The 62,301-nt window shown below is 38.9% G+C and overlaps 3 protein-coding genes across 9 annotated transcripts in view; 1 reads left to right on the forward strand and 2 right to left on the reverse strand.

Moving 5' to 3' along the window:
* Nucleotides 1–26,905, forward strand: part of LOC125236273 (neo-calmodulin) — a 53,026-nt gene extending 26,121 nt beyond the window's left edge. For 2 of the 4 annotated variants that reach the window (XM_048142993.1, XM_048142992.1), the window contains 7 exons: nt 5,858–5,973; nt 16,532–16,635; nt 24,104–24,243; nt 24,678–24,821; nt 25,227–25,433; nt 26,120–26,176; nt 26,662–26,905. In XM_048142993.1, coding sequence (XP_047998950.1) covers nt 5,858–5,973; nt 16,532–16,635; nt 24,104–24,243; nt 24,678–24,821; nt 25,227–25,433; nt 26,120–26,176; nt 26,662–26,768 — 875 coding nt within the window. In that variant the 3' untranslated portion in view covers nt 26,769–26,905. Of the gene's footprint in view, nt 1–2,964; nt 3,072–3,262; nt 3,319–5,857; nt 5,974–16,531; nt 16,636–24,103; nt 24,244–24,677; nt 24,822–25,226; nt 25,434–26,119; nt 26,177–26,661 lie in introns of those variants that run through there. The other 2 variants (XM_048142994.1, XM_048142995.1) reach the window with 2 other exon arrangements.
* Nucleotides 26,906–33,223: 6,318 nt separating this feature from the next.
* On the reverse strand, nt 33,224–44,789 carry LOC125236687 (serine/threonine-protein phosphatase Pgam5, mitochondrial). 4 transcript variants are annotated; one of them, XM_048143597.1, is made up of 6 exons: nt 44,521–44,789; nt 43,778–43,956; nt 42,833–43,050; nt 40,456–40,577; nt 37,459–37,605; nt 33,224–33,647 (listed from the first exon to the last, which is right to left on the reverse strand). In XM_048143597.1, the coding sequence occupies exons 1-6, from the start codon at nt 44,691–44,693 to the stop codon at nt 33,602–33,604; spliced, it is 885 nt and encodes a 294-aa protein (XP_047999554.1). In that variant the 5' UTR covers nt 44,694–44,789; the 3' UTR covers nt 33,224–33,601. The 4 variants fall into 4 exon arrangements, with proteins under 4 accessions (XP_047999554.1, XP_047999553.1, XP_047999552.1 ...); XM_048143596.1 differs by having other exon boundaries at nt 40,456–40,586; XM_048143595.1 differs by having other exon boundaries at nt 33,225–33,647; nt 40,456–40,589.
* A 908-nt stretch (nt 44,790–45,697) lies between these two features.
* LOC125236776 (luciferin 4-monooxygenase-like) lies at nt 45,698–60,519 on the reverse strand. Its single transcript, XM_048143702.1, has 9 exons — nt 60,439–60,519; nt 59,100–59,256; nt 58,660–58,871; nt 48,677–48,851; nt 47,787–47,921; nt 47,365–47,496; nt 47,036–47,266; nt 46,192–46,357; nt 45,698–46,078 (listed from the first exon to the last, which is right to left on the reverse strand). The coding sequence occupies exons 2-9, from the start codon at nt 59,253–59,255 to the stop codon at nt 45,945–45,947; spliced, it is 1,341 nt and encodes a 446-aa protein (XP_047999659.1). The 5' UTR covers nt 59,256; nt 60,439–60,519; the 3' UTR covers nt 45,698–45,944.
* Between the last annotated feature and the right edge of the window lie 1,782 nt (nt 60,520–62,301).

Below are 62,301 nucleotides of genomic sequence, written 5' to 3' on the forward strand. Positions count from 1 at the left end.
GTAGTCTAATTATATTTTTTTTGTATGGGTACCTTTCCTTGTTAGTATAAAAGCCGGAGTTATTAAAAATAAAATAAAAATAAGAATGAAGATTCTTACAGAAAGAAAAAAGTAAACAATCAATTAATAAAAAATAAAAGAAACAAAAATAAAACTGCAAAAGCACGCCTCAGCCGAGGTTCGAACTCACACCGCTGGCGCGGCGTCCAGACGTCGAAACCGCTAGGCTACGAGCCCGTTGTAATAACTAGTTAATTTTGTGATCCTATTCACCAAAGTCAAGTGCTGTACATATATCGTAAGGTCATCGCACTAGTGTTTCATATTTTTAGTTCACACTTAAATTTTAATATTTTACACAGACAATCTCGTCTCACCGTGCACATAATCAAAGGCTGTCAATACAAGTTACAAAAGTTGTAATTTCCTTACTTTTTAGGCACATTACTCCTTTGGTCAACTTATGTTAATTTGAATATTTTGAATTTTTATTATAAGAAAATATAAAGAATGAAATGTGAGACTAGTAATCAATCGTTATTTCTCTAGTCCGACCTCTCTACGTATTGAATTTGCTTCTAAAAATCAAATAGCTTGATCGCGCGCCCATCGCCATCGCATCGCGTCGCATCGCCGTCGCGGGCCGTCGCGGGCCGTCGCTTACGCAAGACGCTCCCATATGAACACAGCGGTTTGATCGCATCGCGTCGCATCGCGTCGCTTAACATTCGCATGTTCATCGCTAGTTCGTCGCGTCGCATCGCCGTCGCGTTCCGTCGCCCACCTAAGACAAGTCCATAGAGATAGAAGGTTTGATTTCGTCGCATCGCATCGCATCGCGTCGCCGTCGCGGGTTCGTCGCTCACGCAAGACGCGGCGTAAAATGTTCGCATGCAGATCGCAGATGTCAGGGTTTCTACTTTATACTATGTAGAGTTTTTTTTTATCTAAAGACATGATATAAAATAGTTTTTTTTTCTTTTTTAGTGGACCGATTTTCATGAAACGTGGCTAAGAACACAGACTAACTCAGCTTTCAAACAAAAATAAACTAAATCGAAATCGGTTCACCCGTTCGGGAGCTACAGTGCCACAGACAGACACACACAGACAGACAAACAGACAGAGAGACAGACAAACAGACAGACGGACAGACAGACACGTCAAACTTATAACACCCCGTCGTTGTTGCGTCGGGGGTTAAAAAAACGTACCTAAATGAAGAGCTCGCAAAGATACAATCCAAAGTCAACCCATTCCTACATTAGCTTTTACCTCCCTTAATCTTAATATCAAAGGCCGTAAGTGACTTACTTTTCCTATTGGTTTTAGACATTTTCACACGGATATTTAACATCTTACAGCATTCTCAACTGAGGCCGTCTATCATAATATGACCCCGGGTTACTTCATTTTAAAAGTGAGACTAAAATCTTGTTATACTGGACCGTGTCAAGCCAAAGCGAATAGGTATGAGCAATATTGGAAGACCTACTGCGAACATCTTCCGAAAAATCGCGGGGATCTTTCTCGCTCACTCTAAATGCCCTTATCGGTGTGAAAGAGAAACATGACCACGATTTGCGAACTTTGGCAATCGGGGTAGGCCTCATAGCTGGCTGGCAGGGTAGCGAGCGCATGCGTGGACACTTTGACACCAGCGGTGCTATTGTATTTGCATGCAAAATACGAGCGAAATCTGAGGATGGGTAACCAATACGTACATCATCCTCCTTGCGTTATACCGGCATTTGCCACGGCTCATGGGAGCCTGGGGTCCGCTTTGACAGCGAATCCCAAGATTTGGCGTAGGCACTAGTTTTTATGAAAGCGACTACCAACTGACCTTCAACCCGAAGGGTAAACTAGACCTTATTGGAATTAGTCCGGTTTCCTCACGACGTTTTCCTTCACCGAAAAGCGACTGGCAAATATCAAATGACATTTCGCACATAAATTCCGAAAAACACATTGGTGCGAGCCGGGGTTCGAAAGTCGCACGTACTTATCGCTAGGGTACCAGCGCTTATAATGAGTATAATGAGTTGGATATAATTATAACTGTTCGAAGACAACTATTAGGTACTTAGGTAATAAGACCCTCCTCGTTTCTGTGTTTGCCTTGATGGACTTATCCTTTATCCTAAGGTACTATCAGCCGCATAACTGCATGGAGAAATTATTAATGAATTCATTGATAAATTCGCCATGCACTTTAGCACTTTTAGCAGCTCACTGTACAGTAGGCCAAAGTCCAGGGCAGCAAGCTTAGACTTTCTGTATCTACGCGCGTGGCTACTAGACAAACATTAGGGCATGTAGTCTAAGAGTCGATTGCACCAAACTGTCTGTTACGGATTTTAGAAACTTGTACACTCCCTTTTACTGTGTTAAGTACAAAGCAAAAAGGAGATGAAGAAGATGAAGGGGAGGAAAGGGTTATTTAAGAGGATCTTACACTAAGTAGGAACTTAAAATCTTCCGTCCATATAATATTGTCTTCGGTTACCGCGATAGTTACTCATGAAATAAAACTATGGAAACGGATTAAATCGCGTATAATGAATTTAAAATACATCCCGACGTTTCGAACTCTTTACAGCGTTCGTGGTCGACGGGTGACTGAGAAATTCATTATACGCGATTTAATCCGTTTCCATAGTTTTATTTCCGTCCATATGTTTAGTGTTCCGTACAAAAACGGTACAAAAGGAACCCTTATGGTACGACTCTGTCTGTTTGTCTGTCACTCATTATTACTAAATATCTCAAAAACTAAACTAACTTATGCCATCGATTTGGAATTTGGTATTCCAAATTATTGTTATGAACTTTGTTCACTATTGTTAACCTCTAGCCTTCATACATTGAAAATGTCATTTTCTATGTCTATGGTATCCCTCGTATCTGAAGGTCACACTAGACTGGTTTCAGACTGACGCAGTCGCTCCTCCAATCACAACACTTCGCCCCAGCATCTTTTGTCAGTCCGCCGGAACCTTCCCTCCAAGCCTGTACCCTGGCTTCCCGCGATTTTCAATAACAAAACTTATCTTCATTTCACATCCGAGGTATGTATTTTATCTTATCATTGAAAAAGATAATTACTTCATCATCATTAAAGATTGAATAAGTATGGAAAGAATAAGATGTACTTAAGTTGGATTTGGTTAAGTTATTCTGCATAAGTGCGGACCGATTCAGTCATTATGACTTTAATTAAGTGTGTGGGATCGGATACTTTAGAATATTACAAGGATTCAGCAATGTGTAATCTTAAAATGTCGGATTAATCTAAAAACTATGTTAATTATATAGGTACGTAAATATTCTACAGTTTTAGTAGAATATTCATATTTTAAGTAAGTAATTGTATGATATAGTTATTAAGTTATTATCGCTACCACTCTCTTTACTCTTTGAAATCAGCGAGCAAACTTACATTTTATGCCTTAGAGCGCAACTTTTTGTAAATTATGAGTATATTGTTTAGCACGTCAGCCGCGATAGCTGGAGACCCGGGTTCGATTCCCGGCTTCGCCACCAGTGGGCTTGACCGCTTTTTTTAAATTATGGTATCTATTTCAGTTTATAATTTATGAGCGTATATTTGTTGAAAAGCATATAAAATTAACCTACACGTTAGGCGTTGATTTTTAATAATAACTACCTATTTCATACATTATATTACAAGTAAAATTTAAAAAATTGTGTACCTAAGTGAATGTGTTAATGTTTCATAAAGACACAACGCTTAGGTATTTGATACTTAGTTCATAAAAGAAATAAGAATGTTTTAATACAACCGCAAAATATATTGAACTATCGATTGCGATCTTCAGAAAAGAAATAAATAAAAATAATTTATTCGCAAACACACACACACGCACACACAGACACACACACACACACAATAAAAAAAACACAAAGGCAGAAGGTGCCATGAAATGGTTTAAGCTCAGCATACCTATTGCAGGTGACTTATCCATCGCTGATCTTCCGATCAGCAAAAAGCAGTTAATATAAAGCAACAAACAATCATAAATAAAACAAATTGGTTCTAACTTCTTACAAAGTATTTAAAGTTTGTCAAATTATTATGTTTGTAAACCCGATAACATTTGAACAACATGTTGTTCAGCGCTAAAAACGGCTAACGATGTCATAAACATAGCCCGATTCACATTTTAACAATTTGATATATTTGGGAACATGTTTTGATACGGGATGCGTGAATCTAATACACGCGAATCTCTTCACGGTGGTTAGTATAGCGAGAAATCACTAAATGTCAAATACCTACTACAGTTCAAACCATAAGAACTTGATATGTTAGAATCTGGCTCCGCGACATTGTTGTATCCTGAAACTTATTTAACATCCGAAACGAATTGCATTAGTTAAAACTTTTCGCGTAAAACCTTTCCTGAATAATCTACTATGTAATCGGTTTAATCCGTTTGTACTAGGTAGTTTATTAGTCAGCTTTGTGTTAGCAATATTAGCATTAAGTTGTTAAAGTCAGAAATATTATGACTATTGTCAGGAGAGCGCTGTTATTCACATGTATGACAGTTCAGTTATAGTATGAAGACTAACCTAACCACAAAATTGAATTTTGAAAAAACCCCGACCGCGACTTAGTAGACCGATTTTCATGAAACATGGCTAAGAAGACTCCCGACTAACACAGCTTTCTGACAAAAAAAACTAAATCTAAATCGGTTCATTCGTTCGGGAGCTACGATGCCACAGACAGACCCACACACAGACAGACAAACAGACAGACAGACGGACAGACAGACAGATACGTCAAACTTATAACACCCCGTCGTTTTTGCGTCGGGGGTTAAAAATAGTTCTAATTAAATTCCGCAACATGGCGCGTGGACATATATTTCTGGTTAGGCTTTATATTTAGTTTTGGTACGTATTGTACTCGGTACCCGGGTTTATATTAGAAGTCTCAGAACCGTTTATATTAGCCTTCGGAACCATGTTGGTTCTATATACTTGTTTTTTCTTTGGAGGTGGAGGTTTGCTTCTTGACTTCCGTATCGTTTCGTAGGCTTATCTTTCTAAGATATTTTTTGCTAACGAACAACAATGTCCGTCTCTAAAACTTTTCCGTGTCAGCCCCACAGAGCCAGTTGCTTATCAATTGCCACGGAGCGCCCATGGTTCGTTTGGCTAGAGGGCTGGATACAGGAGCTTCAAAGCTAGACTGCAATATGTATAAAATAAAAACCTGCCAAGAGCTTGTCGGGCCACGCTCAGTGTAGGGTTCCGTAGTTTTCCGTATTTTTCTCAAAAACTACTGAACCTATCAAGTTCAGAACAATTTTCCTAGAAAGTCTTTATAAAGTTCTACTTTTGTGATTTTTTTCATATTTTTTAAACATATGGTTCAAAAGTTAGAGGCGGGGATGCTTTTTTTTTCCTTTAGGAGCGATTATTTCCGAAAATATTAATATTATTAAAAAACGGTCTTAGTAAACCCTTATTCATTTTTAAATACCTATCCAACGATATATCACACGTTGAGGTTGGAATGAAAAAAAATATCAGCCCCCACTTTACATGTAGGGGGGGTACCCTAATAAAACATTTTTTTCCATTTTTTATTTTTGCACTTTATTGGCGTGATTGATATACATATTGTTACCAAATTTCAGCTTTCTAGTGCTAACGGTTACTGAGATTATCCGCGGACGGACGGACGGACGGACGGACGGACGGACGGACAGACAGACATGGCGAAACTATAAGGGTTCCTAGTTGACTACGGAACCCTAACTAGTTGACTACGGAACCTTAAAAACGCTGTATTTTTATCAATTTTTAACTTTTTGTGCAGAGTACGAGCGGGCGTGGCACGCCTGCTCCGGCGCGACGAGCCGAGCAAACATATTCTCCGCGGTGAACAACTTCTTCGCTGATTCGCCGCTGGTGAATCAGCTCAAGGGTATCATGGTGAGTCGCTGTAGTTCCCTTGTAGCAGTTGTGAACAGAATGCGAGCGTATCTGAGCAGGGTGGCTAGCCGAATGGCACAATCGCTCACGAAATGCTCACGAAACGAAGCGCTAGTAGATATCTATCTCTATCGCGCTTGCGTATTGGCGCGACAGAGCCAGCGGCGTATCGCTTTCGTTTGGCGTCGGAGAAATGCCATTCGGCTACGGGGCCAGGCACAAGTACACTCTTTCGTCACAGTATAATAAAGAGTACTATCGTACAGTATGGCCACTCCCGCTCCCCGCTGAAAGTGCCACCCACCCCCTCTCGGTTACCCTTACAGTTACCGCCTGTCAAAAACGCCAACAGTCGACCTGTCATATCTCACTCACACAAGCATTGTACGCGTTTACCTACACGAGCTTAGAATGTGTGCTAGGAACGCGCCTCTTTCATATATTTGATCGCCAGTGTCCGAGATGTGCTTTCGTTAAAAGTGTTAAAGTCGCATTAGTCAGTGGAAATTATTAATTACTAGCTTTTCCCCGCGGCTTCGCTCGCGTTAGAAAGAGACAAAAAGTAGCCTATTTACATTTACTCTCCATCCCTTCATCTATTTCCACCTAAAAAATCACATCAATTCGTCGCTCCGTTTTTCCGTGAAAGACGGACAAACAAACAGACACACACACTTTCCCATTTATAATATTAGTATGGATCACAAGTTTTTGGCTGCGATCTTTCAATCACCTATTAAAATTTTCGAGTAATGTATTTAAACTAGGGATGTACCGGCTATTGATTTGGCCGACTACCGACTAGTCGGCACTTGGGTGGCCGATTAGTCGGCCGATTACTACGAATTCACCCGATTTTTTTGGTCCTTCGTTCGCACTTTTAATTTTTTACGGGTTAAATTTTTAAAAGATCCATGAGAATATTTATTGTCCATTTTTAACAACCTGGTTTTTGGCTTAGTGGGTACTTGTGTAGGGTAGTGAATTAGTGATCCTGCCTGTGAAACCCGGTAGTTTTAGGTACTTAGGACTTTTATTTCCATGATGATCACAGATTATCTGTTCTTTTGATTAATAAAAGTATAATTAATCGGTACATGAAACAATTATATCAGCTGTTAATTAATTTTTCACCACACCAACTGGTAAAGGCTTACTTTGCTATTCGAAAACAGATAGCAAAACTGCATTTTATCCACAAGAGTGCAAAGTAATTTCATACAAATTTTAACTTGATGTCTTGAGCCGGCTGGTATAATTTACGTGTAGATGATGATTTTGAATCATATTTATTGATTAGATTGATAGATTTGATTTATTTTCATGTTTTATAGTCAATATTTTGTTCGTGTTGGTGTGGTGAAAAATTTTGTGTTTCACTCGGCGGCAAAGTTTGTTTAACCTTCGTGCCTTGAAACCCTCGCAACGCTCAAGATTCCACTTTTTGAACAACTCGCTACGCTCGCGGTTCAATACTGGAATCTTTCGCTTGCTCGGGTATCAATATTGGCACGTGCGGTTAAACAACAACTTTGCCCCCTTGTAAAACAAATAACTATTTATACTGTCATTTTATTCCCTTATAAAGTGCCGACTAATAGGCTTTTTTTGCCGACTAGTCGCCGACTACAAATGTGTCCGGATAGTCGGTTTTCCCGACTAGTTGTTACATCCCTAATTTAAACCTTTTCCTTTCTTTATTAATGTAGATACCTACTTATTTAACACATCCACTGCCAGCAACACGTACCTTGTGTTCATTTTCGTACGTGGCAGTGAATGTGTTAACTGATTTATGAATCACTAAGACACCCTTGGCCTGTAAACTAATAACAGGAAAACCTCACACGATTTGATCGAATATCGAACTCTACCGAGCAAATAATTGGCTTCGTTCGCAGTCCGAGCTGTTCGCGTCCGTCCGTAAGCTCATAGTAAACAGTTTACCCAATGTCTCGCTAGATGTCGCTGTACCGGCCGTAAACTAGCTAACGAAATTCTTACCGTGTTTGTATATAAGTGTTGAACTTTATTTTTAATAAATTTTGGCTTTATTTGTGAATGTTAATGTTGGTTTCATTGCTTCCAAGTAAAGAGCGCCCTTTTTGAAATTAGGGGTACATACATTGGTCCTTTACGAACCGGGATGTACTGTGGGCCTTAAGTTTTAGTAGTGCTTTCCTGTACCAAGTGGCAACGGATTGTTGTCGAGGGTGCAGTCTCCGAGGGCGGCAGCGGATTGGAGCAGTCGACGGAGTCAGCAGCGCCGTGACCTTGGGTGACGTCACGGTGATCAACTTGGCGGGAAGATTCAAACTGAGGTTCAGAGTACTAGTGAAGTGGAAGAAGATTAAAAACTGTGAGTACATTTATGTGTTTATCTGTGCAAAGTGTCACTAATTGGAACTGTCACCTGTCAAAACAATACAACTGTCAAGTGTCAAATTTGGACTTAGAAAAATTCATGGACAGAAGACAATTTCAAAGTGTTAAACACTTAGAATAATTTAAGAAAAAGTGATCCGACGGGGAACCTATGCCCGATATTATAGCGAAGTTAAAACGACGAAACACTTAGAAAATTTTGAGGAAAAAACACTTGCGATTTTTTTGAAGATTCTATACCTATAAGGACTTAGCAGATTTACGAGAGGATCGGGACTTAGAAAATTTTGAACAGATTTTGCTGGGACTTGTAATTTTTCAAGATGAGTAAGTTGGATACAAGTATCAACTTTCAAACGGATCAAAACGTTCATATTACTAAGGCGTATAGCAATTATAAAAAATCTCCGAAGGAGCGGATTACCGTCGCATACGTCGAAACTAGACTGGAAAGCTTGGAAACATTATGGGAACAGTTTTCGCGTATGCATATGCAGATCATGATGTTACCAGAGCAAGAATTGTTGAAAAACACTGCATATATGAAGAACGACGTGTATGAGGCGACCAACGAGTTGTACATGGACTATAAATGCGAACTGAAGAACGTTTTGAGCAAGCTAAAGGCAATACCCAGCAATGCTAGTCCCATGTTGCCAAATACATCCACATCAAAATCAAGTCACGTGAAGCTTCCAAAGATCACTATACCAACATTTTCGGGAAAGTACGAGGAATGGACGGGATTCCGGGATTTGTTTATTTCTCTCATCCACAAAAACAAGGATATAGACGATATTCAGAAGCTTCACTATCTGAAGGCGCATTTGGCAGGCGAGGCGGAGCAGCTTCTTAGGCATATACCTATTTCTAGTGAGAGCTATGTGCAGTGTTGGACCCAGTTAGAGAGTCGCTATAATAATAAACAATATTTAGCAAATTGTATTTTAAAAAGATTTTTTGCACAAAAAATTCTTCTGACTGAGTCTGCCACTGACATCAAACAATTGTTAGACTGTACTACAGAAACATTAAATGCTTTATCTAGTCTCAAAATAAACACAAGTACTTGGGATATCATTATAATTTACATTGTTAGTCATAAATTGGATCCAGAAAGTAGGAAGATTTGGGAATGTAAGGTGAGCGAATTTGTGTCTCTATCTGAACAGTTACCGTCACTGGACCAATTTAAAGACTTTTTGCAAACGAGGTATCATTCTTTAGAATTTTTGGAACCTAAACCGGGATTCGCCCATAAACCTAAGTTTGTTAATAATAACTATAAGGGGAATTTTAGTCAGGTCAAGGGTAATCAGGGGCAAAGAGTTAGTACCATGCACGTCGCTAGCAATGTATCTTGTAGTTATTGTAAAGGTGAACATAGAATAATACATTGTAAAGATTTTAATGCTTTGGATGTCGAGGTCAAGCGTAATTTTGTTCAAACAAGTGGTATGTGTTTCAACTGTTTAGGCCAGAATCACTCCGCCAGGCACTGCAAAGTTACAACAAATTGTCAAATCTGTAACAGGAGACATCACTCGCTTTTACATCAAAAAGGGGATTCACAAGCCAATGAGGGAAAAGAGACAGCGTCTGGTCAAACTGTGGCACAAGTTCATACACAGAATGTGTCAACGATAGAACCTACACCGGGAACCAGCGTTTCAAATCACTTCGTGAATGAAGTATCACAGCACGGGTTACTGGCTACCGCGGTTGTAAAAGCCAGAGCATGGGAGAAGGAGGAGAGTCATCTAATAAGGGCCCTGATAGATCCGGGTTCCGAAGTTTCATTTGTATCGTCAGCTACTGTTCAGTTACTTGGGTTAAAGCAAACCCCAGCTAAGGTTTCAGTGACAGGATTACGAGGGCAGCTGATTACAGTTTTGAAGTCTATCGTTCAAATAACGATTTCATCACGATCTGACACCAACAGTGCCATCGAGGTTACGGCATTTGTAGTCGACAAGGTTACATCTAATCAACCCTCAGCAAAGGTGTCCATTACATCCTGGCCTGAGTTACAAACCGTTGAGCTAGCAGACCCTGAATATCACACGCCAAATAAAATAGACATGCTGTTAGGAGCAAAGGTCTATGCACGGATCATCCAACCAGGTTTATTCAAATCTCCCCAAGAGACTACAGTGGCACAAAAGACGTCATTGGGGTGGATTTTATGTGGAGAAACAGGTTTACAGGCGAACGTCTCATGCAAGCTAGTGAGCTTGCACACACAGGTGGATCAGTTGCTGAGGTCTTTTTGGGAACTTGAGTCAGAACCTAGCAACAAACAACGAATCTTGACACCTGAAGAACAAAGATGTGAGGAAATATATGAAGCGACAACTACACGAGATGAGGCGGGCAGATACGTTGTTAGATTACCGTTCAGGGATCAGCAACCAACTTGTGTAGATGGTGGGTCCAGAGAGATTGCGTTGCGTAGGTTTCACTCTCTGGAAAGGCGGCTTCAAAACGACGAGCGTCTGGAAACAGAATACACAAAGGTGTTCCATGAATATAGGGACTTAAATCACATGGAACCTTTGACAGAACAAGAATCTAAAGAAAAGGGGTTATACTTACCTTACCATGCTGTTGTACGGGACGAACGGGAAACTACTAAGGTGCGCATTGTCTTCGATGCTTCATGCAAGGGCACAAACGGGGTGTCCTTAAACAACGACCTCATGGTTGGCCCTACATTGCAGCCAGAGTTGAGGCACTTAATCATGCGTTGGCGGATGCATCCAATTGTTTTCATTGCCGACATCGTCAAGATGTACAGGCAAGTATTAGTGGACAACAGGGACACTAAGTACCAACGCATCTTGTGGAGAGAAAACAATAAGGAATCTGTAAAAGAGTACAAGTTAAATCGAGTTACGTTTGGGGTCTCATCAGCTCCATACTTAGCTGTCAAAACATTGATTCAAGTAGCCTTAGATGAGGGTGCAGACTTCCCGCTTGCAGCTAGTAGAATACGCAAGGATTTTTATATGGACGACCTGATGTCAGGTTGCGAGTCCGAGCAAGAGGCAATAGAGATCTATCACCAAATGAAGACAATATTGAGCAAAGGAGGCTTTGAGCTTCAAAAATGGTCAAGCAATAGCAAAGCTATGCTAGAAGAAATCCAAGAAAGTATAGCAAGGAAAGAAGAGCATAAGAAGATAGAGATAAAGCAAGAAGAAGTAAATAAAATCTTAGGACTTACCTGGGATCGAAGTCGGGATCAATTTGCTTATACGGTCCAGTTACCTTCTCCAACAGCACCTGTAACTAAAAGAAAAGTTACATCGGACATCGCGAAGCTATATGATCCTCTAGGGTGGATAGCTCCTAGCATAGTGACAGCGAAAATGTTCATTCAGAAGCTGTGGTTGGCGGGTATCGAATGGGATCAAGAGCTGCCTTCCCCATTGCTGGAAGAATGGTTAAGCTATAGGGAAAGCTTATCACAACTTACCAAATTTAGACTTCCACGTTGGACAAATCACAGTGCTGACTCAGCTTTAGTTGAACTGCATGGTTTCAGTGACGCGTCAAACGCTGCATATGCCGCTGTGGTGTATTTACGTGTTATTGACGCAGAAGGGTTGATACACGTCAGTTTGGTATCATGCAAAACAAAGGTCTCACCAATCAAACAAATTTCGATTCCTCGGTTGGAATTATGCGGAGCAGTCTTACTAGCAAAGCTGTTGGTTGAAGTTTCTGACGTGTTAGAAGTAGACAAAACAAATATACACGCGTGGACAGACTCTGAAGTAGTACTGGCATGGTTAAGCAGTCATCCAAGCAGATGGAAGACTTTTATAGGAAATAGATGCTCGGAGATCTTAACAGCTACTTCTCGGAGTCAGTGGTCGCACGTGAGATCAGAGCAAAATCCAGCCGATTGTGCATCAAGAGGGATTTCTGCATCTGAGTTAGGAAACTTTGAACTTTGGCTAAACGGACCGGCTTGGCTAAAACAAGACGTGATCAATTACAAGACTTCAAAGTCAGTAAGTACTCAGCTAGAGGAAAGGAAAGTACATACTCACCTTGAAACTGTGATAACCTCGTCAGACAGTGAAGATCCTTTATGGTCGAAGTATTCTTCACTCACTAAGTTGTTGAGAGTTGTTGCATACTGCCGAAGATTCCTGAAAAATAAAAGAAAAAGTCATACTTACCTGTTGAAGAGTGAAATAGAGGAAGCTTTAGCAATCATGGTGAAAAAGAATCAGCAACAAGCATACGCGGAAGAAATCGAAGAGATTAAGAAAGGTAGGCTAAAGAAGAAAAGTCCACTTACCTCATTCACTCCCTTTCTCGACGATTTGGAAATAATCCGTGTTGGTGGGCGGCTCCAGAGTGCAGACATGACATACGATCAAAAGCACCCAATGTTGTTACCGAAGTCAGCGTGGTTGACACCGCTTATTCTTCAAGATGCGCATGTTAAAACTTTACATGGAGGAGCGCCTCTGGTGGTTAATTATATTAGGGCTAAGTTCTGTATACCAGGTCTTAAGAACTTGGTTAAAAACCACGTAAGGAAATGTATTCCTTGTGTTCGTAACGCAGCCAACATTCGGAATCAATTGATGGGGCAGTTACCCTCACCCAGGGTTAATGTAACAAGGCCATTTCTACGCAGCGGGGTAGATTATGCTGGGCCCATCAATATACGTGTCTCCAAGGGTAGAGGCAACAAGTCATACAAAGGGTATATTTGCCTTTTTGTATGCATGGCCACCAAAGCCGTTCATATAGAAGCAGTGAGTGAACTATCAACTGCAGGGTTTCTCGCTGCCTTTAAAAGGTTTGTCGCGAGGCGAGGTTATTGTAGTGACCTCTACAGTGATAATGGGTCTAATTTCGTGGGTGCGGCGAAAGAACTTCAATATCTCTTCAATGCGGAAAAGTCAAGCTTGATTCCCGAGCTGGCTGACTGGATGGCATCCAACGGAACCCAATGGCATTTTATACCTCCTTACGCTCCGAACTTTGGGGGTCTTTGGGAAGCAGGGATAAAGTCCTGTAAATTTCATCTGAAACGTGTGATTGGGAATGCCACACTTACATTCGAAGAGATAAGTACTGTTCTATCTCAAATCGAGGCGTGCATGAATTCAAGGCCGCTGTGGCGCATTGATGACAATGGAGAATCTCTTCCATTGACACCGGGTCATTTTTTAGTGGGAGAATCACTGGTTGTAGCACCGGATCAGTGTTATGATCAAGTGCCAATTTCGCCACTACGTAGATGGCAATTATGTCAGCGTATGATGCAGGATTTCTGGCGGCGCTGGTCCCAGGAATACTTAAATCAGTTCCTCCAAAGACATAAGTGGACTCAACAAACTCCGGAACCCAAGATAGGCGATGTAGTTCTGGTAAAAGAGCCTGATTTGCCACCTACCAGATGGCTCCTCGGTCAAGTGGTTGAAACACATCCAGGTTTGGACAAGGTAACGCGAGTTGTTACCTTAAGATGTAAAAATAATCTCATAAAAAGACCCACATCAAGAATTTGTGTTTTGCCATTAACTAATTAAATTTGTTTTGTTGTGTACATGCATTCAAATGTATATATAGAACGCAATACTCATGTACGTCACAACGTTATTATATTTAAGTTTATTGTACTGTTAACTTATGTTAAGAACTGTTGTTCTTGGTGGGCGGCATGTTCGCGTCCGTCCGTAAGCTCATAGTAAACAGTTTACCCAATGTCTCGCTAGATGTCGCTGTACCGGCCGTAAACTAGCTAACGAAATTCTTACCGTGTTTGTATATAAGTGTTGAACTTTATTTTTAATAAATTTTGGCTTTATTTGTGAATGTTAATGTTGGTTTCATTGCTTCCAAGTAAAGAGCGCCCTTTTTGAAATTAGGGGTACATACACGAGCTGGGTCAATTGGATCGCTGACTACACAGTATAGACACGGTGACAGTAATCTATTTAGCATTGAATAGTCAGGAATTAGATACTGTTTGACGATCGGTGTAATTCTCTTAAACGTGTAAATCTCTACTGTAACAAATGATTGATAGTGTAAGATGATGAAACTAGGAACTAGGAACAGCAGAATAGTTATTTGTTATACAAGGGGGCAAAGTTGTATTTTAACGCCGATTGTGGAATTGAAAAACGAGCAAGTGAAAGTTGAACCACGAGCGAAGCGAGTGGTTCGAGAATAGAATCCTGAAGTTGCGAGTTTTTTAACACACGAGAAGTAAAATACATTTGCACCCGAGTGTAACACAAAACTTTTCCCCTCACTATAGCGAGGAAACTACAACTTGTGACGTGGGGACCAAATGACAAGTCACTTGTGTGAGATATAGGTTTATTGTGTATCATATTATACAGCGTGCGGCAACTTATATAGCAAGCAATGAGAGGGGATATACTCCACACTACAAACTCAAAAAATGCATTTATCACTGCTTCCAGTAGTTCCACAGGTGGTAAATCATCTTTATTAAGTACTAGATTCACCTACTTTTATCAATTTTATAGCAGTTCATTTGGCTTTATTCAAGGTCAAAGGTCAAGGTCAGCCTTCTGGGCACCTTACCCAACGAGCAAGACCTGGGCCAAAATTTCTATTTATAAGTTTTATTGTAAGTTTTATGTAAGTGTTTATTGTATTATTTTGTATGTTGTTTATAAGTTATAAATAGAGTAAAAAAAACTTTTATACATAAAAAACACCCATGACTCAGGAACAAATACCTGAGGTGCTCATCACACAAATAACTGCCCTTACCGGGATTCGAACCCGGGATCACGGCTTAGCAGGCAGGGTCCCGCTAGGTCAGACCGGTCGTCGTGGTTCGTCGTAAATGGGATAGGAGGCAAACGAGCAGACAGGTCGCCTGATGGTAAGCGATCACCGCCGCCCATGGACACCCGAAACACCAGAGGTGTTGGAGGTGCGTTGTAATAGTGTTATTAAGTGTTGTCAATCATCAGCTTTTGAAGATGAACTACTTCTATAGAAATGCTAATACCTACTCTGGTAAGAAAACAAGATCGGGATAGTGACTGACCTACATTTCTGTGTGGTCTCACCACTCCGCATTGCTTACTGACCGGCCAGACTAAGTTGTCCCTTTGTACGTATAAGATGGTTATGGAATAGGGTGTTTCCTACTACGAACATGGATGGTTAACGCGAATAACAATATAATTATATACTAGCTTTTGCCCGCGGCTTCGCTCGCGTTAGAAAGAGACAAAAAGTAGCCTATGTCACTCTCCAACCCTTCAACTATCTCCACTTAAAAAATCACTTCAATTTGTCGCTCCGTTTTGCCGTGAAAGACGGCCAAACAAACAGACATACACTTTCCCATTTATAATATTAAGTATGAATTACAAGGCGAGAAGCTGGCAACCTGTCCCTGCAATGTTAGTTTCGTTTTCTTTCAACCCCTTATTTGCCAAGACTGGCACTGAAACTTGAGAACCTCCATGTGCTCTGACTACCGCTTAATGGGATACATGCGTATTTGTATGTCACATCATCCTCCTTGCGTTATCCCGGCATGTGCCGCGGCTCATGGGAGCCTGGGGTCCGCTGTGACAACTAATCCCAATATTTGGCATAGGCACTAGTTTCACAAAAGCGACTGCCATCTGACCTTCCAACCCGAAGGGTAACTAGGCCCTTATTGGAATTAGTCCGGTTTCCTCACGATGTTTTCCTTCACCGAAAAGCGACTGGCAAATATCAAATGACATTTCGCACATAAGTTCTGAAAAACTCATTGGTACGAGCCGGGGTTCGAACCCGCGACCTCCGGATTGAAAGTCGCACGCTCTTACCGCTAGGCCACCAGCGCTTACATTCGTATTTGTATGTATGTGTATTATTATGACAAGCCAAACCCAGAGCATTTAATTACAGAATGGCTCATATGCTTCGTAAATATGCAACATGGACTTTTTATCAGAGAATCCTAGATAATTTCAAATTAATAGATTATCAGTTTACTATAACGTGGGTTTCATTAAATCAAGAGTATACAGCATCGGAATTTACCATCAGGTGAAATTCACTCTTTTCTTATCCCGATCAAAAATCGCCAAACAATTTTCAATAATTTAATCCAAAATATATTTCCTAAGGACGAAAATGTTAAATGAACATATAATTTCAGACGAGACAAACGAGCAGTGGTGGGGGTGAGCCGGGACCACCGGACGAGCCTTCTCGCCCCGCCAGCCGGGGCCCCCCTTCCGTAGCTTTGAGCCACTCTGAGAGGTAAGCCATAAGTTAAGGAGGTATTATAATTAGGTACTCAAACGAGAAGTAGCTGGGGTGAGACGGTACCACCAGATGAGCCTTCTCGCCCCGCCAGTCGGGGCCCCCCTTCCGTAGCTTTGAGCCACTCTGAGAGGTAAGCCATAAGTTAAGAGGGTACTACTCAGACAAGCAGGGACTGGGGTGAGTCGGGACCACTAGACGAGCCATCTCGCCCAGCCAGTCAGGGCCCCCCTTCAGTAGCTCTGAACCACTCTAAGAATTAAGCCATACGTTAAGGAAGTACTCTCAGACGAGCAGTGGCTGGGGTGAGCCGGTATCACCAGACGAGCCTTCTCGCCCCGCCAGTTGGGGCCCCCATTCCGTAGCTCCGAGCCACTTTGAGAGGTAAGCCATACATAAGTTAGAAAATACTTTAGCAGTGGCGATGGCAGCGTGGGACGAAACTAGTAGATATGCCACATCGCCCCGCCAGTCGGGGCCCTCCTTCCGTAGCTCTGAGCCAGTCGGAGAGGTACCTAAGCCATAAGTTTAAGCAAGACTGGGTGGCTAGCCGAATGGCACAATCGCTCACGAAACGCTCACGAAACGAAGCGCTAGTAGATATCTATCTCTATCGCGCTTGCGTATTGGCGCGACAGAGCCAGCGGCGTATCGCTTTCGTTTGGCGTCGGAGAAATGCCATTCGGCTACGGGGCCTGAGGTGAGAAGAGAAACTAGAAGGTTGAGCCTATATTTAATGTCACTCCTGCATATAAAGTGTTAGTAGGTTGAGCCTTCTCTTTCTACAAAAGAGTTGCGTAGTTCGTAGCCGCATAACCAACTTACCAATGGTCTACGTCGGACTTTTATAGAAGAGTGATAGAGAGACATTAAAGCCTTTCTGTGACGTAACACAAGGGATCGTCTGCTTGTAGCATTTTGTAGCATTGATCCCTTCGCTTCGGTCTCAGTGAAGTAGCGACCAAGGTCATTGCGTTCATTTCACAAACATTGCATGAATAATGAAACTTACGCGAAGTAAGTATGCGACAGCGATACAAAACGTCGAAAATAATCCCTAAGTGTAGTCTCATGAAAGCTACGTGAGAACCGTAGCAGTCTACGGCGCCGTAGCAGACGGTACATAATATCATTTGCTTTGCGAAGCGAATGGAAGAGTTTGAATTCCTGTTCTCGCTAGACGCTTGAGATATTTGCTGAATACTGAGTAGAATGTCGCAAAGGGTATTCAGAATCTAAATACTGAAACAATAGCTAGTCCCTCTCTATATAGGTACAGAGATCGGACAGTTGGGCGTCATTTGTATGACGTTTTCGGAATAATAAACATTATGTTGTTAGAGTGACGCGTTGTGGCCCATTTCTCGAAGCTACAAGTTACAATTTACAAGTGGTTGTCAATGTCTAATATGACAAGTTGGAATGAGACTTCCGCTTGTAAATTGTAACTTTCAGTTTTGAAAAATGGGCCACAGTTGTCCGATCTCTGCAGTTATATACAAGCAAACCATTTACTTGACTAACGTTTTCAATTAAAAAAATATAGGTACGTCCAAGTATTTAACATTATAAAGTAATACCTAATTGTAAACATCTTTGACGACTTGATTCAATATCTCAATATTAGGTTAATAATTAGTATAAAAATATTACTGCGTCTACAGTTCTGCGTGTAATAATTATCCTTAAATACAACGTCTCCAAAAGACTGAAGAATGTTGTCGTTCAGAAGCCAAGCGTAAATTATATATAAATGAGGAGGCCATTACTCATAAAGCCCACGCGCGGCTCAAGACAGACTGTTTTGACTTTACACTTTATTATAGGTATTACCGACCTTGAGGCGCCAATAAGTTTATGCTAAGTGAAAAGCCTTAGGGTATGCGATGCGCCCACGGGCAACTTTGCCGCCGGCAACGTTATTCCATCCTATGAACTATGTACTTAATATGAAAGTGCGCATACGTAACTTTGTGTGTGATGGGCTTATTAATGCAACTTTTCAGTGTGACGAGAGATTGTACTGTAACTTACAGTCTGTAAGAAAACTATTTATTATTGATTTTAGTTTAGAAGTGTAGCTTCCATACGTTTTTATTATAATGACTATTGAAGAAAGCGAACAGCCCTTACCGCAGCAGCGATTCCTAATACTTAAAGAAACCTTAACTAAGATGCCTTTCCTGTAAGTTTTTTTGCTATCTAGTTAAGCACGTATTAAGTACTCAAGGTAAAACCATAGACAGCATACAGGTGGTTTTTGTTTTCCGTCGACTGAGAATAATTAATACCCTACGAACGAATCGGTTACATTTTTTAATTTTCCAAATGCTTATTTTCTCTGAACCACCACATTTTATAACGAGGTCATCGGTATAGAACATTAAAATCAGAATTTCGCTCAATCGACAGCTCAAAGCATTCTATGAATTGCTTATCGGGCTATCGATCGCTTTGGATTGAAGCGTTAAATAAAATGAAAGGGTTCATATACCTATCTATCTATTGGGTGCGTATTTGCCCGACTGACACAGAAGAGGGTGATGTGACGCTAATGTTGGATATGTAGGCGTTTCATAGGATTTGTGTACGTTGCTTCTAACCTGAATTCATTGGAATACTTTTTCTAACTATCATAAAAAGCATTTTAACTTCCATTTTTTTCGTGGTGGCTCCAACTACTGAATGAGCTACCTGTCGAGGTTTTCCTGGGAGTCTATAGTATGATGGAGTTCTTCAAAAAATGAGTGACAGATTTCTAAAGGATTGGCAACGCGCAAGTAACACCTCTGGAATTGCAGGCGTCCATAGGCTATGGTGACTCGTCCTCCTAGTGATCCTATTTTTATACCACGTCGGTGGCAAACAGGCCTTCCTTCCTTATTAATAATAGGTACATATAATAAAAAGTAGGGTGCATTGGAGTAATTTCGAAAGTCGTCTAATTTCGAAAGTTACTTAAAAATCACCATTATTTCCATCATATCAAGATTCCCCTTTCGAAATTACCCGGCCATTACTGTACTTTGAAATTACCCCAATGCACCCTACTTTACTTACTTATATGTTATATGTAATTCGACTGAAGTACTACCCGAAGTTTGTATTGCAATCTCCAAAGCAAACTGAAAAGGGACTGTGAGATTGAAGATCCTGAAGTGGCGAAGCGAGAACCTCTGAAATACGAGAATGATTTATTATTCGATGTTTAACTAGTCATTACTTAAATACTCACTTCCTTATACATCAAATCAATCTCTGTTGTTTTCGTTTGTTTTAAATCCAACTACCTAATATTTACATCGATTTCTTGAAAAATCAACATTGGAAACTTGGAATTTAATGAGATAAAAAAAAAATTGTATTCTTAAAAATGGAAACATATTATGTATATGTAATATTATGCAAATTCTAAATTACCGTAGATAACCTATGACTGACCAACTGACTGCCAACCGACTGCGCCAAATAGGTATTGGAATCACTATATTAATTGCATAAAATAAAGTCGCATCCTGCTGACCGTCTCCCCTTTTTCACTTTATTACAATGCAATAAGGTGAAAAAGTGGATACATCTCTTTGTAGTCGACTGTACAGTCAAGTGTAAAAATATGGGTGCGTACAACTTATCAAAAATATGTCCCATAGCACTTTATGTCGGCGGAATAAGGTCTCGGTACATATTTTTGAGCGGATAAAATCGATACGTATTTTTGCACTTGACTGTACCTATGTATATGCTTATATATCTTTTAACTATAAGCAACGGATCGATCAGGAGTCTAATAGATAGAGTGATCAAGAGGAAGGTTTACATGTGTAATATCCGTGCGAGGCCGGGACGGGTTGCTAGTTAAATTTCATTTTCATTTCATTTCACAAATTTCCTCTCCAATGAAATGCACAGTCTATAAATAGCCAAGTAGACATTCAGCGCCCTTAACGCAGATTTGTAATAAAATTCCCTATAAATTCTCGATGGCCCCAGCGGGCACAAATCGATACAAATCTTCTCAAGTACGTTACAGCACGGAATGATGTAAATGGTGTGAAATATAACGGAGATATTTACGACTTTTATGTCGGAGACGGTATTGCTGGCTTTACAGCAAGTTTTTAGTAGGTATGTAGGTTGACTTAGCGATCGTCTACTTCTTGGCTTATACAATTAATTACGGGATGTTTATTGTATTACTTACGCTACGCTTTGTACCTATTTTGGATCATACAAGCAATCCATCGTATATCAAATACGACGTTAACGACGTATTTGATATATGATTAAAATACTCACGAAATTGGAAATCATCACATATACATATGTACATATGTTATGCCGGTGACGGTACTTACACATTTTTCCACGGTCGTTTTCTCGCCCTTTCCACAAGATCCTTCCCAAATTATTCACAAAGGCTGAAATATTTGCTCGCTTTTAGACTTCTTTTTTTTTGTCTGGGATAAAAATAGGGTTGACTTTGTTAAATACGTCTTTTGAATTTAGTACTTACTTATGCTAAACTTATTGGCTCAAGCCGCTCAAGTATTGTTGGCTGGGTCTCTTTATACAAACTACCTCAAAAGGATAAAACGGAGGCGTTATATTATCATCAGTTATCACTTTTTTGTGCATCCGTCAATCTGTCTGTTAAGACTATTTACTACTTGTAGTACTATTATATATTCTGTGCTAATTGAAATTGAAACCATATATTATACCAAGGTCTACAGAATATACCCTTGAAACTGAAAAATATAAGCTTCTACAGGCTTCTACTTAACGGAATAATTTTACTTCTTAAGATATGGTTTTTATGTATGTTAAGATATACCTTAGGTACCTACTCGTATTTCTACACTCTCAAAGGAATCAAATTGAATTGGAAGGGTACTCCCCGTTGATCCTAAACTATGTCGGTACCTATCAAATTTTACCTAATAACTCTTTTTAACGGTTTAAGAAGATGAAACAGACAACCAGACACACTTTCGCTTTTATGAGTAATATAAGTAAGTAATACATATTAAGTTAAAGTTTAAATGTCACTACGAGTTGAAGTACCTGAACTTCTGTCGGCGATGTACAATTAATCTCCTCTAAGCGTTATAAGTTTTGTACTTATCAAGCTTATGGATTAATGTAGGCGGCTTAACTTAACTGGACTTTCCAATTTTTTCACTCTTTTACATTATCGAATACGACAAAAGTATTATAGTTACCTAGTACTACCAGCAAAGAAAAATATCACTAATATCACGACTAGAAACATAGCATGCACGGACAAAATTAACGTTTTCATTTCGACTCTATGTGTAGGTACTCCATTCTCTTACCATATTTATGACAAAAGCTTTACCTATAGGTAAGTAAGTAGGTACTTTCAACGTAACGTTATACGCAAGCAAGCAAATAAAAGAGCTTTTAAACTTGTACCTGTTTTACTTCATGCGTCGCAAAGGGAAAGAATAAAAATCAGTTTAATCGCGAGTTGGGTCTCATTCGTTCAGGCTGAAAAGGGCCGCGGATAAACAAAAGAGGTGCTATTGCAAACAGTTACCAAGCGCCGGTGGTTTCTATTTTCGTACTTACGTCAGCAACTCAGCACGGTTATGGATCTAAGGACCTACCAATCCTACCATTAAACTTCGCCTTTCTGTCGCACTCCTATATTGGAACGTAAGTGTGACATGGGAGGCTACACGTCGAACGTGGTTCGCGGTAGGCTCTGATGATTTCTTTTAGTTTAGGGACGAAAAAGGGTTAGGAATTTCGACTTCGATACGTCTGCGAGGACTAAAGAATAAATAGTGAAAAAGTCTATAATATTAGGTAGGTTATCTAATTACACTATTTATCAGTAAGTTTCGTAACTTTGAAATGAGAAAATGCTTTAAGACAGACTATTTGGTTTTCGTAAAATTTATACTGGTGGCGGGCCTAGGAATAACACGGTCAAAAGGTCACCCTTCCTTATTGTGTTACGTAACAAAAACATTTACACACGCTCGCGAAGGATTTCATTCTGTCAAGATTCGGGTCCTCCCTCGGGAACCCTTAGTTTTGGATTACATTTACGGGGAAATATTGCAAGAAGTTATATAAACTACTTATACATAGTTATAAAGAGCCCTTTAGTCGCCAAATTTCATCTTCTCAATTAAAACCGCGGAATAGAATACGTAGAAAAATGTTTTTAACAAAAGCCATCTACATAAAGCACCACATGTTCGTACCTAAGTTTAGAAAGAAAGATCTTACCTGGGGCGCGTCTTACGTCCTTCCTATACAAAATGTACTGAGGAGACGTTTTTTGAATTACATTCAGGCGGCGTGGCGCGGACGTCCGTTCCGCACCTCAGGACATGCGTCTCTTAAAGCATAGTTAACATAGTATTGGCACGCGTTTAGCGACGAATAAAAAAAATATATTTAAAAATTAAAAAAAACTGATAATCACATCTTAATTTTAATACGTTGATAACTCTTTATTAGAAATTTGGTTGATCTAACTTTTTGCGTTTGTAAGTTATTGATGATGGACGTTGACCGGCGAAAATGCACTGTGAACAAATACGTGAAAAATCCCCTTGGTCTGGGTCAATGATTGCTAAATTGTTGAATTTCCAGAAAACTACTAGGCAATAATTATTGCCCAAATCATTATTTCATTAAAGGACAATTAAATAATAGTGGCAAAATAATTCAAAATATCCACTCCTTGCGGTCCACACGGAATCAACAGAAAAAAAAGATGGATGAAAATCTTGTTCAGAGGATGATGAATACTATTTTCAGAAAAGTCCGTAATTTTGTGCATAAACATACTGAATGATTGAAATATATGTGACACGCTATAAATTAATAAACGATCTTTTATATTCTGCAATAATAGTTATTTGTTATACAAGGGGGCAAAGTTGTATTTTAACGCCGAGTGTGGAATTGAAAAACGAGCAAGTGAAAGGATTCTATAGTTGAACCACGAGTGAAGCGAGTGGTTCGAGAATAGAATCCTGAACTTGCGAGTTTTTAACACACGAGAAGTAAAATACATTTGCACCCGAGTGTAACACAAAACTTTTCCCCTCACTATAGCGAGGAAACTACAACGCAAAAAATGCGTTTATTACTGCTTCCAGTAGTTCCACAGGTGGTAAATCATCTTTATTACTGGATTCACCTACTTTTATAAATTTGGAAGCAGTTAATTTGACTTTATTCAAGGTCAAATTACTTTACCCACTAGTGGATAAAATGCGTTTTTACCCGCTGGTATTAAAGGACAAAACACGTGTTTCCGAGCTAGTGAGGGGAAAAAAATATTGTTTACTTTTTTCTTTTCATTTAAAAATTAAATTCCTCCCATCGCGTACCAATTCTAAATTAACTATGCTTTAAGTGTGGCCGGTCCCTTACAGTATACATCTCTTAAATATGTTCATATTGTTTATTCTTGTTGCAGCCAGCTGTCTCAGCGATCAGTATCGCCCGTGCGCGTGCAGCGACAGGTGACGTTTCTGAAACCTGCCGCCGACACCAACCTCGACAGGAAAGCGTCCATCGTGGACGAGACCAGTGGAATCACGAGGACTCAGATGAAAGGTGAGATTGTATGAAAACGGGAACTTTCAGAAATTAACACATTCGCGGACTCGACTGCTATAGTAAACGCGTAGTTTTTTGTTTCCTTTGGCCTAAGTATGACAGATGACGTGTGTCTAGCCGTGGTCTAGCCGTCCGTGAACGTTTTAAGATTAGTGGGAGGTCATTCCTACAGGACTCAAGCGCTACCTACTTTTTCTACGTCTCTGAACGCCAAAATGGCCATCATAATATGATGGCCATTTTGGCGTTTAATATATAGCATATTATGCTAAAAGTCATGTGAATTAATCTTTTCCGTATTTATTTTAGGTACTTACTTATTCCATACCTAATTTTCAAGCTTGCATTTCAACAACTTCTTCCGTTGTTCGACTAAAACCGTGATAGGTACCAATCCTATACTTAATTTGTAATGAAATTATTTTTTTCAGAATTCCGCGAAGCGTTCCGTCTGTTTGACAAAGATGGCGACGGCACCATCACCAAGGAAGAGCTGGGGCGGGTGATGCGGAGCCTGGGGCAGTTCGCGCGAGTCGAGGAGCTTCAGGATATGCTGCAGGAGGTGGACAGCGATGGTAAGAAATATACCTAGACCATTCAAACACGTTGAATCAATTGCGTTCTGCGGGGCGTGCAGTAGGGCGAGCGAGCGTGCGTCCACCCTATGCAGCATCGACTCAGGACATTTGTATGAGCTTCAATTGTTTAACATGCACTTCGCACGCCCCGCCCCGCACAACGCCCAATATGAGCATGCCATCAGGCCTTACACTAAGGTAGAACAAGACCAAATCCACTGCTTTTATAAACTTGGTGGCTGTGAAATTGGTGGCTGTGTTTTATCAAATTATTCTAAATGGCTACCGTTTACACGATGTCTTGGTCGGCACTACTATATTCCAAAACAAAAAGCTACAGCTAGATCTAGAGCTACATCTTACATTTAACTCTCAATTTTACAAATAAATTCTTAATTTCAGGTGACGGCAACGTGAGTTTCGAAGAGTTCGTCAGCATTCTCTCCAAGTCCATGTCCGTGGGCGGCGGCACCAGCTCCGCGGAGCAGGAGGAAAGGGAGCTTCGCGACGCCTTCCGTGTCTTCGACAAACATAATCGAGGGTACATCTGCGCTTCGGACCTTAGAGCTGTTCTACAGTGCCTTGGTGAAGATCTTTCTGAGGAGGAAAGTAAGTACCTACTTGCAATCCTCATTAACACTTCAAGAGCGAGACTAGACCGTTTCGTTGACAAACGCGGGTACATCTATGCATAGAATCTAAGAGTCGTGCTGCAATGCGTTGGTAACGACTTGTCCGATGTCCGAGGAGGAAAGTCAGTAAAATCTAATCATATCAGTCGAGTAGTACCAGCTCAGCTCAGCCGAGCAGGAGGCACGGGAGCTTCACGGCTCCTTCCGTGTCTTCGACAAACATAATCGAGGGTACATCTGCGCTTCGGACCTTAGAGCTGTTCTACAGTGCCTTGGTGAAGATCTTTCTGAAGAGGAAAGGAAGTACAATCCTCCTTTAATGCCCTCGACTCTTCAAGAACGGGATCTTGGTGTCTTCGACACACATAATTGAGGGTATATCTGTGCGTCAGATCTGACCGCTGTTCTACAGTGCCTTGGGGAAGATCTTATTGAGGAAGAAATTAAGTTTAAATCATTCAATGATAACCCTTGATTCTTCAAGAGGAGCGTGAGCTCTACGACTCCTTCTTAAATAAGTGCTTTTTGGCTGCGGTCTTATGTGTGCGGTTTTCTTTCTGAGAAAAAATAATAGGTACTTTATGTGAATATAATAATTTTCTGGCAGCTCTTATCCTTTGCAGGAATTATGTCCATGCATTAACAATTTATTCTTAATTTCAGTTGAAGACATGATAAAAGAAGTTGATTCAGACGGAGATGGCCGAATTGATTTCCTAGGTAAGGTCACAGATAAGGTTAATAAATTAACCACAAAATTAAAATTTTGCCAAATAAATCGAAACCGGTACATCCGTTCAGGAGCTACGATGCCACAGACAGACACGTCAAACTTATGACACCCTGTCATTTTTGCGTCGGGGGTTAAAAATACGTCAAAGTCCGTTTTAATAATTGTATGGCTGTATAGTATTAACTACTTAATCCCCGACGCAAAAAGGACGGGTTTGTTACATATATTTTTTACGCGTCTGTCTGTCTGTGTGTGTCTGTCTGTGGTATCGTAGCTCCCAAACGGATGAACCGATTTCGATTTAGTTTTTTTTTTTGTCTGAAAGCTAAGTTAGTCGGGAGTGTCCTCAGCCATGTTTCATGATAATCGGTCCACTACGAAGCGGTCGGGGTTTTTTTTTTATTTTAATTTTGTAGTTAGGATATTTATGTAAATACTTCACATGTTTGCTAACCTTAGTGTGCTGTTTCAGAATTCGTCCGAGCGCTAGGCGAGCCAGAAGACGCTTGCGACGACGAAGATGAAGATGACGTGATTGATACCGAGATTGCGCTGCCAAGGCCTGTGGCCGCCAACTAACTAAACGTTCTAACTCGGGGCAAAGGCATATGTAACTCCGTATAGACTGATAAAGTCTAAGAAAAAGTACCTCAAAACCATACAGAAAAAGGTACGGTGACCTAGATGGCGATACACCTTTGGGGGACGCTCGGCTAGATGGCGCTAATATTAATATTTGACATTTTAACACATCAAGCTAAGAATATGGGCCAAATTGTCAAAACTGAGGTTCAAAAGTTTTAAGCTTGTGTCGAGAGATGGCAGTCTCTGCACTGTGAATACACATTTTACTTTGACAGTAACTCTCTATAATACTCAATCCTCTTTGCTTCCACATAAAAATGATACTCTTCATGCCGACTGGTCGGTTTCTTGTAAGTAAGAAGCGAAAATGACGTTATCGACACCGAGATCGCGCTGCCAAGCCCTGTCGCCGACAACTAGGTTCGTTTGGTTGGCGGCGACAGGTTAGCCACATGCTTATTCGACGATCTTGACCAGTGGCATGAGAAGTAAGCTGAGGGATCTGCCATGGGCCTTGCACCTCCTAACCCACTTGGTGGTAGCTGGTAGCTATTTTAACCGACTTCTTTTTCACTTATGCCCTGCATAGGACACGCACGTCATCATACTCATAGTCAAAATTGAGTAGTCAGGTAGGTAGTGGTTGTTGGCAGGACCGTCTGTTGCAACCCCAACTTACTAATTGGGCTAGTACTAGTACGGCCAAACTAAAAAGAAATACGAAATACGTTTTATTCGAATACAGTACCGATTGTTTGTATACTAAATTGGCATACAGTGAAAAATGCCAATTGCAAAGCGATCGCTGAAAACCAACACGTTTTTCCTAGATCAGGTCGGAACAGGTCGGAAAATACTCATATTAATTATTATCGATAAATCTATGCCTATTTACATTTATAAATAAATACATCCATTTTACGATTTTAAATATTGCGCGTGTAAATAGCTTAAATTCGCCTTTTAATATTACATTCTCCATCTCGTATTAAATAATGTATTCAGAGTGAGATAGCTTGTAACAAGCATAATATATGAACATTGTATTACTAACATATCTTACATAATACGAGTATGTAATTTCGAGGACAACTATTAGTAATAGCGGCCACATTCGAACAATATTTATAAGATGACAAATGGATACAATACTAATCTGTCAGTGTCAAGAGTGACGTCTAGTCGTCTATCGTATCGCTGTGGTGACTAAGGGTGCGCGCCCGCGGGCGACAAAGTTGCTCGGCGACTTACGTATTTGTATGAAAAGTTGCGTCGCTTCGTGAGCGCACTTTAATACTAGCCCATGGTCGCGACAAAAAGTCGCCCGTAGGCGCACCCTCTTAAGAATAGTGTTTTAAATTGGTCAGCAAAATAATTCTAGTACAGTCAAGTGTGAAAATATGTACTATCAGCTGCAAAAGTGAATGGAGAAATTATGAATGAATTCATTGATAAATTCGCCATGCACTTTTGCAGCTGATAGTACAAAATTTGCACTAAAATATGTGCCATAGGTACCTAGCTGATACGTCGACGAATAACGTGAGACATATTTTTGAGTAACTTTAGTACACCACATTATTACACTTCACTGTACCTTTAGAGCAAGCGCGGATCCAGCTTCGTGCCCAGGGGGGGGGGTCACGTGGTAAAGGCACGGGGCCCCAGGGGGGTCACGTGGTCTATTTGTATGGCCAACTTAGGCTCCAGGGGGGGGTCATGACCCCCATGACCCCGCCCCCTGGATCCGCGCATGCTTTAGAGTAAATTGCTACAATGCTACGGGTTGTAACACTTGTAACGCTACGTCGCGTCGTAGCTAAAACTACCTCGTACTTATCGGTTCCCCGATATGTAACTAAAGTGCTTTCAAAAATTAGCAGTGATCGGATTGTTATATTAGCAGTGATCGGAACTATCTATGGGAGTAAAACTTTAACAAAACTTGCTAAGTGGACATTATAGAGTACTTACAGCTATGAAAATATGAATATCCTTGTAGTAATGTATTGGAGATCTTGGATTCAGGCATATAATTAAATTTAATACTGATCTGAAAATAATAATCTTAGTTTTATTTTTAATTTATGTCAGCTCTAAGGTTTTGTTAAAGTTCCCATAGTTCCGATCACTGTATATTAGTGAAAGTTATTAACTTGATGTCAGTTTTGTGACGACAATTAAGCAAGTAATTTCAAAAAAAATTTTGCTTTTGTGATAATTAGGTACATAAACTCTAAGCAATAATTTACATTTAGAACGTGATAAAAGTTGGTTTTTAGACAAATTTTATTTTTAATTTTCGTCACAAAACTGACGAGTTCATTTTTGTTAACAACTGTCACTAATTTTGGGTCCCAATTTCTGAAAATGCCCATAGAAGGAAAATCGATTAACAAAAAAAACATTCGATGATCACATCGCATTGCTTCGGACCGCAAGTCGAAAAATTACCAGACATTCCATGCACATATGTAGGTAATTAGGTATGTACTATCAGCTGCAAAATTGCATGGAGAAATTATGAATGAATTCATTGACAAATTCGCCACGCACTTTTGCAGTTGATAGTACCTACATTATGTGATCTACTAGGTTAATTGCAATTTGCTTGTCCTCGAAATATGCATTGATCTATTCAGGTTTCCTATACTAATACATATCTTAACAGGGATTAATCTACTTTCAAAATAAATCATATTTGTAAAGAACTGGATTTATGATTTAGGGCGCAAATAGTGAGCGTCAGAATGGCGGGTGTACATCAAGCAATCCTGGTGTGGTATACGTCAGGAGTTAGTGCTAGCAATGTGCCAAATGTGCGCCAAAATTCGAGCAATGTGCTCTTTTAACTCCAGAGATATTTAAGAAATTAATGACACCCGCCATTCTGACGTCAGGTTGGCGGGTGCACTTCCAGTTCTAGCTAATGGTTGCCTACTCAAGGGTGAAAGTACTGCCTAAGGTTAGTGCTCGCACTGTGCTTCCACATGTATGAAACACAAACTAATTCAGAGAGCCGTTGAAGAGTAATATGGGATTGAATAAATATATCTATAAGTATCACTTTTTTGTGAAAAGCGCCTGCATGTTAATGCTGCATTGCAGGCAATGAACATTGCTATTTTATTTCAGCAGGCGTTATAGATATATTTATTCAATCCCATATTACTCTTCATCGGCTCTGTGAATTAATGTGTGTTTCATACATGTGGAAGCACATTGCGAGCACTAACCTTAGGCAGTACTTCCACCCTCGAGTAAGCAGCCATTAGCTAGAACTGGAAATACACCCGCCTACCTGACGTCAGAATGGCGGGTGTCATTAATTTCTTAAATATCTCTGGAGTTAAAAGAGCACATTGCTCGAATTTTGGCGCACATTTGGCACATCGCTAGCACTAACTCCTGACGTATACCACACCAGGATTGCTTGATGTACACCCGCCATTCTGACGCTCACCGCAAATACACTGCAACGTTCACCAACAAACTGCTGTGCAGTTTGGCGAAGATTTAAATCGTAATTTGTGTTATGTGTTTATAAATATATAATACCTAATGCGGTCGCCGAATTTGTTTTACACTAAGTAGGTATGTACTTTTTTCAAACGATTCGGCAAAACTTATACCTATAGACATATCGCTATAGGTACTTCCTACACAATATTGCATTTATGTAACCTATAAATCATAAATTCAGTTTTCGTCATATCCAGGTTGTAATAATATGAATCAAAATATACAATACAAATAAATACCTTATCAACTAATAACTATTACGATTGAAAATATTCAAGTTAATTTTACTATCGATGTTGTGATTTATGGTAAATATTGACCAATAAATATGTAACAACCAAAGAATTTGTATAATTTTAGCTGGTTAAGAATTTCACCCCCTTTGTTTCTGGTGTTGTATAGAAGTCGACTGTGGGATATGGGTTCCATTGTGCGAGCGATGGTCTGGAAACCTGTCCCTGTATCACAATTTTGTTTTCCCCTCACTAGCTCGGAAACACGCGTTTTGTCCTTTAATACCAGCGGGTAAAAACGCATTTTATCCACTAGTGGGTAAAGTAATTTGACCTTGAATAAAATCAAATTAACTGCCTTAAAATTGATAAAAGTAGGTGAATCGGGTAATAAAGATGATTTACCACCTGTGGAACTACTGGAAGCAGTGATAAACGCATTTTTTGCGTTGTAGTTTCCTCGCTATAGTGAGGGGAAAAGTTTTGTGTTACACTCGGGTGCAAATGTATTTTACTTCTCGTGTGTTAAAAAACTCGCAAGTTCAGGATTCTATTCTCGAACCACTCGCTTCGCTCGTGGTTCAACTATAGAATCCTTTCACTTACTCGTTTTTCAATTCCACACTCGGCGTTAAAATACAACTTTGCCCCCTTGTATAACAAATAACTATTCCTTTCAAGCCCTTAACTGCCAAGAGTTGTACTGAACTTAGGCTTGAGTTTATGTAGTTATGTAAATTTTGTGCGCGATTTTGTACGCGATGTCAATGTGAAAATTTCCGATCATTTATTTCTTACGTGTATCATTAAGAAATAACGTCTGTGAGTAGAAATGCTTTAGATAGGTATTCTCCTACTACCTATTACGAAAATACAAAATACAAAAAACATTATGATAAAAGGAAAGACGTTATAATTCATTATTTTTTATTAACTTATCAAAATATTTACACCAGGACGATTCATACAATAGGTACTTACAGCTAACAACACTTTGCTTTGAGGTATTTCGGCTAAATTACAACTTGGGCTTTGTTCAAATATTAAAAAAATGGGTGCGTTGTTTGATATCTAATTATGTATACAAATAAAAGTGGGTTTATGCATATGATTGTAAGTCCATAGATTCAAAGTTAACTTTTTACATTGTGGTATTTTGACATTGTTCACCGCTATTAACGAAAAATGAACATTCGCATTACGCACTAGACATTATTACGTTAAAACACAAAACTAGTACATATATATAGAATTGGCACTGTTCAAACTTTGTACTCAAATCAATTTAAAATCATTATTTTTATTGAGTATATGTAACCGATAATGATTAAGAACTAATTTAAAAAGAAAATGGGGACTAGACAATATTTAGTGGAAAACCAAATGAAACGTTATCCTTTCCATATGTTAACTACGTATCGTTTAAAAAGATCACATGCAGGTTTAGGGCCAGTTGCATCAACCACAGTTAACACATCAACGGCACGCAGAAGTTTACGGAAATACACATACAAAAAATTTAGCAAACGCTAAATTCAATAACGGTTTGGTGCAACCGACCCTTAAACTTTACGTATGCTGTTTACAGTCATAAATTTGTAAGTCACACACGTTTAGTTTCCACATTTTCTGCTCCCATATTTAAGGAAATTGTTCAAAAATATGACATTTTGACTAAGCTTAGTTCAACGGCAAGATTGGATTAAAAGTTAATTACTGCGGGAGCAATATATGAAATACAAATTACGCTCCCGAAATCTCAGGAATGAAAGAAACAACTTTTACTGTTTCTCGTGTATTACACAAGTCTATTTTGTGACAAAACTAGTAGGTAGATTTCCCAAAAAGATTAGTCATGCTGGTTCTAACCTTTCCCCCGTCAGACTTAACAAAATGAGTATATGCCTTTACCTTTAGGAGGCGTGCGCGGAGCCGAAGCCAACACGTTACGGCCCAGCCACGACATTGGTCCAAGCGCGGCAGCGGTGAGCGGCAGCCATACGAGCGAATGAAAAATCCCATCGCTGTGTCTCGCTCCAATGTATGGCCGCCGCTCACCGCTGTCGCGCTTAGACCAATGTCGTGGCTGAGCCGTTTACAGTGTTTCAGTAATATACGTTACACAGAGAAATTAAGATTCATTAAAGCCTGGCCAGAGATATATGTCTACGCGCCATGTTGCGGAATTTCATTAGAACTATTTTCTTCACACTATATGGAACTCACCGAAATCACCGCATACATCAGAACACAGAGAACCTCCTATAGAGTGCCAATATTGTAAATTTTGTGCGCGCTACAAATCACCAGTGCTTGGGGCGCGAGGAGCGGGAGGGGAATGTGTTTAGCGCGCTGCGATTGGTCGTTTCAAGGACGGCAGGCAGTCGCGTAAATAGCCAGTGTAAGTTGACCTATGCCGGCTCTGAATAAATTATAAATATGACTTATTTGTGGAATGTAATACCGTCTGTTTTTAAATTTGATCTTCTTGTTACCTTTCCACACCATTTCACACTACAGGTGGACATCTTTAAGGCATCAAAATACCCTTTTTCAATTTTTTTATTGCGAAAAACACGAGCTGCTTTCGGGTCGGTTACTTGGTCGATACTGATCGGGCACGGCGAGCGCCCGCGCTTATATCATGGCAAATACAAGTAAGGCTGGTGACCGCGAGTCGTCTTGTAATGGATGTCTATAGGGGTTGGTCTGTGCATCAGAATAACAGCGCCCTCTTGACAATCCATACTTACTACTATTATAAATGGGAAAATGTGTGATGTATCTGTTTGTTTGTGAGCGAGGGAGAAGGAGCGACGAACAGAGGTGATTATTAAGTGGAGATAGTTGATGGGATGGAGAGTGACATAGGTTACTTTTTGTCTCTTTCTAACACCCCACTTCTGTAAAATCAGGGGTGAAAGTTTGTATGGTGCATTCCGCAATTTTCGAATTATACGCGACGCGAGCGAAGCCACGGGCAAAAGCCAGTAGTCAGATATTTCTTGTGAGGCTTTACTTCAATCGGCCTTGACTCGGAGCTATATTCAGACGGATTCTGTTGCCTTTTATCTATTCTTCTAATGTATTCTTCTTCGCATCTCGTAAGAACGAATTTCTGTTGATATCCAATTTTTAAAGATTACTATATAAAAAAAAAATACAAACAGCAACAATATGTAAAATAACTACTGGATTTAAACGCAAAACATAAAATAGCAAAATACGTCAGAATTCAACCAGGAAAAATCGAACTGTATTATTTTACCTATACTAGTATAAAGTTACAGAACACAAAGCTACATGGCATTTTACCTTGGCACATATGGCAATAAATTACAAAATATATAGATACTCAATAATAAATATACCGCTAGGTAAATAACAAAACAAAAGATAATATTTCTTCAATTTATGTACACTTGTTGTACCTATTGAAAGAATGAGCAGTGATTATTTTCTAGGTAAAATAATATTTAAAAATTAGTGTGAGCAAAAAGTATCGCCTTGTAAGTGTCCGATGTCGGTAACCAAATTTTATTAGAAATCGAATTTATTCATACAACAATAATATATTTTTGCTTTTGATAATAACCAATACATAATATACACCGTGTTTCACTTAACACTAAAAACCTGAAAACAGTTTGTTCAGAATCGAGAGTAGAATCGATTGAGCTATATATTGATGGGGGTAATATTTTTATTTAAATTAGTATTATTAGTTATTTTTTACGTGCCCATTGTGTATATCGCATTGCTAGAGGTTGTTTACCTTTTTCAGTATTTAGGGGTATTAATACTGGCTGGTTACTTGGACGATTATTTTTTCCGCTACTAGTTTGACGTTGTTTGTCAGTTTAATCTTAATGTTTATCATAAGTCATAGCAAATTGAACTCGTACCTAATTACAACCTTGTCATTTTGAATATTGGGTTTAAATTTGCTTACTGCGATTACCTGTCCAATTTCAAGTTTACTGTGATAAAGCTTTAAAGTGTTTTACAGTGACATCTTAGCTGTCTATTGGTAAACCTTATGTCGTTGCAGTAACGTACACAAATAAATAGTCTTATGGTTTATGATGGTAGTTAGCAATTATTTTATTGAGTGTAGAGCTAAAAGTCAAGTAGAGCTGTACAGAAAATTAAAAATTCAATTTAAAAAAAAGTAACGATCAGATTAAAAGATGAATACTCTAGATGAGTTTAAAAAAATAAAAATCAGTTGGGGTGTCTGAGGTTTTGAGTGATACCGGAAACACGTTGTATATTACCAGCAAGTGCCTATAAAACAAAGGGATAGTAAAATGAAAACGACTATCCCTTTCATTTTGACAGAATATTTCGGAGCCATCTTTGTTCACACCAATTTTATTCAAATCTGGCGACGATTTTTACGACAACGTGCATTGCAGTCAACATTACCTACATGCTATATTTTACATATATTATTTGAAACCTTTTGTCTGCTCTACTGTATTTGTAAGGCAGGTTATTGTTATATGTATAGAAAATTGATAGCATACGTTAAATATGTTATATATGGATTATAAGAGGAAGCCCGCTATATAGATATCTCGGCCGACTATAGGCACTGCTGTAGGCCCATTCAGACGACTCAATGACAAGCTATACTCGACACAACTAACAGTATTATAGAATACATCGATTTAAAGATCGCTTAGTGTTTGAACCGCCTAAATGGGATGTTATCTACAAAATTTGATGATAAGTACATTTACAAATTGTAGTATAAAATACATAAAAAGCAATTAAATATAGAACGATACTTAAAAAGTACTTTGAAAGAATAATAATCAATATCTGGGCAACCGAGCTTCGCTCGGTTCTGTTTCGTATCCTTGACATGTGTCGCCATCTAGTTCAAAAATGAATAGTACCTACATCGAGCGAAAGAATTCTCAGCCTTAACAACACAACTACTCCACACGAGATGGCGCGCATTTCGCCACAAAAACTCAAATAGTGTATTTTCTATTCGTTTTAGCCTTGACCTGTGTCGCCATCTAGTGTTTGCAATAAATAGTACTTACATCGACCGAAAGAATTCTGTCTTAACAGTACAACTACTGCACACGAGATGGCGCGCGAAGAAAAACGCATGAAAACTCGAAAATTCGCGTTTTCCGGGACCTAAGGATAAGTTAGACCGATTTTTCACCCCCAAAAACCCCCACATAACAAATTTCTGCGAAATCGTTAGAGCGGTTTCCGAGATCGTCAGTGTAAATAAATATATATATAAATAAATAAATAAATAAATAAATAAATATACAAGAATTGCTCGTTTAAAAGTATAAGATATTCAGAGACAAATAAGTATACATACATTTCTATACAAAACGTGTCCCTCTTATGGGATAGACATAAAAAAGGTTAGCCTTAGTCAGAAGGAAAATAGATGGTTTGTATGGCTATGGACTTTAACAGTTATTACATAATACTCAATTGTCTCTTTCTTATTTAAAACATCAACATCAATCAATAAAAGAGTTACTGCAATATGTCTGGAGATAATTTCTTAGTATTACAAAAGATTTATATTACAGTACAAATCATAGGTATAACCGTATTAATAAGTCAAACAATAAAATATAAACAAATGAATAGTACAACTATCTAAATTAAGATTACTTTGGCAGTTATAAAAACTTACAAAAGATCCCATCACCTTCAAAATAGTCTCATGCAAGTCATTCATATACATTCCTGAAATTATGCGAAAACAATTACTATGATTCTTACATATACCAAGTCTTTTTCATCATTTTGATATTATTGACCTGATGATAGTCTAAATCGCGACGACATAGTCTCGACAGGGGCGGCTCACTCCGCGATTCTATCGCCGCGCTACAAGCACATGCCGGCGGCCGCGAGTTAAAAAAAAATAAGTTTATTTCAAAAAGTAATTATTACAAGTTACAAGTTCGCTGCCCATTCAGTGGTGAAGACCTTCGCGCGGCGCAATATAATTCAATGTCGGCTGCTCGCGTGCGGTCCGTTTGTTAATGTAGGTAAGAATTAGAATGGTTTAGAATGGCGGCATTCTGTGAACATCAAAGGAGTGAGCCTTCTGTACTTGTACTATTATATATTCTGTGGTCTCGCGCCAATCATATACTAGCCCTTCAGCCGAAGTTGGTAGCTCGATCTACACCCTGAACGCGTTAGTTTCGAGAAGCAACATTTCCGGTCGCATTTTTCCCCACTTAATATTTTATTAAAGGTATAAGATTATTTTAACCAATTATTCATGTTCAAATACTGAAGGTTTTTAAAAGCGTCAATTCCCCGTCGCTTTTTTTTCCCCTAAGTTTAGTGTTTTCACACTTGTAACGGTAGTCACACTAAGGACCCGTCACATCTAGCGTCTCGCGAGCGTAGCTTCGGGCCAACTGTATGGAAAACGAGACGCTAGATGTGAGGGGGCCCTAAGTCAATAGGTAGGTAGGTTAGGTTCGTTAGGTTTCTTTAGATGCCCGAAGCGCAAACTACCCAGATTAGGCTCCTAATTGATTTGTAAATGAAATTTATTAAAAAAAAGTATAGTTTTCAGCCTATGCGAATTGGGACATTTGGGACGTACATATTACATGACATGATTGAAAAAAATAACTAGTAGGGAATAATGCTCCCGCGGACGCTCCGGCTGTGGAATGAGCTCCCTACCGAGGTATTACCGTTGAACCACAGTACGGAGTTCTTCAAAAAAAGAGTGTACAAGTTTCTAATGGGTCGGTAATGCGACACCCCTCGAGTTGCAGGCGTCCATATGTTACGGTGACCGTTTGCCAGCAACGTGGTATAAAAAAAATGCGACTGGAAATTTTGCTACGCGGAACTATCGCGTTTGGGGAACCGATGTAGCTACTCGCTGGAGTAAACAAGTGAGTATATTTTACCGGCTGGTGACACACTTGGGCTCCATGAAGCCGGTATCGCTGAGCGAGCGCAGAACGACGTTGCCGTTGGGCATGATCGAGACCCAAGTGATGGAGCCGTGGTTCAGCGATATCCGCAGCCACGCCTCGGGCGGGAATTGGAGGGCTCTGGAAGAGAAACAATAAATACACATACATACATACATACAATCACGCCTGTATCCCATAAAGGGGTAGGCAGAACACATAAAACTACTAAAGCTTCAGTGCCACAATAAATAATAATAACATAAATATTGGGGGACACCTTACACAGATCAACAGCCCCAAACTAAGCAAGGCTTTCACTAAGGGTGCTAAGCGACGATATACATACTTAAATAGATAAATACGTACTTATACACATAGAAAACATCCATGACTCAGGAACAAATATCTGTGCTCATCACACAAATAAATGCCCTTACCGGGATTCGAACCCAGGACCGCGGCTCAGCAGGCAGGATCACTACCGACTGAGCCAGAGCGGTCGTCAAACAAATGAATAATACATACCGACGCTTCCATAAGTTCCATAGTTTAATCATAGAGGAATAAGTGAGGAGAGAGTTGTAACTCCATACATCAGTAAATGCAAGTTATTTGTAGTGACATCTAGCGTCAACCACGCGTCAAATAGCGTACATTATCAGTACCACTACTCGACACTAGGTGTCAACAGTGTCGCGTCTGCCAAAAATTTAATATTAAAACAGTTTACAACTTATATTACAAGCAGAAGGAATTGAAAACAGAGTACTAATAAATACTATTGCAATATTAGCTAAAAATTGTTGAGCATTAGACTTTTTGTTCGTCGCGACATCTATTGACAAGTAGCAGTACTGATAATTTACGCGTGATTGATGCGTGGCGTGGTTGACGCTAGATGTCACAACAAATAACTTGCATTTACTGATGTATGGAGTTACAACTCTTTCCTTATTTATTCATCTATAGTTTAATTTAAAAAAAGTGCTGGTGGCCTAGCGGTAAGAGCGTGCGAATTTCAATCTGGCGGTCGCGGGTGCGAGCCCCGGATGATACCAATGAGTTTTTAGGAAATTATGTACGAAATGTCATTTAATATTTGCCAGTCGCTTTTCGGTGAAGGAAAACATCGTGAGGAAATCTGACTAATTTCAATAAGGCCTAGTTACCCTTTCGGGTTAAAAGGTCAAGTAGTGTTTACGACAAATCTTGGGATTATTGGGGCGGACCCCAGGGTCACAAGGCCCGTGGCGAATGCCGGGATAACGAAAGGAGGATGATGGTACTTATCATCGAATGATAATACGTACTTTATGGACACACTAGCATTTCCCTAGCGTCGACATATAGCTGTAGCTCGACGCAAAATGGATGAAACTGCGTAACGATTCTAGACGCTAATCCTTGACTCTAGTTTGGGGTGATATTACATGGTGTCATTGATAGTTTTGATCGCAGAACACAAGTGTATAAGAAGTTTTTATTTTTGTCATGTCTAGAATAACAGGCTAACAGCGTAGTAAGGGCCAGTTGCTTCAACCACATTCGACAGACATATCATCGTCACGCAGCAGATCTATGGAACTTCTCATACAATAAAATTTTACGAACGCTTTAACGCTGACAGACGGTTTGGTGCAACCGACCCTAAGGGCCAGTTGCATCAACCAAATTTGACAGACACATCATCGTCACGCAGCAGACGTCTATGGAACTTCCCATACAATAAAATTTAACGAACGCTTTAACGGTGACAGACGGTTTGATGCAACCGGACCTAAGACTAGTAGGTACTAACTAAGTACCTAATCAATGGTCGTATAGATGTAATGCGTTAAGATCTTCCTTCGGATTTTTACGGACACGTACAAGACCTACTGACCTTATCTGAACTAGAATGACAAATACGAGGGTGAATCAACTTTTTCTTGCTTTTTGCAAGAATTGCCCATACTTATTATTAGCTCTACTTTTGTGAGTTTTAACCTGGCCATCGTGAATAAAGATCCTTATTTTTATTTTACATTAAGGGAATAATTAAAAAAAAAAACATTTACAATTAAATCTATATTGTGACCCAGTGGAAGAGACACTTTTTTCATACAAAAGTGAGGGACAGCTATGTCCACTGGGTCACTGCTCGAAATAAAGTAATAAAATAGCAAATCCTATAAAAACATGATGTACTGCATAGCTTGTATATCTGTTTTTAATATAATAAGTATAAACTAATTACACTAAATACAAATTAAATTTTCTGACCACATGTAGTCGAAGTACTTATGCGTAATTTTGCTGGCAAAGAAAAGTTGATTCACCCACGAACATTTCCGGAAAAATACGAAGGAAAACCTTTTCGAACTACATCTATATGTATACAGCAGGATGATTAGTAAAAAAATTAGAAAATTATAATTGTGATGACACAGATAAGTAATTGTACTTTATAGTGAAACATTATAACAAAAATCATAAGGAATTAATTAAGACAAATATTCCAACCGATGGCATGTAAGCCGAGCTCGCCTCTGAGGTGCAGTTGTTTACGCCCATCGACTGTTTTTTGTCCTTTTCAATTGCATACAAAAGTGCAACGGAGACGGCGCTCTATTAACTTTGTTAAATGAATAGGGTATAGTACAGTTGTTTAGTTAAATACTATATAGATGGGACACGCCGACAACACTGATTGTCGCATGTGTGGCGAAGAGGAAGAGACCGTCAGACATTTAATGTGTGAATGTCACGCCCTCGCCAGACAAAGAATGAAGAACTTTGGAGCAGGCTACCTGGCACCGAAGGACTTCAGAGAGCTACCCATGAGCCTCATCATCCGATACGTAGAGATGGTCGAGAAGCTCCTGAATAGCTGAAGGATCTTAGGTACGTAGGGGGTAATTGCACAAAAGATCCCGATGGGTCGAAGTGTATCCGTAAGGGCCCCCGCAGATTTAAGATAAGATAAAATAAGATTAGTTAAATACTAACTTGCACACGAAGTACCGGATGACGTTAGCGTGGCACACCAGCAGAGTGTAAGAGTCGCGCACTTGTTCCGGCGGCGCGCGGTGGAAGTAGCGGCGGAACCCCGCCTCTATCCTGGCTCCGTCCTGGAAGAACTGCTATACGTGCAAGCCATTGTTATTATTTGTTCGTAGACTTAGTTTTAACCCCGAGTGACACAATTTTTTTAGCACTTTAACTTGAAATTGTTAACAGTAAGGTATCAAACAAGATCAAACTCATATATTAACAAATATTTATCTCTTAGCACTCAATCCTACGAGCTAGCATTTTAAAATATGGGCATTTTCAGAATTCAGAATTCATTTTTATTAATAACTTACGTTAATAGGGGGTCCTATTAGCGTAAGTTGTTAATAAAAATTAACTCACTGTCAGTTTTGTGACGATAGATTAAGCATGAAATTTCTATAAAAATATTGTTTTTGTGTTAATTACATAGACTTTAAGCGATAATTTACATTCAGAATGTGAAAAAAGTAAATTTTTAGACAGAATTTATGCTTAATTGCCGTCAGAGAGATGGGCCGAATACGGACTTTGCCGAATACGAATATTCGGCCGAACATTCAGTTCAGCTCTTACCGAACCGAACATTCGGCCGAATATTCGGTTGAGCCATATTTTAAATCCTGACTTAGAGCTAAAAACGTTTCAATGATTGGTAATGGGTATTACACATTCTGCGCCGGCCCGCGCAGTTGATCAGGGTAGAGCGAGACATCGTTTTGGCGCCCTTATTGTTAAACATTGTTTGGGGTGCGAAGCTAAAATACCAATAACGGAGTCCTTAAAGTTTCGCTATGTCTGTCTGTCACATTACAGCCATTTGACTAATAAGTAAGTAAAAGATAGCATAGGGTTACATAATAGACAGAAATAATAAAAGCGAGCGAAGCGAGCGCGAAAACTTTTTCTATTATTGAGAGAGGGATTTTATATACCTACTTAAGCCGAAATGCACGTTTTTAATAGCTCACTCCTGGCCCCTTTCGCCATTTCGGACTGTGTGCGCCCACGCAATATAAAACTTTTTGATTTGGACTTTTCCACATTTACGATTTTGCTACGCCATTTATTTACTTTGTTTATTCGGTACATATTCGGCAATGTAACCGAACTATTCGGCCGAATACGAACATTGAAAAACTTGCCGAATATGTCGAATACCGAATATTTACCGAATATTCGGCCCATCTCTAGTCGTCACAAAACTGACAGCGAGGTTCCAAATTCTGAAAATGTCCATATACACCATTGGTCCCATATAAACACATGTATATTATGTACGGTCACGGACTTTAATTGTTGATCCACTTCTAGCTCATTTTTAACCCCCGACGCAAAAACGACGGGGTGTTATAAGTTTGACGTGTCTGTCTGTCTGTCTGTCTGTCTGTTTGTCTGTCTGTGTGTGTGTCTGTCTGTGGCACCGTAGCTCCCGAACGGGTGAACCGATTTCGATTTAGTTTTTTTTGTTTGAAAGCTGAGTTAGTCGGGAGTGTTCTTAGCCATGTTTCATGAAAATCGGTCCACTATGTCGCGGTCGGGGGTTTTTTCAAAATTTTAATTTTTATACTGGACACTTCATAGCTTAATTATGAAATGACTAATTTACTGTGACATATGTATAAATATAAATGGTTCAAGAATGGCCTTGAGTGCATGTTCATAAATAAATATAATATTAATTGCACAATGTGTGGTGTTAACTTTATACAATTACATATTTAATAACCAAGTACATAGAATAGGTATTCAAGAATCAAATAGAAGTACATCTTATCATTAGGTATCTGTGTATAGTACATATTTGAAAGTGTAACAGGAGACACAGATACCTAATGATAAGAGAGAATAAACAATTAAAATATGATAATATGTTCATTCTTTGTTTGTTAGATAACAAATCTTTAGAGTACTGTTGAGGATCTTTTCATAGGGATTCTTTCTCTATGAACTTCATACATAACTAAGCCTTTTTGATCACACTTACAAATTTAATAGTGCGATAGTGACGACATGATGTTTTATCATTTATCGCGCCACCATGCTTGCCTGCCTTGTCTTTTCAAAAGGGCTTAGTTATGTATGAAGTTCATATGAACTTCCTACATAACCATCGTCCTGAAAAAAGGATTCAAAGGGATTCTTTCTATATAGAAAGAATCCCTTTGAATCCTTTTTTCAGGACTCGGAAACCGGTATTTACCCATATCAGTCCTATATCAAATACAAAATAATTTAAAATATTGGTATCTCTCAGGGTTTTAAAAAAATACTGATGAAGAGTCCTGGAAAGAAACTCCTATTTTATTGTGTAGAAAGCTTGTCAACTTACTTTTGGCTCAGGCCTCCAATGGCCAACGGGTGGCTCCGGTGGTATCGGAGCCCCCTCTTCTATCAAAGAACAGTTGATGACCTCCAGGTCAGCGGGAAGATGTTTCTGGATGAGCATGGCTGTCTCTTGTGCCCGAGTCATTGTGGAACGGACTAGAAGGTCCCATTTGATGTCTAGCAATGCTAACCGTTGCCCGGTCAAGTCTGCTTGCTTCCTGCCTGTAGAATTGGTGTGTAATTAAGTAATTCATGTATAAAGGCAGATTATACTTCTAGCACATAAAAACGACTCTTAGGCACCGGCCACATCAGAGCGTCGCGTGTCTCGGGGCGCGCAACGGACGTCCGCGCCACGCCACCTGAGTGTAATTCAAAAAGTGTCTCCTCAGTACATTTTGTATAGGAAGGACGTAAGGCGCGGTGGCGTGGCGCGGACGTCCGTTGCGCGCCCCGAGACACGCGACGCTCTGATGTGGCCGATCACTTAGGGATCACCATGGGGAGAAGAGAGTCGTCGAAAAAGACCGCAGATGCGCTGGGCAGACGATATCAAAAGGACTGCTAGGAAGACGTGGCTCCAGATCGCACAAAACCGTGACGAGTGGCGCATGTTAAAGGAGGCCTACACCCGAAGGGTAGAAACAGGCTAAAGAGAGAGTGATTCTTCTACTTTGATGGTTTTAAATTAGATTTAATAAGAGAATACCTTAAACTTCTGACTATCAAAATGATGAATTTTTTAAGATATTTTTTTAAATTGAAGATCAAATTTTTCATTCATCCTGTAGCATTGCCTAAGGCTCCTATGTTATGTATACATATTTTCAAGCACTTGGAATTTGAATTGAATAGGTACCAATTGATCAAATTTTGCATTTGATTGACGTAATCAGGCGGGAGTCGACGGCTGACACCCCAAAGGTTCTTATTTTTACAACACTCTTACCTAACTCTGTAAGTACCCGGTCCTTGTCAGTGGCTCCGTCCACAAAGTACTGGCCGTGCCGGATCATAAATATATGCCGCACAGCTTTGCTCTTGTTCTTCTCCAACTCCTCATTGTACCTGTTTTCTTCTTCTGGCTTGCTACTCTTTGGCGGCTTTACAATAGCTTTTGGGTCCCGGCTAAAATTTGTTATAAATATATATTATATCTGTTTTAGGACAAGTTAATATACAACAGTGCAGCATTTAATATTCAGCAACCATTTTTTCAAAATTGCATTTGCAACAAAAATGTAAAATATGTCACAAAAATATTATTCCTTGTTTTTATTTGTCACTAAGAAAATAATATGTGTACAATAATTATTTAAGTTAGTAAGTAATGACTTTGGCAAAAAACAATAAATAGAATGCAATTAAATCACAAAAACTAGATTAGTTTTAATTAAACTAAATCTTAAAACTAACAAAATGAAATGACTAAAATAAATAAAAACTATCTGAAATTGTATTTTAATAGAAAATCTGTAATATTATTTAAAAAGGGAAAAAGAGAACCACCCCTTCACTTGCTTTCTTTTGCCCTCATTTTATACTTTGATTTTAAAATCAAGTGTTTTTACTCTGTTTTTCAATTTAAAAAAAAACACTAAAGTTACATCTGCATTCTGCAACTAAGTTCACAAAGGTGAGTGAACTTTGAAATACCAACTTTTATTGATATAATAATTAACAAATACTTACTGATCCCAGTTGGAATCCCATTTCACACTAGGAGAATAATTTGTAGTCCAAGAGTTATGCACGCCGTACTTCCTCTCCTGTTTACTATTTAACTGATAATACGCTAGGCCGCCTCCAACTGCGCCCAAGCTGATAATAGCAATTTTTTGGAGTCTTGAGAAAGAGGGCATCATGAAAGAACGTATTATTTATTATCTACAGATATACTTATTAAGAAATTACGCTAAAGATTGATACTTTTCATTAAATTAAAATCTAGGTGACCTAAGTAGGTAACATAACCTCACATTTGAAATTGGTCACAGATAAGATATACTATACTAGTGGCTGACGTACGGTTGACGTTGACGGAACCTAATAATGAACAGCCGTGATAACGTTCGGCCGGTCTGGGTAAGTCCATTTAATTTATCAGAAAGCAGGAAGTGCCATCCTAATCCTAAGTATTTCCGGTATTTCCGGACCGATACGACCTTCAAATCTTCAAGAAAAGAGCGTACACCCATCTTAAAGGCCGGCAACGCACCTCCAACACCTCTGGTGTTTCGGGTGTCCATGGGCGGCGGTGATCGCTTACCATCAGGCGACCTGTCTGCTCGTTTGCCTCCTATCACATAAAAAAAAGTATATTTTATTCATAGTTTCATCATCATCATCCTTCTAGGTGGTACCAAACTTAATACCCATTACCACTTAGCCTAGTTTTAGCCTTCTAGGGCCTAGCACTAGCATATACATATAGAGCGTCAATATAGCCTAGATTTTAAGTATTATATTTTCCTAGTGACTATTATATTAAATTCTTTATCTTTAAGGTTTTCTGAGCATTTTTTTTTTTTTTCGCCACTTTTATGAAATGTGATATTTTTGAAAAAAAATATGCTATTTCTACTCAGAATCACTCAGCTTTTTCAATCCTAGTAGTTAAAAAAATTGTCCCATACGATTTTTTCTTATTTTGTTACCATTTCCGCACATGTTGTGTGGGGTAACAAAAGAGGAAAGTAACAAAAATGTATGGAAATTCTGGGACACTTTTTGTCTCACAGTGAGATTGAAAGTCCTCGTGACTCTCAGTACAATTGACCTAAAATTCCCTAAATAAATTAAAATAAAAAAAATGGCAAAAAAAAAGAAATGCTCTTCTAGGAGACTCAATAAAAAATGTCACTTGTATTCAAATGAACTTTATTAGGTAAGATATGGTAAGATATAAAATGTGAACGAAGTTTGAAATAACCCGAATAGTTGGTCGTATCCCAAGCAGTCAGCCTTAACTATTATTAACACATTCCGGCCCGTGCGTGCTAACATTGTCCCATAGGTACGTGAGAGAGAGGAGATATATCTTTCTCGCTCTCGTTTATGGCATAACGTTGGTATTGGCACGTCTCGATAATGAGATAGCTAGGCCAATAGGTTTACTAGGTGGCCTTGGCGGGACATTGCATTGCTATTTCCTTGAGTTTTTTTCGATTAACCTTCGTTGTTGATGTTCGTGGGATTGCGTCCAAAAATATAACGCCTCCTCTTAACTGTTTTGAGTCTGCTAAATTTTCTGTAAAGTGAGCAAACAAGTTATGTTAATAGAATATAGATAGATAGATATAGATTGATCATCGTTTTTAAACTTGAAGAATGAATGTAAATCATGTTTAAAATTTTAAATACCTTTGACCAGCTGTTTGATCTCCTCTGCAGTAACGTGGACACCGGGTCGTCGAACGACGCAGGCGACCGGCAGCTCCCCGCACTGCGGTTCCGGTACTCCAGTAACGGCCACTTCCTGCACTCCTGGGTGCTGGCAGATTAGGGCCTCCAGCTCTACTGGGGAAATCTGGAGAAGAATTGAAAATATATATAACTAGCTTTCGCCCGCATTAAGTTCAAATTTGCGCAATGCTCCGTACAAACGTCCATCCCCCATTTAGGGAAGTGGGGGGTTAGAAAGAGACGAAAAGTAGCCCATGTCACTCTCCATCCCTTCAACTATCTCCACTTAGAAAATCACGTCAATTCGTCGCTCCATTTTGCCGTGAAAGACGGACAAACGAACAGACACACACACTTTCCCATTTATAATATTAGTAAGGACTACAATCTACAATACATTAACTACTGCAGGAACTGTTTACTATATATTTAACAACACACGTTTAGTACCTAGTGAATCACCGTTAACGCAAACGATACTCTATTTGCTTGTTGGATTAGTTTGGATCATTCAAATTTGACCATGTCTTAAATTTATGGGGCAGCCAAAAAAAACAATACATTTCAATACCTTCAAGCAAACCATTGCTACAATCAGCCGGATAGTTGAAGTGACAATCGTGGAGGCTACGTGGAGATCAGAACGCAGTCTGGCTCTATCAAGGACTCAAGGTTCTACAGAAGAGCGATAAGGAGAACTAGCTTCTACACGCTTACGATTCGTAAGCGATTGAGACGGCGTTGGCTAGGTAGGAACCCTGGGTACCTAAATAGTAATAAAAAGCTACCTTATTATCCTCACCTGATTATTCATATACTTTAACAACAATTTAATTCTTTCCACGAAGAAAAAGTTATAGTGCTCATCCCTGTAATATAAATCACCAGTCTTAAACCACCGGTCTTCTGTGAACGTCTCTGCTGTGGCGTCAGGGTTTCTGTAGTAGCCCTTAACGATACCAGGGCCTTTGACCCATAACTCTCCGTTCGTGTTAGGTTCGTATATATCTTCTTGGGTCTCGACGTCTATCAACTGTAATAAGAAGGAAAATTGGGCTTGCTCAATTTGAAAAGATTAAAGGAGAACACTCTACTTGACTTCGCCAATAATATGGCTAACAAATAATTTACCCTGTATTGCAAACCCCCAATAGGCTTTCCAACGGTGGCAGACTCTGGCTCCAGACCCTCGCTTATGAACACCAGCGATGTTACCTCGCTCATTCCAAGACCGTTCAGCACCTCTGTGTTGGGTGCTACTTTCTGAAAAGGAAAATCAGGTGAGACTTTATTATTCGGGGCAACTTTGATTTTGTATAAGATAAAAGAGAAAGAAAATAATTATATAACCAAAAACATTTTTTTTTTTAACTTGCAAAATATGTTGAGACATGACTTACTTCAAATTAGGTTCGGAACACTCTTGTCAAAGTACAAATCTTGCTGTGGAACGGGATTGCCGGCCTTGTATCCTTATCCGACCTCGCTACACTCGGCCGCCTATATCTACTCGGCCTGCAAGCCTTCGTTTCCCGACCTCTACAGTCTCTTACCTTAACCTCCCGTATGAGATCAGCTGTAACAGCGCTCCCTCCGACAATAATGGTCTCGAAGCAACTGAAGTCGCATTGAACCTCTGATCTTAAGAGGTTTATCAAAAATGGCGGGCTCACTATTTTATAGGATGGCTGCAAAAAAAATTGTCTAAAATCGCCGTCAATAGAAATTGTCAACAATGTAAACAAACCGTTCTATAAAATATCAATATTCTAGCACAATTTTATTATTTTAAGGGTTGAGGATCATAATGTGATATGAATTGATTAAATAACACATGGATTTAGCCAGTATCTGATGAGTTAGAATGGAAAATAAAGACATTTTGACTACAAGGTTTGTTTACATTGTTCACAAATTCTATTGACGGCGACTTTATTTGAAATTATTTCCTTATCTACGTATTCCAATTGATTCGATATTCGATACCTACTTACAAATGGTTCTAAATAAAATGTATTAAGGTGCATTAAGGTAATTCCGAAAGTCGTCTAATTTCGAAAGTCGCATAAAAATCACCATTTTATCCATCATAACAAGATACTTACCCCCTTTCGGAATTTTCCCAGCATTTCTGTCATTCGTAATTACCCTAATGCACCTTAGTTTTATTTTTAAGGTTTAACAGTGCAATATTCTTTTCACATCATCCATTTGGGAAAAAATATATTTTTTTTATAAAAAAAAAGTAGGAAAAAAATCATTTGTCATAGCAGCCACATGACAAATGATTTTTTTCCTGTCATGTGGCTGCACCAGAAAAATATTTCTTAGACCCTACATAAATTGTGTCTGAACGTCTGTTAACTCCCTTCGATCGTGTTTTAATTCATCGCCACTCGTTTCAAACTTCCTTTTTTTCGCACTTGTATCGTAATGTACCTACCTTATAAGTATTAATGAGTTGACTCGCATGCTGCGTCGTTATAGGCTGCGAAGTCTGCAGCCTCGTGAACCGCAGTATAGGCGCCATGTGGAACATTATTATTGCCGTCAGCCACTGCAGGGGCGATATGATGAATACCATCTTCGTGGGCGTCGGGAACTGGGTGAATCGATTCCTGTAAAATATTCGTGTTTAAGATCTACTTGGACGCTCGGAGCGAAGCGTTCGGCGTGTGCGTGGCAGGCGAGCGTGCGTCTATCATATGCATGCAGCACGTCAACAGGGAACTTAACTGTTCTTAAAATAAAATATTTCATACCATGCACGACATAAAGCATCAGATAATTATAGGAATACCATGGACAGAAGTTATTTTTAAATCCAATTATATTTAATAAGTCAGGTCAAAATATATAAAGTAACTGAATTGACCGTGACGTCACGCAATTCGATTTCGTATTAATTCCATATTAGCAAGTCGTTCAAATTCGTTTTGACAGTTCTTAAAAAGAAGCTGACTTGACTAGGAGGCAAGTAGCCTACTCAGAACACTTGTATGAGCTTCAAAAGGCTTCAATAGGCTACTTGCCTCCCGTGCTTGCCTCCTAGTCAAATCAGCTTCTTTTTAAGAGCTGTCAAAACGAATTTTAACGACTTGCTAATTAACATGGAATTTATATGAAATCGAATTGAGTGACGTCACGATCAACTCAGTTACTTTATATATCTCTACTTGACTTATTAAATACAAATTGGATTTAAAAATAACTTCTGTCCATCTTTTTCTTATAATTTTAATCTGATGCTTTATTTCGTGCATGGTATAAAATATTTTATTTTAACTACAGTCAAGTTCCCTATTGTTTGACATGCACGCTGCATGCACGGCTGCGAAATCGCGAACACCTTAGAAAATATTATTTTCTGGTGTTCACGATTTATTCGATCATTTTATAATAGAGTGCACGCTCATATTGAGCGTTCAGCGGAGCCGGGCATGCGGCGAAGGGCTCACTACAAAAGTCAAGATATTTTAATCACAATATTGCTGTCACCAAGCTAGACTATTTAATTTGAGATGATTTGAATACCATTAAATTTGTGTCATCCACCCACATCCAAGTTTTCGTGAATTATATGATCTATATGTATACATACATTCATACACTGTCATTTTACTTTCTGTTAGAAACAGTTATAATCTGTGAGTTGTTGATTTCCTGTCGCGAATGATATTAAAAACTCTTAAGATAGTGTCGGAAATAACATTAAGAGGGGGTCGTACGAAATCCTCGAAAAGTGCATTCGGCGTTTAACAAATGCTGCTCACATTTCTAAATTAAATGAAATAAAATAAATGGAGTTATTATCTTAAAGAGTGTGTCTACAACTTTTGACTATTCAGAATCTCTAATTATTAAAGGTATAATAAATAAACACACGCAAAGTTGACCTAAAATGAGAAAAACGTATGTCGCCGTTTAGTAAACTTTGTTAAAAAAATTCAATACTTTAGTTATAACATTAAGTGATTCTAAAAGCCAGATAAATGGACTAGAAGTTTTGAGGTTTTTTATATTTTTCCTCTCAAAGGCAACAAAGAAATTTTACCTTAAATTTAAAGTATCGTAAAATTTCCATACATTCGCCATTGCTGTCAGAATTCTCCTTTCGATTAGATGCCGTGAGCGGCTCATCGGAGGCAGACGTGTCGCCGGTCGCTCCGCGTTGACAATTAAATTTGACAAATATTTTGACAGAAAATGGTGTACGTACACGAAAAACCATACCAGTGTAAAACTGTGCTCAAAATAAATAGGGTAAATCAAATATGTCAGATGGAGATCCAATCTCATTTAAAATTTAAAGGTGCATGGCTTGTGCATAAAAAATAAATAAAAATATATCACATTATTAAAGAAAATAACGAACACAACCGAATGAGTATAAATGATTTCATTCTAGTTCGGTTAAATTGAAAAAAAGTTTCATGTTTTGTTTTACTCATTGGAATCCATTTTCATTACGCTGGTATTAACAGTACGTCATTTTAAAAATATATATGACAGTACCTACGTCAAATTTTGTCAACCAAACTTCACAGGTTGTATGTAAACAATTACAATTTAATTTATTCATACATATTCAGATACGTATTAATCGATTCTTACTTAGAATAGAAAAAAGGGGAATGCGAGCGGGTATAGGTATAGTGCTTCTGGTTCAAATTTAATTGTGTATATAAAAAAATGACTCAATTTCATTAAAGATTTACTTTGTGCATACCGCGAACACGTAACCGTAAGTTGAAAACAATAATAATTATAAATCACCTAAATACATCGTTGTTTACAAAGCGCTTGTTTTGAATGGCACTTCTCCACTCAACTATTAGCCAAAATATTCATGGAAAACCAGCTGGTGACCAGCATAAATGACTATGAACAGCCGTGCAAAAATATCTGATTTTCTATAGGGGGCCATAAGTATATGACGACATGTTCCCGGCAAAAATTTGTGATGCTCCGTGACCGGCAAAAACATCGTCTCTCTTTCTAGCGTCTCGCGAGCGTATAGCGTCGGGCCAACTGTATGGAAAAAGACGCCGCGTCAGCGCGGCCATACAGTTGGCCCGACGCTACGATCGCAAGACGGTAGATGTGGGAGGGTCCTTATCCGCATACATATCTGATCGGGTCGGTTAAAAATATTTGATTCTTTATAAAAACCTAAATTACACTCTTACCCGCATAAATATCTATCCATTGTTAAAGCAAATATATATCTTACGGGCTAGAAATCATTAATATGTAATTAAAGTGCAATAATAAACCCTACCTGGTTGCCTTACAGCCGTTAATTGTATGAGGTGATTTGACAGTTCACAAAAACGGTATAGACTTGCAGCGCCGGCCCGTGCACTCGATCAGGGTAGAGCGAGTTTGAGTTTCGGCGCCTTTGGGAAGAAGTTTGACTACGTAGGAAAATAAATCGCGTCGCGAGCGTAGCGAGCGCGAAATTTTTTTCATAGTAATGCCGTAATTAGAAGATTAACGCAATACAAAATTTATGGATTTCATCATACAGAGTGCGAAAGGGACAAATGGTTGAACTTTCGTAGTCGCACCCTAGTATAGTTACGTGTGGCTGAACGTGGATATCATGTACATAAAATAACAAACAAAAGGGAGCACTATAGTGGCCAAGTCAGGAAAGCAGATTCGGAATTTGTCCTAACTAAAAGAGAAGATAATTATAAATATCAAGCGCGAGCGAAGCGAGCGCGATTTTTTTTCCTATTGGCTCGATTAATTAAGACAACCTGCCAGCGGGGAATCCGCGAAATTTCAAGCTTTTATCGTCTGCAGAGCTGCGGTCTTTGACATATTTTGGGGTATTTTGACTTCACAGGGCGCCTATGTTCCCAACTTTTAGGCCTTATGTTTCGCCATCGCTATTATTTTTATAATACTAAGACTTAATTAAGAGATTAACTGCGGACTCGATCGTCACCGTCGGGATGCCCATTTCGGTATTTTGCCACTAAGTGCTTTGAAATTCGCTCACCATTTGCTGTGACTCACAAAATTGCGCCTCTCTGAGACGTTTTGCGCCTTTGGCTTTATGAGGAACTCCGCTTTGGACTATTGGGTAGACTCATATTTTTGCATTTGGATAGCGACGTAACTTTGCCGTTCGCCGCACAACAACGTGGTTTGTCAAGGGCTAGAATCCTAATTTTACGGTGCCCTAGCAATAGCGCCCTTATGAATGGCAATGTGGTGCAACTTTCCACTTAATCTGAATTACAAATCTAGATTTTCAATAGGTGGATTCATTTCAGACTCCTCTCGCCATTTTGTGATATGTTCGCGCCCACGCAACGTATAATTTTTTGTATGGATTTTTCCACATTCTCGATTTTGGCGCCCCCCTACCATGTGGCGCCTAGAGCGGCCGCTCCACTCGCTCTACCCTTAATCCGGCCCTGTAGACTTGTGTCATTGGATATGTCTGTCTCATCTGTTCTTAAATTATGACAAGTAAACTTATTGCAAATCTAGTATCAGAAGCCTTTATAGGTACAAGCTTTTATTCAACTTGCCTTGTTAGTTATGTTAGTTTGAGTCAAAACGTAGAAGCTAAATTTGACCCACTTTCCGGTTTCCAATTGAGCTGAAATTTTGCACACATATGTAAATCAAGTGACAATGCAATATTATGGTATCATGGAGCTAATCTGATGATGGAGCAGAAAGGTGATCATAGGAACTCTGTTATGAAACGTCGTATCCCCATTGAGTCAGGGGTTTTTAGAAATGTCTCAGAGAGCAATAAATATTTTTTTTTGCAAAAAAAACATTATAAATTGGGAGGTGTAATTTTTTATTATCTCTTACATAGCATTAAGAAGAAAAACCGACCAAGAGCGCGTCAGTGTAGGGTTCCGTAGTTTCCGACATTTTACATAATGACAATTTAATAAATACCGTAATTTGGGGTGAAAAGGGTTCCGGGGGTATATACTCGTAATGTTATTATATTTCTTGACATATACTTTCTATTTTCCGCAATCAAAGTAGGAAAATAATATATTATGTTTTTTTTATTATTATTATTGGTATTTAGGACAACAGCCGTAAATATTCAACTTACATAGGTATTTTTACATAGTCTTAGGCCAATAACAGTTATCTGTTGAGTGAAAAGTATTATACACAATATGTTACTAAAAAAAATGTGTGAATATTTAAAATTACAGTGAAAATGTGCAAGCCACACATTTTTATTTACAGTTTCATGTCTGTCAAAGTTGACGTTCAAATTTATTGGATTTTTACTCATTTTAATCGTTCATTATCCTTTTGAATGTGTATACACTTCTAAAGTTTATGTATAACAGAAAATCATATGACATATTTTCATTTTTATAATGGTTTTCATGAAGAAAGCGATGCAACTGTGTTGGGGAATTTTTACGGGATGAATAAATATCCGCGGCCTGAGGGGTGAATGGGATCAGGAATGGGGGAATCGGGTCGCAAGTAGGTTTACGAAGGGGCTGATTAGGGTCGGAAGAGGGGTGAATTGGGATGTGTGGTCAATGCTTGTCACATTGTATAAAATATATATAACTTACCTAAAGTGGTATTTTTATGAATGACCTCTCTGTATATGGACGCAATTTATACGTTAATGTATTGCTTCGTAGTTAGACTAGATACAAGAAATTAACACTTAGAAATGTTAATCACACTTCTGTCTACCTCCACGTTTCTACTTAACTCCGCAAAAATCACCCATGGTTGCTATAATATAGACGGATTACTTTAAAATAAAAATCATAAGTATGAAACTATACAACTAGGGAAGAAGTAAAATTATTTTATTGAATCATTTTTGATTTGTTCTTTTTCAAGTTTATATAAATAATAAATTTTCAATTCGCTCAAAGGTTGGAAGAGATCCCTTATAGGGATAAGTTCGCCTTTGTACATCATAACTTTACTGTATTTTTATGTCCTAACTTGTCTTATGTACAATAAAGTGTTCACATACATACATACATATATTGAAATAGATATCATACACGAAAGAAAAAACGACAAGGCCCACGGTGGCTGAGCCGGGAATCGAACCCGGGTCTTCAGCTTACGCAGCTAACGTTATTACCACTAGGCCACCAGGCCAGGTTAAAAAAACCGGCCAAATGAGAATCTATTTTCGCACATATTATTAAATTAAAACGGGACTTAATCGCGTAAAACTTACGTTTTATATTTATATTTAACCCGACGTTTCGGACATGACATTACGTCCGTGGTCACGGGTAGACTGGCTGGGAGTTGTATCAACATCTTCTAGCTGTACGAGTTTTTCGAACTACCCGCACTTGATTGTCATCAGTCACTTTTACGCTAGGGTTGCCACTCTGCCTACATACAACACTCACGACATCCGATGGTATGGGACGGGAAGTTTTCTCACGTTTACACTTGCCAATCACTGGATTCCACGAAGATGAAATCCCTTGCCCTTCATTTTGATTGAAATTACGATGTTTCCTGATTTCAATCGCTTCACGTACTTTCCTGCTATAGTAAAGACGTTCAGTTGAAAGGACTTTGGGATTATGCAGTTCAATCCAGTGGTCAGTGGTGGTGGTGGTGGTTTGCTAGAGTCAGGACCGAACCACTGGATTGAACTGCATAATCCCAAAGTCCTTTCAACTGAACGTCTTTACGCGATTAAGTCCCGTTTTAATTTAATAATATGAGTGAAGATCGTGTTAGTTTAAATCAATATATTTTCGCACAATTGTTAAACTAAATTATTTTTACTAGCTACCTCCAAAATACCAAATAAAATTGGGCTACATAGTACATCGTTTTCTGAAGATTTTGGGTTCATGGGGTCGGAACGGGTATACCTAACGTAATTTATGGTGAATAGGGCCAAAACTGACTTTTGAACGTCGATAGCAGTTTTTTTATATGTGCCATGCTAATTTTTTACACAAAAAATCTTCGGGCAGTGTGAACTTCGGTTTGTCTTTGAAAATATGTCGTTTTATTTAGTAATTTTCGCTCACCCTAACGTTGGAGTGAATAGGGTCGGGAAGGGGGTGAATAGGGAAAAGGGTTGACTCTTTCGGATTGCGAACAAAATATGACGTCACGAGCGTATTATATTTATTTTACCAAAAAATAAGGATTTAATATGTTATGAGTGGTCGGTAATGAAATCTACACATATTATGATAACCCTTAACCAACCTTTATAGTTAGATGGTGCTCTGACGCGGTGAATAAGTAAGTATGGTCGTGGGCAGTGCGGATAACGTGTCAAAATATAAGCATAGTTTGTTGCTATTTTTCATGTTTAAATAAACTTCTAAACTAACGTAGTGGGTATTAAAGTAAAAGGTTCACAGTGAATATTAGGTTGCCAGAAATGTGTTCAGCTATACCATTGTATTGAATTTTGTATCATAAAGTCAAACTAGGTATTTACTACTAATGATTTACTCTGTGGGGTGTCTTTGATCACTTGCATGGGGTAACATTTACCATAATGACACATAGTTAATTATTGTCTGATTTTGTCACGGTACTTGTTGAGGCTGATAATTTGATCGCTTCTTGTGATAAATATTGAAATAATTGCAAATAAAGTTGGTTTTTCGAAGATGTTAATTTTTATTCTTGATCAAAGTAACCCCAAAATAGTGTTAAAGAGTTGTAATATTTGACTGCAAACCATTTTTTTTTATCTTTTCTTGACATAAAATACTTTTGTAAGGGATTACATTCAATTATCATTAAAAAAATATATAGTGTATCAAAGTAACCCCAATGTCAGTTTATGTTTGATCACATCGTTTTTTTCTGCGTACATTATTTTATTTATTTATTCCTTATTGCACATAAAAAAATAAGTACAAATGGTGGACATAATGCCTTAAGGCATTCTCTACCAGTCAACCACTGGGTTAAAAAGAAACATTTCATACGTGCAGGCATCGTGACAGAAAACAATAATCCTGATATCACTTATTTTGTTACCTTTTTAGATTTTTAGCAGGAAAAGACTAAAAAAGTTGATGGTCCAATTTTTTTCTTCCTTAGTTACGTTACGTTGACCAATTTTGGAATTTATACTTCTCTAACTCCTACATTTAATGGGTAAAAATACCCATTAAATGTAGAAGCTAGAAAAGTTTAAATTCCCAAATTGGTCAATGTAACCCCAGTTTACGGTAGACACCGTCAACCTATTCTAATAATTCTCTTTTTATTTGAAAGAAAATTCGTTACGATAATATGCATATAAAATATGCAATCTAAGATAAAAAATACTTTTCATATAGTTAAAAACTTAGTTCAGATTTTTTTTGTACAACTTTTAAAAATTTTTCTACCTATCAAGTTCAAAATAATTTTCCTAGAAAGTCTTTTTTCTACTCCCGAACTACATATTATTCGTCATTTACAGGGTCGTGCATAGATCTTTAAAACCCTACATAAAAGTCTATTCCCCAAAGCCAGTGTCCGCCGGCTTTCCGCGCATGCGCGCAGTATCGAAAAAACTGAAAACGCATTGTTTGGCTCTGTAACCATGGCAACGCCTTATAATGATACGGCACGCGTGCGCGGGAAGGCTTTGGGCAGCTGAGCTGACAGTGCAAACCTTTGCGTCAAAATACAGGAAACAGTGTGAATTTCACGAAAGTTATTCAAGAAACCTATTAAAAACTAAGTGCATGGTCGTAAAAAAAGTATTGTATGCAACGGTGTTTAACTGAGTCAAAAAATACGCGTGGCGCCTCAAATTGTTACCCACGCCACTCGTCTTTTTTGATCTCCTTTAAACGCCTGTTGCATAAAATACTATTTAAAGTTCTGCTTTTGTGATTTTTTCATATTTGAGAAAACAGCCCTTATGGCCTGAAATACGGCATACGGCAGTGATATTGACATTGACATATGCTTTTTCGTATTTTGATGGTATTTTGACTGCACTGTATTTTTTGCCATGCTAATTTGAACCTTATCTCTGAGCGATGTTTTTTAATTTTCAGTTACATCACAGATGTGTATGATATGTGTACATCTAGGTATTTAGCCATTTAAAAGAAACTACAAGGGGCTTTACAGACGTAGCGACTGCAACTGGTACAGGGCCCAAGCCATAATTTAAAATTATATTGTGATTTTTATATGTATTTGTGGTTTATTTAATACTAAGTATGAGTTTCAACATTTTCAACTCAAGGAACTGAAATTAAGAGAAGGGACTCGGAAATTGGGTAAGATCAAGAGTCTGATGCAGATGGCGATGGCAGTATTGGATAAGATAAGATATGCGTCGATATTCCCTGTCTTTCTTTGTGTCTCTGACATGACTGCTGCTAGCTGTACTCTATTCATTAGGTTTTTATTTTATACACATACTTTATTTTTGTATCAAAATAAATGATAAATTGATAAAAAACCTAACGACCAAAAAGAATAAAGTACCTATCTGTTAGTCTTTAATACACCCCGCATATACGTAATGCACAGCACAGGCCTCCGAAGACCGGCAGGGCAATCATGGTCGCGCGATAAATGGTATAACATCGGGCCGTCCCTATCGCACTTACAAATAGTGTGATAGGGCTGATGTTTTATCATTTATCACGCGACCATAATAATTGTCTGCCTGGAGGTATCGGCCTTTAGCCCTTCACACACGTCTTTGAATAATGTTTGCGGGGATAGGCAGGCTGACGATTTTTAATCTAAGTATAGAAAAGTAACGCAAAATGTAGTGCAAAGTAATTTGAAATACACCTAGATAACCAATCAATTGAATAAGGAACGTTATCTACATATTTAGGTAAATTAAATTCACATGAGACATGAACAGAGAAGGAAAGCTAGATGATGCGTATTTTTTCTCTGTCTTCTTGTATGCTACCTTTTTTACAGTTTTAATTTCTCAAAGGAGGTCAGTAGTTGACTACAAACTCAAAATAACACTCTTGAAAAAAATTAAGGGTCACTGACCTTTCACAGTAAATTGAGGTAGTGTGAGTGAAGGGTGTTTGTGTGTGTAATGGGGTAATTTGACAGATTTTGAAAATTCTCCCTGCTCTACCCCCTCTTAATGAAACTTACCACCTATCGCATTAACACCTGTGTAATTGGTATTGTTTAAAGCAAATAAATTATTCTTATTCTTATTCTTATTCTTAAATCTAAAGTGCCTTCGCTATTTTGCAACGTAATTAAGCATTTAGTACGATAATTGAGATTATGCCGCGAGGCCCCGTAGCCGAATGGCATTTCTGCGACGCCGCAGACATGCAATCTATCTCTATCGCTCTTGCGTATTGGCGCGACAGAGGCAGACTGTATTTGCTGCGTTTGGCGTCGCAGAAATGCCATGCGCAGGGGCCAGGTATCGCGTCGAGTTTCTAGAAAATAAAAATTCTGTACTCACTAACGCCCAAAGTCCTGTCAATAGGCGCCACTATGAGTCCCAGATAAAGCGCCGCGTAGTACGGTATAGCCACGTCCAAGTGGTTCGGAGCCATGAGGGTGATGACGTCACCTCGCTGGAGGCCTAGCTTCTTGAGGGCCAGTGCGCATCGCACTGATCTCTCTAGGACTGAGCCGCTGGTCTCCTGTTCGCCCGTTGCACCATCAATCTAAAGGGTTGACGGTAATTTTGAGTCCATTAGGTCCCTTTACACTTTAGTCTATTTTAAATATCATAAAAATATAAACTACCTAACTGTAACATTGGGGATTGGCAATGAAAGTGCAGAAAAAATATAAGAACTAACTTATACGTACTGATTTTTTTTCGTGAAAACATGAAAATCATCTTTAGCTCATTGGTAACAAGACAAATAGAATAGAACAGGAAATATTACTTGCAACACGAGATCCGGATCATCCTTAAGGCTCCGCAGCAGGATTTTTCCAATATGGTGAATGTCTGTGGGGATCCCTGACTCCGCAACCACCCTGGATGTGAGCTCATTCATGAACCAGTGCACTGAATCGTTCACTCTCCTTATTGGATACATTCTGAGGAGATTAAACAAACATAAATAATTAGTTTCTGATTGTTGACTAAATATTGAGCGTTTCAAGGACGAATTATATTATACAGACTTTGATATCGTGAAACAACAAAATTCACCACACTATAACGGATAATTACATTATACAATATATAATCTAAAATTAATGCTATTAATGCTGTACAGAAACTTGTACGCGTATTCTACTAGTCATCTTGAGGAAACTACTGCGCGAAATTTTCATTCTACATTACCTAGGTATATAGTACCTTTTCGTATTAACTCTTATTAACGATTAATTAACTGGCCACCGAGACATGTCATGATGACATGATGCTAACATTGACATATAGGTACTATAACATTACCTGCTACTGACAACCGGACATAAACGTACATTATTTACCGCAGGAAAAACCCGCGCGACGAGTTCATTTTATTATTATTTTAATTCTGTTTACGTGTTTAAAACCGTGACCAATGGCGGACAACAGGGGAGGCCTTTGCCCAGCAGTGCGACACTTTACTTATAGGCTATAAAAAAATGTTAGCTAAAGCTGAACACGACCTCTGAGAAATTCTCTAAAAATCTAAAAGGTGAGTAGTACCTAACTTTGAAAGTATTGTTAATTATAGATTATATTATAAATATAAGAAGTAGAGACTGCATAATCCCACACATCCCATAGTCACACCGTGTAAACTGCGGGACATTGTAATTGTATCTTTTTATGTTAATAGGTAAATCAATAATAAAGTATATCAACACAAAACCACTCAAAATAAATATTCGTCTGCTTACTTTATCACTTTTGTTGATAAAACGCGTCTCGCCCATCAGTTTTTGCAAAATAAAGTGAGCTTATCAGCTGGTTTGGTGAAATAAAGTCGTAATTACAGATTCCATAGATAATACTATCTACTATATTTAAAATAGCTAAAAATGTTCTAAATGGCTTTGACTATCACCTATTTTTGGCTTTGCATCCGGTTGCCTAACACCCTGTATAGTTCGGGCAGATAATTGTAGATTACATTTCTCAAATAACTGATGTAATATTTGAAAAAAAAACAATCGCTTTCCTATTTCTCCTATATTACATTTTTACATACTAATATTATACTACATTATATGTTTATGTCCCATATTTATTTATATGTAGGTAAGTACTTGTTATAAACTAACCTGTCTCAGAGCAAGCGAACTCACATATAGATGCGACCTTGCGCAGCTAAGCTAACCTGTACTCTGATATTTGCCATCTACAGAATTATTTAATCTGCCTAAATTCATGATTATCTTATCTACATTATGTAAGTTGAGTACGCAAAAATTACGGACGCGGCTGAGATAACTTCACGAGACGCTGACTGAGCCGAGCTGCTGATTGAGGCTCAGTGCGTTTTCACGTTATCCGATCCGATATCGGATGTAGGAAGGATTTCAAAGGAAAAAATCAAAGATGGCGGCTTAAATATATGGGATATCGGTCCGACATCCGATATCGGATCGGATAACATGAAAACGCACTCAGAGTGAGCCGCGATAATATGATAATAAATTATGAATGAATTCATTAATAAATTTTGCAGCTTAGATACATAGCTCTTTTTTTTAAATTATAAATGGGCTTACTCTTGGCCACAGACTAGTCAAAGGCAAAGACGTGGCCTACGATGGAGTGAGCTCGCCCAGAAGATGCCTGTTCACTCTTGATTTGAAGGTTGCCGGGTTATATGAGCTCGGAAATATAGCCGCCGGCAAGGGATTCCACTCCTTGGCAGTGCGCATAAGAAAAGAAGAAGCAAAGCGCTTCGTGCGAATTCGTGCAAGTAAGGATGGAGACCGGCCGTGCGTCTAAGAGTCCGCTGGTAGAATGGGGACGGTGGAATAAGCTCGTGTAGCTCTTGAGCACACTGCACTGAGCACCTGTAAAACACCGACAGACTGGCAACTTTCCGCCGATGGGCTGTAGCTTGGCCGTTAGCTTCTTGTCGCCAATCATCCTCCTGGCTCTGCGCTCCTATGAGTCTAAAGCAGCGAGACGAAAGAGATATTATCGTGAGCTTTTCGTGAGCGTTTGTGATTGTGAATTCGGCTACGCACACAGCTTCACATCGCTTCGTAAAAATATCGTAGCTGTCGAGCTGTCTCTCCCTATCGCTCTTCTGTATTGGCGTGACAGAGCCACAGCGATTCGATCGCCACGTGGCAACGACTGTCACATCGGCAAAGCAGCAGGGCAATCATGGTCGCGCGATAAATGATCATCGAATGAAACATCGGGCCGTGCAAAACCGTGTGGGGCACTTACTAATAGTGCGGTAGGGACGGCCTGATATTTTATCATTTATCGCGCGACCATAATTACCCGCCGATTTCGGTGTATAAGTATTAAATATAGAGTTCGTATACAGGATGTCTCATTCTAATCGGTCAGTATGGGAAAGTCTGAAACTATAAGACATACGAAGATGTGTTCTTAGGAACCATGTCATCGATTTTAATAAAAAGAAAATCTGCACTCATGCATTTGAAAAAAAACTGTACCCAGCTGGGGAATCGAACCCGGTTGTTTTGAAAAAATAAAATAAAATACTTAATGTGAAAGTTAAAACAATGCATTTTATTCATTTTAGACATCATGTTTCATAGAGACAGTTACTGCTTAAGACCTTCCTTCCTCAAAACCGTCCTCCGACTCCTGTCCTTTTCAAAACAACCAGGTTCGATTCCCCAGCTAGGTACTAAAGTTTTTTTTTTTCAAATGTATTAATGCAGTTTTTATTTTTATTCAAATCGATGACATGGTTCCCAAGAACAGATCTTCGTATGTCTTATAGGTTTCAGTCTTTCCCATACTGACCGATTTGAAAGAGCCACCCTGCATACTGATGAAGACTAGAATATACCTCCCTTGAACGACGCGTATTATATTATAGTTTATCCTTTAAAGCTATTGCATGGTGACAACATCGATAAGTACATAAATTAGACCATAATACGGGCCTATTCATGAAAATAACATCTCTCAGATATTTCACTGTA

The sequence above is a fragment of the Leguminivora glycinivorella genome, chromosome 19 (assembly GCF_023078275.1).
Source record: "Leguminivora glycinivorella isolate SPB_JAAS2020 chromosome 19, LegGlyc_1.1, whole genome shotgun sequence".
In the NCBI taxonomy this organism is placed as follows: domain Eukaryota; kingdom Metazoa; phylum Arthropoda; class Insecta; order Lepidoptera; family Tortricidae; genus Leguminivora; species Leguminivora glycinivorella.

What these genes read in the sequence shown, in the direction of transcription:
- LOC125236687 (XM_048143595.1), bottom strand. Translation starts at nt 44,693, where the DNA reads ATGATGCCCTCTTTCTCAAGACTCCAAAAAATTGCTATTATCAGCTTG. An exon ending in CCGGGTACTTACAGAGTTAG is followed by an intron (nt 43,051 to 43,777) that starts GTAAGAGTGTTG and finishes CCAATTCTACAG; the next exon opens with GCAGGAAGCAAGCAGACTTG. An exon ending in ATCCGGTACTTCGTGTGCAA is followed by an intron (nt 37,606 to 40,455) that starts GTTAGTATTTAA and finishes TTTCTCTTCCAG; the next exon opens with AGCCCTCCAATTCCCGCCCG.
- LOC125236776 (XM_048143702.1), bottom strand. Translation starts at nt 59,255, where the DNA reads ATGTATCCAATAAGGAGAGTGAACGATTCAGTGCACTGGTTCATGAAT. An exon ending in AACTCATTAATACTTATAAG is followed by an intron (nt 47,922 to 48,676) that starts GTAGGTACATTA and finishes TTTTTTTTGCAG; the next exon opens with CCATCCTATAAAATAGTGAG. An exon ending in ATCTCATACGGGAGGTTAAG is followed by an intron (nt 47,497 to 47,786) that starts GTAAGAGACTGT and finishes TTTCCTTTTCAG; the next exon opens with AAAGTAGCACCCAACACAGA.